General features: G+C 41.4%; 1 long non-coding RNA gene across 1 annotated transcript; it reads left to right on the forward strand.

Moving 5' to 3' along the window:
* The first annotated feature begins 4,710 nt into the window (after nucleotides 1–4,710).
* On the forward strand, nucleotides 4,711–33,184 carry LOC109145625. The gene is made up of 8 exons (XR_005602419.1): nucleotides 4,711–4,840; nucleotides 9,328–9,434; nucleotides 15,588–15,759; nucleotides 16,569–16,619; nucleotides 20,012–21,529; nucleotides 23,158–23,344; nucleotides 25,060–25,144; nucleotides 31,206–33,184. It is a non-coding gene; the product is annotated as an uncharacterized LOC109145625 (long non-coding RNA).
* Nucleotides 33,185–55,965: the final 22,781 nt, after the last annotated feature.

Raw genomic sequence — 55,965 nt, forward strand, 5'->3', positions numbered from 1 at the left:
CAAACATAATGGTGAGAGAAGGGACCAGCAAGAGTCAAGATCTGTATCCCTCATGAGCCAGTAATGAAAAAAACCCCCTGTTTTGATAACATTTATAATTATGGAATTCCAAAGTGATAATTTTCTTGATGAAATGAGAGAGAAGACACAGACACCATGTCTTGCTCTCATACTGAAAATTATCACAGCTGGGAAGAAGTCAGGAGTTCTCTGTGTATCCTATGCTGCCTAAAACTTAGGACAGGTGTTAAAAATACTGCCTAAATTAAAGTGCATCAGAAATTCCCTAATTAGAATATCTCCAAAATGCTCCAAGGTATTTTTTTTCCAGGATATTTATAATCTTGTCTTAATGCTGTTGATATTTCTATGCATGACAGTTGTGAATGCAGCACTGCATGGCTTAGAAATAATTTTGTAATAATAATAATGCTAATAATTAATTCATGGACTTAATTCATTTCCTTAAATTAGGAAAATTCATTGCCTGCCTAAATAATCTCTTTCATGGTGTTTGTAACTTTTAAAGCCACTCCAATGCATGACAATGTCCTGATAACTTGGGATAAGAGGAGTAACCACTTTACTTTAGAGAACCAATTGAATCCACATGATTTTTCCAGCTAAAACTCCATGGACATGAATTTCCACTCTGTCTCTCTGGGAGGCACAGGCAGAACCTGCACACTTAAATGCCATTAAAAGTTAGAAGGAGTTATTTGGGGTCTCTAAACTACAGAAGCCTCTGGATTCCCACTCCTTGGATAAACCTTACCTGCCAAGGAGTTGCCAAGAGCAAGTGACACGAACAGCAAACCAGTTTTAATTTTCTGTCCAGTCAAATCTTAGTATTTCACACTCAATTCTCCTTCCTCAGTAATCTCAATAATTTCCCACCTTGCTCATGATGAATGTCTTGCCAGTTCCTACTCAGTCCTTCCACTTTACACAACCTAATTAAAGAAAACATTCCATGATTGCCTATTTTTCCTCATGCATGACAACCTATTATTTTTTCTACCACCTGATTAGGGCTTTATTATCCTTGGATTTAGATTGATTTGCTGGGCACTTTAATAAAACACTACTTAGTTTGATTTAAAGGGCTACAGGTTTCAGTCACTCACAGAATTACTCTTATAAGTAACTCACATTCCAAATGCTGCAGAATGTCCATGAAAGGGGATCTGAGCCTGAAAAAATGAGGATCACAGGTGGTTTTCCAGTAGTGTGTGTTGTTAATATTCCTGTTGTAAGCAGCCAGGAGAGGACGTTTTGCAATATAATTTGTCAAGGGTGATAAATCTCTTTCATCATTTCTGTCAAGAATGGATCCCGTGTATTAAAACTACCATAAATATTTTCTCAAGATAAACCAAAAGTTTCATATGATTAAATAATAATACGTTTATGGTGACAAATTGCATTTACTGTGTGTTATCTGAAATGCAAGACAAAATTAGGTAGTTAAAGTTCAAATGGATGGAGATCAGTTTTGATTTCAAATCAAAGGAATTTTATTAAGCAAATGAGATTTTCATCGTTATTTTGTTATATCTACCAGTCTCTTCTTTCAGAAATATTACTTATGAGCTTAGATAATGATTTTAAAAAAACCCAAACCACCACAAGTGAGCATATTTTATAGCAAAATGTAGCCTAGTGAAAAAGTTCAGGAGTAGTTAAATCCATGGTTATTCCTGTCACTTTGCTGATGGTTTCCAGGGCTAGGAAGGTGAGGAGTGGCCCAGGGGCTGCTGTCTGCTGTCCCCCCTCAGTGCAGTGATGCTTTGGGGTCACTCTTCTCACACCTTATTTGGTTATTTTTTGTCGTTTGGGCTTTTCTTCCGGAGCACTTTCTGATGCCTGAAGGTGCAGCTCTGTTTCCTGGGGCTCCATGCAGGTGTGGAGAAGCTTGGGAAGCACAGCAGAGCTTTTCCCTCCAAAGGTTCAGCGCAACAAAACAGATTTTTGCAGCTAAATATTGGCTTTTCTCTTGGTTTTGTAAATGTGGTTGCTTCAGCTTTTTCTACTGTATGCTTCTTTTTTTCCTGGAAGTTTTCCTCGAATGGAATGAAAATTTCCTAGTTAAAAATGTCTGCAGGATAGCTGCCACCAAATCCTCATGTTTTAGGGTTTGCTTCATCTTGTAGGAGATGTGCACGGTAGGACTTAGGACTTTGGGTTAGGAGCCTGGTCCACTCAATGTCCCCACTTGGAGCCCTGTGTCCCACTCAGGCACCCCAGAATAAAGACATGGAGCTGCTGGAGTGAATCCACAGGAGGCCATGGAACTGCTCTGAGGGCTGGAACTGCTCTGGAGCCAGGCTGGGAGAGCTGGGAATGTTCAGCTGGAGAGGAGAAGGATCCAGGGAGACCCTCAGAGTCCCTTGCAGGGCCTAAAGGGGCTCCAGGAGAGCTGGAGAGGGACTGGGGACAAGGCCTGGAGGGACAGGACACAGGGAATGGCTTCCCAGTGCCAGAGGGCAGGGATGGATGGGAAATTGGGAAGGAATTCCTGGCTGGGAGGGTGGGGAGGGTCTGGGATAGAATTCCCAGAGCAGCTGTGGCTGCCCCTGGATCCCTGGAAGTGTCCAAGGCCAGGCTGGATGGGGCTGGGAGCAGCCTGGGACAGTGGCAGGTGTCCCTGCCCATGGCAGGGGGTGGGATGGGATGGGCTTTAAGGTCCCTTCCATCCCAACCCAGTCTATGATTCCAGATTTATTTAACTTAATCTTGCCTTTATGTCTTGCTCCATGGGAATTTTGCTGGTTGACACGTAAGGTTTATTTATTATGAAATTATCGATCATTCATTTATTATGAAATAATCTTATCCTGCCAGGCTGGTACCACACGGAAGTGTCTGTGAAGCTGTGCCAGACTGAGGGATCAGCCTGGGCTGCAAAGATCCTTTGTCCCAAGCTCAGATGTGCTACTGCAGCTGCTCCACCTGCAGATGGACAACAGCTCCTTGTGCTATGGAAAATCTTGGATCCACTGCAGCATTTAGGAACTTGTTCAAAGGGAATCATGTGAAAACCTCATTTTGTATCCACATGCTGTGAAATTGCTTCATCCTCCTGGTGTGGGATTGCTCCGGCAATGGAACAGCATCCATTTCTTACTGGAAAATGGGACAAAAGAAGCTGTAGTCTCTCTTTCCATGAGACATAAAATCCTGGAGGAGCCAGGTGTGTGTGGATGTCCCTTACACTCCTGCTCATCCCAGTAAATCTCTTCACACAATTAGTCATATGCTTAAATTTAATCACTTTTGCAGCTGGAGAATTGAAAGAGCTTCCTTGAAGGGGAAATAATTTTTTTTTTTCTGTGGCCAACTAGTTTCCCTGGATTTTGAGTTCTTTAAGGAGTGGAGGAGAAGGGGGTTGTGTTTGCATGGAGGCATCTGCAGAGACAATTACAATGAAAATAAACAAAAGGATCACATAAAAGCCAAGTTGGAGTGCTGAAGAGACTTAATAGGTATAAACTGGTAGCTATTAGCTTCTAATTACTCTCAGATAATTACTGAATAGAATAGTAAATGTTATTAGCTTACTTTAATATTCAGCATAAAACATTGCTTCCAACAATAATTTATTGTTTCTTCAGCTTTAATACAAACACATGTAAAACTGGGCTGCTTCATAAACATTTGTGATAAATGAAACTATTCTGAGGGTTTTGTAGAGATTTGTACGCTGTAGGCCAATGGAATTATTAAGGTGATGGGAAAGACCCCCAAGATCACATTCCCTGCTTGTATTGGAGTTAAAATACTCATCCATTTAGTGTAGAAGCAGATTTGGGTACTAAAAGACAAATCAAAATCCCCACACCAAGAAGAAAAATAGGAGTTAGATGTGTAACTATGGTTCTGATTTCCAGAATTAGAGGCCTAATTTATATTCTAATAATATTGGAATTATCTTCATTATTTATTCATCATATTAGTACTTACATTCATCATCATCTTTGGAGAGTTTTTACATATCTTTGCCCTCTGCAACTGACTTGAGACCCCATTTTTTCCCTGAAGGAAAAGGGTTTAGGGTTTGATGTATTGAGTGTAAAATCCTGCTATAGTTTAGAGAATAATATCCAGAAAAATTTGTGAAGTCCCCACAGGAGAGTTCTGTTTATAAGAGCTGTTAGTTGTGAATTTACATTTTAATCCTTTGCCAAGGGTGTTTTGCTCTAGATTAAAGGATGTTTGATAAATAATTAAGGACTAAACTTTGAGAGGTTGGCACCTAATTTGTGTGGGGCAAGAGAGGCCCATCAGGCATCTTCACATGGTGATGCAGGGGTGTGTGTGTACCTGTGCATGGTCATTGCTACACCTCCAATCCCCAAATTCTAATTGATATCCATGCTGGAGGATGGAAAAGGGGAGAGAGAGGAAAAGGGGCTCTGACCTCAATGCCAGCTCTCCCAAAGACGTCTCTTTCTGCCTCTCACCTGCGTTCATCTGCTTTTCTTTGATTTGGTCTGACAGTGGGAACGGGAAACTTTCTGCTTTTCTGTTTGCAGTAATGGAGCTCTCCTGACATGGATAATTAGTGACTTTTTATTTTTTTGGAAATTGCTGGGGTGCCTCACTCGGCACCGCTGCATCACCCGTGGGTAATCTGGGAAGGGAATCAACTCAATCTCATATTTCTTTCCTTCATTTATTTATTTTTCTGTAATTCCAGCTTGCTCAGGAAGTGTGTGTCAAGCAGGAGTCAGAACATGAGGGCAATCATGATGGGATTGGGATCTGCCATTGCCTCAGAGCCCAAGTGGCTCTTATTCCTTTGAACATCCTGAGAATTATCACGGGATACAGTTTTTTTGTAAGTGTTGTTTGTCACCAAAAAACTCCAAAAAAACCCCCCCAATTTTGAAAGGTTCTTGTGTCAGACAGATTCTGGCCTCTGAAGTTGTTTCAAAAGTGGGCAGATCGAAAATCTACATTTAAATTTCATATATTGTATATTCATAACCCAATCGTTCCTTCAGCGCTGGGTAAATGCAACATTTCAGTGCTCCACCATTTTTAAACTTCATTGCTGCAGATAATCACCCCAAAACATAATAACAACATCATCCAAGTACAAGAAAATATGTTTGAAATGTCCTGGTTTTTTTATTGTGCCATAAGATAGCGCTTCCAAAATCCCAAACTGAATTGCTTTTCAGCAGATAAGCATCAAAAACTACATTTCCTGCTTTCGGGGAAGGTGCAATAAGGTGCTCTATCAGTGTAATAGTTCCCAATGATATGCTCTAGTAGTATTTTGATGAATTACATGATTACAGCTAAAATGAACACTTTCATCATGCCTGAATTAATAATGGTGGTATGATTTGGCAAGTACTCCTGCGGTGTTCTTTAACTCACCACTTCAGAAGACGAGAGTTTGCGAGCCCATCCTTTGTCTCGGGGAAACACAGGGATCCTTCACTGCTAAAAACACAGGGAGCAGGAGAAATGTGACAGCTTTAAAAGGGAAGAGGAAACTGATGCTCGCTTACCTTGCCAAGCTCATCGTGACTCAATTGCTTTATTTTTCACTGCCTTATTCCGGTGTCTGAGGCACCTTTGACTGTGTCAAAACAGGAAAAAAATCAGTATTTTTTTGTGTGTGAGAACAGTTTGTGAATTTTATTTGCAAATGTTTGTTGTAGGAAGGTGGGGGTTGGACTCTTTTCCCAGGCAGCCAGTGACAGGAAAAGAGGAATTGTCCCCTCAAGCTGCATAAGGGGGGGTTCAGGTTGGACACCAGGAGGAATTTCCCCATGGAAAGGGTGCTCAGGCTTTGGAAGGAGCTGCCCAGGGAGGTTTGGAGTCCCGAGCCCTGGAGGTGTCCAAGGAATTCCTGGATGTGGCACTCAGAGCTCTGGGCTGGGGACAAGGTAGGGACTGCTCACAGCTTGGACTCCATGGTCCTGGAGGGCTTTTCCAACCCAAATGATTCCACGATTCTATAAAATGCTTTGTTTCCAAATGACTTTAAAGCCTCATAAGAACATAGTTTTCTCTTAAATCACTGGGTTTACTGTAGAACCTGGATGATCAGGATGTTCCTTTCTGTGGGTTCCATGTCAGACAACATTTGATTGAACCCTCACCAGGCCTTGAGTGAAGCCATGGATTGGTGAGACCATTCCAGGGCTCCTTGGGGGATCCAGCCATGTCCATGAAAACTTCCCACACCGAGGATTCCGTAATTTTGTGCAGATGTGCACAGCATTGAGAAAAACCTGTACTGCTGAAGCTGTTACAGCATCATTTGTCTGACAATAAATGAAGGCTCTCAGTCTTTACAGCTGTCATCTAATCCCTTTAATGAGCATTAATTTTACTGGAAATAATAAGAATAATAACCAGCCTGCTGCAGATAAGGAATGTAAACTTTTGCAGGCTATTGTGAGAAACGGCGAGGCACAGCACCAACATCTGGGCAGGTGTGTCTGTAATCGTGACCCACCTGATGCTTATTCCGTGCTCACCAGCCTTTGCTGGCACCTGTGATGTTACAGCCTCGTGCTGGGGCACTGAACTGGAGGACAGGACTGGCTGGAGCAAGAGCTTCCTTTCTCTTTTCCTGAGTGCTTTCTGTCCGTGGAATTTTTGCTCTTGGTTAATTATGATCCTCTAGGCCTGTACCAAATAGTAATTTTATGCCGTGAAATAGCTCAGGGGTGCTGATGCAGGAAGCCAAGGGAAAACATAAGCACGGTGTTTGTGAACCTAAGCTATAGGAAAAGTAATATTTGGAGCAAATGATGTTATCAGACCATCTTGTGGGGAGACTTAAGACATCATGGAATGGTTTGGGTTGGAAGGGACCTTCAAACTCATCCAGTCCCACCCCCTGCCATGGGCTGGGACACCTGCCACTATTCCAGGCTGCTCCAAGCCCCATCCAACCTGGCCTTGGACACTTCCAGGGATCCAGGGGCAGCCACAGCTTCTCTGGGCACCCTGTGCCAGGGCCTGCCCACCCTCACAGGGAAGGACTTCTTCCCAGTATCCAAGTAGGTCACCTCAAATGAGAGCAGAGGAAGGGGAACTCAAGAGAACTTTTTCTGTCTCTCCACTAGAGCTGTTAAAAATCTCAGTACCAGGGGCTTCTGCCCCTTCTCCTGGGGTAGGTAGGTAGGTAAAATATCATGCAAACTGTACAGTCACATTTGTGTCCACACAAAAGAAGTGACTTAACTGCTTTTTTTAAAGGTTTTGGTGCACAATATATTATTTTTTTGGCACTCAAACAGTGTAAAATCTGTTAATAGCCTGTGTGTAGAGACAGAGCCCCTGTTTAGCTCCTGTTATAAGGAAAGAAATTGTAATTCTTAATTGAATTCTCCTATGGAACTACCAGCAATATAAATTACAATGTCACTGGAATAAGAGGGGGGAAAGCCCTTTTTACAAGCCTCAAGATGATAATTTATAAATAAAGTAAAACCAAGAAGCCTTAACGAAACGTCCCTACGGACTCTGACATTAATAGCCTTTACTTTTAATCTGATACAATAAATCTTGCAGCCATGTATCCAGAACAGAAATAACAGAAACCAGGCCAAGCTGGAGGAGATGTGGGGGAGTTGAAGAGAAACATTCTCTTTCTTTAATTAAAAATACATGGTGATTTTCTGGTATTCCAGAGTCAAAAAGTCATTGCTGCCAATCACTTTGCTCCAAAGAGAGGATTTTTGGTTGGATTCTCTGCCTAAAATCTTCCAGATCCACATGTGCTTTGCAATTTTCAATATTCATTTTGGGAGATTGTGTTCTGGCCCCACTGCCATCATTGCATGAGAATCTCAGATTTTCAGCTGCCTCGTGAGGTGCTGTGGTTTAAAAGGAAATCTGAACGTTCAATATTAATTAACTTTATAATATTATGAATTTTTGAGAGGGTTTTTTTTTTTTTTACTGGAGCAAGGATATTTCAGAAATTTGTCTAGAGAGAGGATGCAGTAAATGGTAACCAAGAGGAGAGTGCAAAGTGTGGTGCCCTGTGACATCTCTCCCAAAGAAGGAAGCAACTTTACCCATTCCATATGTCACACACCAATGATGGGAACCAGGGATTTTCATGGCCTCTGAGTATTGCCAGCACTCTACATTCAAAGATATTTATTTAGAAATGAAAAGAATAATGGAAAAAATCTTAAAATTGTGACAAAAATCAGCACATATTTGCCTCTTTGTCTACTTTGAGGATGTCACTGAGAGTATTGAGATCGGGACTGATTTGCTCCATAGAGATCACATTTATTTTTTCAGAGACCAGTAGCATTTTGTCCAATCTGGGTTTTTTTCAAGTCTTAACTTTATTAAAGAGAAGTTCTACCTTCTTTTTTTTCTTCTTGATTTTAAATGGTATGAATCAGCACAGAATATGTACAGATCTCCAGTGTAAATGGCATGAAAAAGCACAGAGTACGTACAGACTTCCAGTGTTTCCAGTCATGCCAAGGCTTTTTTGTGGATAATTTTTAATAACAGTAACAGAAAAGTGGCAGTCTCAAGTCTGCTCCTAAACCAGAGCAAACTGAGAAACCCACAAAATAAGCAGCTGCCATGACTTGTGCTTTCTGGAATGTAAAAACATTGGACAAAAACCATATTAACTGAAGAAAAAGTATTTTAAAAAGTTAGAAATTCCCTGTTTTCCCAGCACTGCCAGGAGCAAGCATCACCCCACTGTCATGCACTGGGCTGTAATTGCCCATGGAGCTCAGAAATCATCCCAGTCCTTAAATCGTGGCTGTGAGCAAGACCCATCAGCCTGCAGTGTTCCTAAACACTCTCATTTTTAGGCCAGGCAGATGCAGCTCATCCCAAATATTTCTCTGGACAACTCATGGCCACCTTGTTTGAAATCTGGACGTTTCCCGTGTGCTGCATCTGATGGTGATTTTTTTGTTTTAAAAAGCAACACAGGCAATAATCTGAAGCTCACTTATGAGGCCTGCATAAAATGCTGTCTAACAACCAAGTACAGTAAATTAAACATGATCCTCATTACATAAATACAATTATATTTATCAGCCTTTTATAACCACACAAAGCATTTACCAGTAAGAGTTATTTTGGAGTAGATAATTCCCAATTAACTTTTACTACTTTATTTTTGCTAATTTAGTTAGAGTTAATTTTTCAAATAAAATAATAAAAAAAAAAGCTGTATCAAATGGCATCTCTAACTATTACACTGGAGATGAGATATAATTAAAATGTTATGTATATGGAATTGCAGCTGATGGGAACCTCAGCTTAAACTCTTATTTTTGTCTTTATTTGATTGTTGCCTGCTCTGCACAGAGAACATGATTGAATTGCAAGATGGCCGTGTGCCCACAGTGCCAGGATTTGGAGAGGGAAAGGAAGAGCTTGGACAGAAAATGACCTGGAAAATCAAACAGGTCGAGGTATGACCTTAAATGTGCTGAGAAATCCTGTGAAAGCCCTTCTCTGATATTGCCATTTTTTTTCTGCAGTGCTAGTCGTGTCTGTGGGGTTGGGAATCTTGGAATTTCATGGTGGGAATGGCAGTGGTGAAGGTGCCTTTCTGCTCTGTGGGATTGATGGAGCTCACGCATGAATTATTCACCTGTTAATGAATTTATTCACCTGTTGATCACCCTTGTGATTCCACTGCCCGGTTTGTCCCCAAACTGAGCATCACCCAAAGCTTTGGATGTTGGCTCTATACCATGGAATGACCTCAGTCCAACCCAGTGAAGGCTCTGTCTAAAATTGCCACCAAAACCCAAAGTCCAACAAGCTGCATCACTTGGGTGAGGTGTCCTTTCCAGTTTTTCATGCCCTTTTCAGTTCCTTGTCTTCCCGAGGACAGTGGTGAGTGACTCATGGGATGAGGAATACACAGGGAATCCATTGGCACTGTAATTTTGTGCTTTTTAAAGAAACCCCTCAAGGCAAAAAGGAGGACAAATCTGAGAAGCCTTCCTACCTACATTTTACTTCTCTGGTTTTCACTTTATCTTGAAACATGAGGTTTAAAACCAGCTGGAATTGAGGCTGTTGGATTTATCCATCGGAATCCTGCTGGAGACATGCTCTGTGTTCATTTCCCTATCCCTAAACCAGGAATAGTCCGAGTGTCCTCCCAAAGAATCCCCCTCTGTCAGGGTTAAACCTGCTGACGGCCGTGTGCCGCTGGTGTGGCCGCACAAGTTCTAGCTGAGGACTCAGCTCGGGCTCCAGGGGATCTCCACACTGTGGAATATCAGGAAAATGTGTGATTTTCACAGGGAGAGGTGCGCTGGGAACACATGGGGTGTCGTTAAACCAAACCTCTCTTGATTTCATCTGTCACCGCTAATTAAAACACAAACGCAAGGTCGCTAATTGTGTTCAGGACAATGTGGCTGGAAAAGAAAGGAAATGTGAACTGGGAGCATCCTGCAGCGCTCAGAGCCAGGAATTTATGTATTCCAGGCTGGAAGGGGGGCTTGGCTGGCGGGAAAGATCAGCTCTTTCTGAGGGCGAGGGCAGTCACAGCCCCACTGTTCATTACTTTGGATGTGTCACATTTGCCAGTGTGACAAGATGTATTACGGACGAGGAGTTTTACAGATGGAGAGGAATATCCATGGAAGTTGTTTATTTGATTTTTTTCAATATTTTTATTTTTTCCTTTTCTGCACTACCCTGTCCAACCTTGGGATAATGGAATTATTTTATGCCTTTTGCACTATCATCAGGCTTTGGATGGCTGCACAAGGGCCACTGGCAACAGAATAAGATGGCTGTAAAAAAATGCAAAAAATTGGGGTAGGAAAAAAAAAAAAAGGTACATCCAATAACTCGCCCTTAAATTTAAAAGGAACTAAATGAGGAACTTCTGGACAATTTATCTTGCTGTTTACAGATAACAAGTCACTTTGTTTTTATGTGCTCAGTCTAGTATTCCATAATTTATTTGAAAGAAGATGAGAAATAATGTAGATAAATGATGAAGTGTCAGGGTCTGACGCTCTTAAATGAAGCTATTATGGTCAAAGAGAAAACGTAAAACCTGCGGCTCATTATGAGAGCGTTCTACTTGTCAGTTAAGTGAAAAGGCCTGGAATGATTTCCAGTTTATTTGTCATTGCAGTTATTAAAGCTGTCTTTTTGGTGCCATGAAAATGAATTGAAGACTTTATTCGAAGTAAATTTGTACTAAAGCTTTCAGATGTATCTTATGTGAGTTCAGTGAGGCAAGAAAACAGCTTAAAAGCTGAAATATTACAAGAAGGCAACTACTGAAGTCCTGAAATGCACAAGAATATAAAGTCTGAGGAAGTTACACAAATAAGTGAAGTATCTTATCTCTTGGGAAATAAAGCTTAGTTTGACTATATTGTACACTTAGACAAAGAAATCAGCCCTTGTTAGTGGCAGCAAAATATTGTCTTTCACAGCCTTGTGCCTGGTGCTTACTTTTATATCAGGCTATTAATTTTGGGACCAGTTTATCAGAGAAGTGGGGATTCTCTGTTCCAGAGTACCTTCAGAAATGCAGCCTCTGAGTCAAAGAGGAGATGTGGCATCCATGGCAAGATGAGGCTTTTTATTGCCATCCTTTATGGAGAGACTCAATGATCTCAAAGGTCTTTTCAAACCCTGATGATGCTCTGGTCCCAGTGTGGTTCAAGAGCAGGCCAAAATATGGGAGATAACGGGACTGGGGAGACCCACCCAGGAGATCCCTCTCCTTAATTGAACAACCAAAGTATCACATCTGACTATGTGGGATGGGAGATACTATTGGCATTTTTATTCCTCTGGAAACTGGCTTAAAATACTTGAACCTTGTGCAGCTGGGGGGTCACAGTGAAATGTTAGACTGAAATCCAGCCAGCCCTGCCACTGAGGCGGTCATTGACACTCCTTTTATTGCCATCCCCTCTTAAGATCGTTCCTACTGAACTGTAAATCCCCAATTTAGGTAGAGACGATTGATAAGTTTATTTTATTCCTTTCTGTTCCTCTGGATTTCCTTTCCAGCAGTCATGTTCCCCACTACCACTTCATATTTGCCAAGACAAATTAGTGCAGTTCTACTGGGCTTGGACTGTCCAAAAGGAAATTAAGAGTCTTTTTTTATTTGAAATTGAAAGCTGTAGGAGCACTAAACCGAATGCTTAACTCCAAGCTCCAGCAGTCTTAGAGCAGTATAGCTGACACTTTATTGCAGATATTACAAATGTTATGACATGTCTTCAGGGTCAAGTTAAAAACAAAAAGGGTTCCACATTCTCATCAGAAGTAATCTGTCAGTTTTGTCATCAGATATTATAGCAGCCCTCAGTAGCAGTGTCACAGTCAAGGGTTTATCAGGCTCGGTGGTAGATGTATACATACTCTGATTTCCAGGGGTTTATATCTGCAATAAAAATTCCCTCCAGGCTAAAACTTGGCATTCATAGCCCAAAGGGATTTTTTTAATTAAAAAAAAAGTATCGGTGAAGGTTTTTCTTGAATGATAAGAGCGCACAAAACCCAAATCTATTCTGCATTTTAAAAATACTTTAAATCTTTTAAACTGGCAGACTTCAAATATTTAAGCAGCCAACTCTACATAAGAGACCATTAAAAAGGACATCCCAGGAAGGGGATAGGTGGTGGAGCAGACAAGTGCTTTGTGCTCATCACGAGTTTAAGTGGTGAGCATTTGATGAGATGTATAATTAGCCACACATTTCTAAAGCTCTTGGTGTCTCTCTCCATTGAAACTGTGCATGAGGGAATTAGGATGTCTGATGCACAAACATAAATCACTTCTTGCTCGCCACCCCCTGACACGGTCCTGCAGGACGGGGCTGATACGGCGTAAGCTGCTCGGATCAAGGCAGCCCCTCTGACATCCATGGCACAGCTGCTCCCTGGGGAGACACAGGACTTCATTTCCTGCAGCTTTTCTCCCGTTTCCTTTATGGAAGCGACCAAAAGATTCCAGGCATGGCAGGGATCTTTAGAGGGAAAATAAGGCAAACAGAAACGCCCATGCAAATTTTGGTTGAGACCATTGACCCTGAACGCTCGTTTATCGCTCAGTGATGTTGTGGGGTTTCTCTTTGAAAAATTAGGAGCCACACATTTGCTGCACAGATATTTGCGCAAAAACCTGATGAAATATCATCTCTTATCACTTTAAAAAGTCCATCTTTACTCAGGGAGTGGTGAGGCCCTGGCACAAGTTCCCTGGAAGTATCCAGGGCCAGGTTAGACAGGGGTTGGAGCAACCTGGGATATTAGAAGGTGTCCCTGCCCATGGCAGAGCGTGGAATGGGATGGTCTTTAACCTTCAACCCAACCCTTTCTGGGATTCCATGATTTTAACCTGCACTTGGATCCCAAGCCCAAACTTTATGTGCAAATGCTTTGTGTAACAGAATGTTAAATACTGCAGGTCCCACCTGGTTTTATTTCTAACCTGTGGCTCAGGGACAGGGATAACAAACAGGGTGTGGTAAAGGGTCACCAGGGTTCTCCATAAAATCCCAGTAAAGCAGCAGAGAACAAGCACTGCTGTGTAACAGGAAAGGGGGGAACATGGCTGTGGGGCATGTTTTCTGCCTTTATATTGTAATTCATTTGACTTCCTAGGGGGAAAATAAAGGAATGTGAGGAAAGAAAACCAGCCCTGGGGGGGTTCACTGCCATGTCCAGGGGAAAATTGTCCTTAAAGAAACCTGAACGTGCTCCTTTAGTGCTCTCATGGAGGCAGAGATAAGATTTTCCATTGGAAAATTGGATGGACTTCAAAGATGCTTCCTATTCTCCCTATCTGAATTCTCCATGTGGAAATTCAGGTTGAGTTGGCACTGCCCCTTTGCCACCAGGAGCTGCTTCTGAGAGTCACCAAGAGACTGCCAGGAAATGAGATTGGTGCCCAGGATATTCTCATTTGGGGGTGGTTTGTTGCATATTTTTATTATTTTCTTTATGTCTGATGGTCGTCAACCTCCTCCACAAATTTGATGTATTCCAGAAGCCTTTGTGGGCACTGGATGTGGGTGAGCACAATTTCTTATATTTTCATTGAGCACTGTCACCTATTTCTTACCTGCCCTTGGGCACAAATTCCCCTAATTTTGGGTGACAGCTGCCTACTTCCTGCTATAAGATCCCTGGAAGCACCTAATACTCCCTAAATCTTCCTGAGAAGTTTTGTGTATCAATCAGACCAGGACTGATAATGACAGGTTTGATGCCCTGTATTGGGCCATGAGACTGATGAGATGGAAGAAAGAAGAATTGTCTCAGGGGAAGCAAATGGTTTCAGTAAAGGGCCATAAATGCAAATCTAAGTACTCTTTTTACTAATGCTGCTCTATTATTACAGCTTAAAGGAAGTTCATTCAGTTAATAATTAAGCTCTTCAAGTTACTCTTAGCATGAATTTTGGTGTCAGGAATGGCCTGGAATTTGCTTTGTGATGTGGCCACGAGTGAGAAGTGACAACAGCATAAAAAAGGTGAAACTTCTGTGAAAATCACACACCAAAAAATGCCAAAATAATATACCAAAAATTACCAAAATCACACACCAAAAACCACCAGAATCCTGTGTTTTGGGAAGTTTCAGCAAGTCCGGTGTGCTGATTAAAGACAGAGAGAAGGAACAAAATCCACGTTAGATCCGGTGCCAAACAGCCACCACCGTTACCCTTTGCTTTAACAGGACAGCATAGAGGTGATAATTATATTTCAGAGAAATTCCCTGCCTGCAAAACTCCTCCTGGCTCCAGGTGATCTTTGGCAGGCTCTCCAATTCCACAAATTCCTTGTGCTGCAACGAGAATTAAAACCCCTGTTTCCAGGTCCTCCTTGCCCAGTGGGTGCCATGGGTGGGATGTTCTGGATCAGCATCCTGGACAGCGCCGGGATCCAGCTGGGGCACTGCCTCCCTCTGCAACTGGGTTTTCCTGTGCTCTGGGCAAAGTTTGTCCCCTTCCTGTTGCTTTTTCCAAACCATAGTGGTGATGGTTATCCCACTGGGAATATCAGGATCATAACCCACAGAGGTATCAATAAAGTGCTTTGGATTTTCTGCTACAGAAATGCAAAATTTTGTTGATGATATATTTTTTCCTCAGATTTTCTTTTCTATTTAACAATTTAAATGATTAGGAATGACTTGGTGCTGTGCCCTGTTCTATCCATGCTCCTGTTTCCTCCTCCTGTGTTATCTGGGTGTTGTGGTTCTCAACTTTATCCAGTTTTCTCTTTAATCCCTGATTTAACTTGGCTCAAAACCTCTTTGTGTGTTTATGCCATGTGACTCACAGCAATTCTGTCTCACATCTCTGTGTAGAGGTAAACAGTTGTGTCTTCAGAGTGCAGAAAGAAGAAGATATTAATTTATGTTATTAATTGAAATGTATTAATTTCTGAGGCTGATTGATTTCTGCCCACCTGAGTGAATATTTTGGACCATAAACATAATGCTATTGTTGACGAAAAATATTCACATACTCTATAATTCACAGTAATTAATAAATTATCATATATTTTTATTATTGCTATAAATATAAGATCTAAAAGATTAATAAAATTTGTGTTTTCCAGGATTTTTTGCTGGATGGGGCTATGAAAACCTGGTTTTGGGGAGCTGAGCACCCACCCTCGCTGCTGTGCTCTCTGACTGATCCGCGGAATGGGAAGATTTTGGTTGAGTTCTCGTGAGCTGTGAGACCATGAGCAGTCTGACTGCACAAAATTAACAACCCACATGCTCAGGGTCAGGATCAAGGAGAGCTTTTTATTTTATTCCATGATGTCATCAGAGAAGGGACATAACAAGTTGTTATTTTTTTAGCCCACCTAGGTGAATAAAAGCAGAATAAAATCAGAGTTGTTGTACAAGAGGAAAATGATCCAATAGTTCAGAGTAAAAGAATAAAAATATGGGTAGAATAATAGAATATCCTGAATTGGAAGAGACTCTTAAGAATCATGGATGTCCAGCTCCTGGCCCTGCACAAGGCAGCCCCAAGAATTCCACCAACAATAAGTTCTAATAATTCTAATAACTTGTGACAGCATAATTTTGAGAGTTTTCCTACCAAAATACTTGAGGGGAAAAATATTCTGGATCTTACTGTCTAATAGATGTTCCTTAGTGTTGGCTTGCTTTGGGGACTTTGAACACCATGGGGTGGCTTTTTGGGAAGGGTGAGGAAGCTGCTCCTTCCCAGGGTAATCTCCTCTGTCTGGTCTTTCTCAGACACCCCCTCTGGTCCAGCCTTTCTCACCAATTCCATTGCCCGTGTGCACAGGCATCGTTCAAAATAGAAGGCAAAGTGCTATTTAAGAATTTCTTACCTTTGAAAGCTTGAAACTTCCTTCTCTACAGCCTTTCTTAGCATTGAAAAAATAATTAGTGACATGGGCAGCATGGTCTTATATGTGTCCCTGTGAAGTATTTTTAGGAAGTAAAATACAATAATTTTTCAAAAGTTTAGAAAGCCCTAACACAAAATTTGAAGGTAATTTTCCAGGCAAAATTTCAAGACAGAATGCATCTAAAATTTCATTTTTTTCTGACAGCATTTCCATGGAGAAGGGGATTTGTATCATGGAGATAACATTGTGAAACAGGTAAATGATCTCGTTAGTGATTTCATGTAAAAATTATTTGTTATTTCAGTGCACTGAGTGGAGCCCCAGTGGCGCTGGCTGCCCTAAAAAATGCCAAATGAATGGGGTGAACACCAGTAAAAACCAGTTCCAGAGGCGCCCATCTCACAACGACAGGAAGGAGTGAACTATAAAAATCTGTGACATTTGACTGTTGCTGATTTATCTCCAATTCAGGCTGCTTAACTTAACTTAACTTAACCACAGCCAGAGTATTTGCTCAAGCCCTGAGCTGACAAGAACAGAGCACCGGCCATTATTCCTGCCGGAGAGTCGGGGGGTTGAGCCATCCATCCTGCAATTCCTTGAATTCCCAAAGCTTTTCACGCGGCTTCCTCAAGGACAGCGCTCATGTCTCAGGCGCTGCGGTGACAGATGGGATACAACGTGTCATGTGATGGATAACGCCGGAGCCACAGCACTTAATCCTTCTAATACTAATAGCAGCATTATCATAGAGATTTATGAGAATGTCAGTTCCAAGTTCCCAGTTCCATTCATGGGTTTTTAAAACTTCAGCTGCAAAAAACATGCATCCATCCCATTAATTCTAATTATCATGGTTCATCTTCTCAGCAGTTTTGTACTCCGGAACCTTTCAGTGCAAATTAACGTACCAAAAAAGTGTATTAATTAATATTTGTAGCTTTTAATTTCTGCAAGAGTGTTGTCTGGAAGCAGCTGGCAGTACAGGGCTGCTGCTATTGAATCTTTGCCAAACAAGTGCAGATGTAATTTTGTTATCTCTTGCTTAGTCATTTACGCAAATTAATTTGAACAATTAGCCTTTTACTGGTCCTTCATGAATCATGCAAAAGGGATCTGCCAAAAAATTGCTACTTGACAGAAAAGAATTGGTTAACGTTGTACGTTTTCCAAAAAGGTATTAGTGTGTTTGGGATAAAGGAGAACTTCAGGAACAATCTTAGTGATTTTATTTTTCTTTTGTATGCCTTATCTATTCCACTTTACACTGTTGATTATTGCTGGGGAACAAAAATTCTGAAAGAAGAGTAAGCAGCAGGAATTTGGGAACTTTTGGATGAATACCAAATAAAAGTGAAGTTCCTTGCCTGGATATTGCCTTGAGTTCACTGCTTGCAGAGCTGTGCTGAGCTTGTACAGAGAGGAGGTTGGTGCTGAGGTCACTCCAAAAAGAGCAGATTTACTCATTATCTGAAAAAATACCCAAATCTTTCATTTCTTTGGACATCAATGTAAAGGAAGTCTGTTACCTCACCCAAATGTCTCTTGTCTTAGTAAAAGTGGCTCCCATGTAAGAGCTGAAACTTTTATTTAACTCAAGTGGAGAATGTCAACTCCTCTGTGAAGGCTGGGTTTGAATGACAGGAAGCTCAGACGTTTCATTGCTCTTTTCTTAAAGATCAAACTGATTTTTCACCAGATAATCAAACTTACCAGCAGACGGTGCCATCCAGAGATTTTGAGTAATGCTGTCAATGGAAATCTGTCTCAGTTGCTGTTATTGTAAACACCCTCTTTAATTTTTTTCCTCAACATTTTTACATACATCCTTTAAATTGTATTGCATAAATCTGAGCTTAGTGATGGGTATTCCTAATTCTCAGCCAAACTAATTGTTACCTGTCCCTCTGATTTCACTGCTGAGAAAGTTCTTGCAATTTTGAAAGGTTCCTGGACGTGCTGTAGTGTTCTCTAGGTGAATTAAATAGAATTAATGGTTGGCAGCATCCAGAACCAAGGGATTGGGTTGACATAGTAATAATACATAGATCTATAAATAATGATAATACTGATCTATTTAAATAACACATTACAATTTGGTCCATCTGCTCACCCATCTCGACAGGACGTTGATCCCTCAGAACAGGGAAAGTTTTTCCCAGGGCAGTAACAGGACCATCCCATTTTGCCTGAAAATTTGACTGCAGCTGTGGAAACAACTTCAGAATTCAATATTTCTTTTGTGGCAATCACACTAGAGCTCAAACAAGTGCTGACTCTTCGTTAGCTGAGCCAGGCAGCCCTGTGCAAATTCCATCACTCCAGCAGGGTAAGGTAGGGGTCCCTTTCCCTCTAATTGTTTTTTCCAAGCTGCGATTTCACAGCCTGTATTGTTATTTCCATTTGTCCATTTGATTGTGGAGAGAAGAGACCAGATGTTGTGTGACAAATCATAGCTATTTGCAATCTGTTGGAATTCTTATAAATTGTACCGGGGATCATTTTCTGATAACTGATCCTGCAATCACTTGTGCACGTGCATCACTTAGAGCACGAGATGTCCTATTGAAGATTGTGGATCTATTCATGTGCCTCAATTAAACACCCACCACGGGCATTTGTGGGAATGTTTGTGGTGGGAAATACGCGGATATTTGGAACTCGCCCGTTTGATTCACCGTCGCGTCAATTTACATTTCATCAAATCCCACGTTATTGTTACACCGTAAAACTTGAAATCGGCTCATGGTTTTTATTGTAATTAGGGTATGTAGGGCTCAAAATTTGGCTGAAGTTTATCCTGCAGCAGAGTGATCCAATTTTGTTTACTAAATCGTAATTCGCAACAAATAGTTCCTTCAGGAAAGTGCATCCAGCCCAGCCTTTTTATCCATCTGTTTTTAGGGGCTGTGGCTAATCAGAGAAGTGGTCTCTCTCTGCCACACTGAGAAGAATGAAGTTAGTTCCTCTGTAATTGAAAGTATCGGTAGTAAACTTGGCTGGAGCTTGATTAATGGTATATTAAAATCAGAGTCTTCGTGGTGAGTGCTAGATAAGGAGTTTTGGGCAAATTACTTGGTTACTGGGAAACCTTTAAATTTTAATCATGGAGACACTTCAGCATCATTAGGAACTGAAAAAGACAATGGGCACTGGGAGGAAGTTATGTGAATTGATGTGCTTTTCAATCTCTTCTTCTGTGGGGCTATTGAGTGATGCATGGGCTGCAATCGAGGATCCTCTTGCTCCCCATGTCCCTGATTGCTGTTGTTATAATTTAGTGTTATCCAGTTCTTTATGATCATGGAAATCAGATGAGTTACTTGCAAAAGATGGAAGGTTTTAGCATAAGAAGATGTGGCTTAAGGGCCTGGATTGTGTCTGCTGTTTGGCTGGATACGGGGGGAGGCTGTACCCTGTGTTTAGAACGAGTGGAAATAGCAAAACAGGCTCTTTTACACACATTTATTGTTTAATGTGATAATAACACGAATCTCAAACCTACATTTACACCTCACTTTGAGATCCATCCTTGTCTAGAGAGCACATGAATGCCTGAGCTGTGTATGGGTTCATGTATGTGGTACCTGTGATTATTTATATTTCTTATCTGTATTCATTAGCTATATATTCATCTGTATTTACAGAGACATGAGGTGCTGCAATAGCACTTTATGAGGATCCACGTGGGATGTAAACCTCTCTCCTGGCTGACAGATCCAATTTAAAGAGTGCCAATAAAACTGGTGCACCCAACACCCCACACCTGTTGGTCCTGCCTGGGATTTTGAAGCAACTCTAAGAATGTCAGGCTCTCATCTCCAGTGTAATGGAATAGACAAAAAATGCTCAACATACTCAAAGTCACAGCAGCAAGGGCTACAAAATCCCCTAGCTTTTCCAGGGAAGCATACAATGGAATTGGGTTTGACCACTGTAATTCAAAATAACTTTTTGCCTTCTCTATTCCTGTTGGAAAATCTTTCTCCTGCCAAAAGATGTTATTTACACATATTCTTTTAATAAGCTGAATTTATTTATAGCCTGTTCATGTTGGCACCAACCTTTCCTAGCGATTTCAAGTAGTTTTATCCAAGTCTTCATTCATTTTACTGCTAAATAAGTGACTTTGTTTCTTTCTCATCACTTAAGTGAGGTTGGACTTTTTCCTGAGTATTCCATATTTTGATGACTTTTCCTCCTGCCTGTGAATAGAGTGCAGCACTAGGCAGTCCCAACATGGTGCTTGTAGAAGAGTGGGAATATTCTCCTATTTATAATGAGAATATTATTTCTTCCCCATCAGAAGATGTTCCCACCATTTGTGTTCATGGGGCTGTTGCATCAGTGATTTATGTTCAAGCATATCATGAAATCTTTGCCTTCTTTTTCCATTTCCAAAACCAGCCTCAAAAGTAGCAATTATTCACTCCTAAGTTCCTGAACTTGCAGTTTTGTGTTGCTAAATGTTATCCTACTTCTGTCATTGAAATCCCCAGATCATTTCATTTACCTGTCGTCTGATATTCCTTGGAGTCGGCACTGCCTTCCAAATTCATGTCAGGAAAAACAATGTAATTGGTGTCCTCACATCCTCTGTCAAATTAATTATCAAAATTGTTAAATAAGATCAGTTCTGACACCTGAGCAATGTAGGATTAACAGCGATTTGTCCAAAGTCACTTTGGAGTTCCGTGAAGGAAAAGGTCTAAATCCCAGTGTGTTCTCCAGAGGAACATCCATTTTCTGCCTAAAGGGAAATATGTACTCGGAAATTTTAGGCTGGGAAAAGTAGTTTACTTCTAGCAAAGACAGAACCTGCTTCAACAAAGTATTTGCAGGAAAAGAAACTTCTTTTTTGCTTTATTGGAGAAGCTGGTTGGGAATGGTCCTCATTCACATGGGATGCAGGAATCCCAAATCCAAGCTGCTGGCCTTAAAAAGGCACAGTAACCATCTACAAGGAGATTCTTCCCCTGGGAATATCCCATTCACCCATTCACTGGGTTTCTTGTTGATGCAGATTAGAAACATTATTAAAATGAAGGAAATTTTCATTTAGGAGGACACAATTTTCTATCCAAAATAGCCACAGGCTGGAATTCCTGCCACAGAAAACAAACTGCCAGACCAAAATGTGAGAGGAAGAGACATACCCTGGCATGGTGAGTTGTGCTTTTTTATTTTATTTTTTTAATAGATAATGTGTACTCAGGAATTGGGAATAGTAGAACAAGTCCTAGGGGGTTATGGATTTAATGGAAGGGGATGAAGTTGTTGTGGGAACATGTTGTTTAATAAATTTTCTCTTTCAGATGTTTATTGTATGATTTATGGTGACTTAAGCTTATTATGTGCCCCTTTTTAATTTACCATGTGATGATTGTGCATATGTGTACAGCCAATTAATACATCCAGAACAGATAAAAACACTGGGAGAAGCCCCTCTGATGAACCAATTCACCTTTGTTTATAGTGCAAGACTTAAATTTCACCAGTATCAGGTCATTCCATATCTCTGTATCTACAGAATATGGAAATATGGAATGTGAAGAACGTATTTCACAAATATTTTTGAAGTTCAGGATTTTAAAGGTGGCACTGTGTCATTTACAGGGAGTTTTGGATCTCACACACCTCGTTTTATGCTTGCAGAGCCCAGTGGTGAGCTGAGAACCAGAGACAAATCTGAGGCCTCTAAAAATGCAATGTTTATCTATATGTGGTTTAGATTTGCCTTATCAGCCTTGCAGAAGAGGAGTGTCTGTGGGACAGGCTCGGGTTATTTATCAGCTTCAAAATGTTCATAAAGATGTCTGAAAAGCTGAAAAGAGAGTCTGTGTGGGGGGGATGTTCAGCAGCTGTAGGAGGGGCTGGAATTCTGCCTGGTGGGAAGGCCTGGAATCAAGGGCCAGTACATGGCATTACATGGGGTCCCTTCCCAAAGCCACCTCTCTTTTTATAATCATGGCAATTCAGAGCTTATCCTTCCCTTCCCTTCCCTTCCCTTCCCTTCCCTTCCCTTCCCTTCCCTTCCCTTCCCTTCCCTTCCCTTCCCTTCCCTTCCCTTCCCTTCCCTTCCCTTCCCTTCCCTTCCCTTCCCTTCCCTTCCCTTCCCTTCCCTTCCCTTCCCTTCCCTTCCCTTCCCTTCCCTTCCCTTCCCTTCCCTTCCCTTCCCTCTCTTCATTACTATTATTATTAATAATAACATTATCATAATTAATTTCAATTATTAATCTGGTCTTATCTAACCCACAGGTTTCTCCAGTTCTCCTCCCCATCCCACAGAGGGAGGGAGCAGGTGGCTGTGTGGGATTTAGTTGCTGGCTGAGTTGAAGCCACGACAATCTCTTTCTCTCTCAATTTTTTTGTCTTCCTTTGTCACCTCCTCCATGGGAGAGGAGAGAAATCAGGAAAAAGAAAATCTGATTAAAGATCCATCACAAATTAATGAACAAAAGTGCAATCCTGGCACTTCATGCTAGAATGGAACATTTTAAAAAATCACGAAGTGAGACATAAGAACACTAGAAAAGTTTGGATTGGGGCATAAAAATTCTTTGGAAGGCTGTGTGCTAATCAACAGCAAATGTAAGAATCCCTCAGGCTGAAAGGGCAGTGAGTGACTGTATTTTTTACATTGGAGTTTTTCAATCAGCGTTTTCGGAGTGTGGCTTCTCATTATGATAATGATGATGGGATTAATTATCACCATGAGAACAAGTGATAATGGCACTTTGAACTGTGTTTGTCACTACACGACACAGGCTATTGCTTGTTTTTACATTCCCAGAACGTGTGGGCATGGAGAGGTGCTGGCTTTGGCTCTGGAAAAGGGCCCAGCTGGGCAGGAGATGTCACAGGAGGACAAGCAGCAACCTGGCAGCTTCCTTACCTGGTTGCATTGGGATATCACCAGGAAAACAATTGGAATTAGTCCTTGGGATTAACGTTCAGCTGCAGCAGGTGATTTAAACGTGGTAAGTGTAAATATGTGCTTGCTTTCTAAGAAATAATGTTGTCACATCAGCCAAATTTCCAAAATTGATAAAACAATTGTCAGATTTAGAAAGTTTGTTTCAGCCTGTGCTGGAGAGGGAACATAAATCAGAGTGGTGGGAAAAGTGAGGCAACCGAGGGCACTTTTCATCCCAGGAATAAATCCATGAATCCCAGAACATTTCCCTGCAGCAGGAGCAGTGTGGGGTGGCTGGCAGAGCAAAACACTGACAATATTCAGTATTTTCCATTCGTGAGCTGTGCCCAGTGAATATTTTAGAGTAATATTTAATTAGAGAATGAAAATATAAAGAGATATAGTGGGCCATAACTGAGAGTTATTGGGAATTGGAAATGTATGATGTAATCTGGTCATAGCATGGGATGTCCATCTTTACAACCAAACTGTTCCTAAGTCACAGCATGGATAATTCTGGAAAAAAGGAAGCTTCTGACTCCTGCATACACTTGATAAAGTTGTTGTCAAAAAAATTACTTGGATTTTTTTTTTAAAATGAAGTTTAAGCATTTATCTGCTGCTTATGTGACTTCCAGAAGCCATTTTTTGTCTGAAGACCTCACTATTTGTTGCAATTTGTTTTCATATGAATGGTTACCCATGTGGAAGAATGTGCTCTGGAAGTTTTTCCTTGTAATTAAATTGATTCAGGGGACATGTAAGCAGCTCCTGGTGCTCTTTAACTTCTCTTACTTTAGTAACTAATTAATGTACAACTGACACACACGTACTCAGCTTTCATAATGTTATCTGATTAATAAGCAATAACGACCTCAGTAAATCAAAATTAAATGCCTACTTATGGCAGTGAGTTTAGAACCCTCCTGCCTAGAGACTTTCCATTGATTGATTCATTAAATATTTCATTGACAGATGAAAAGAAGAGGAAAGAATCCTCGTGAGCAGCTTTGCCTTTTGTTTTATAGGGAAAGCTTTATACCATTGGTTCACTGAAGAAGTAAAAGTTCTGCAAAGGGTCTTGGGTGGCTGAAAAGCCAGCAGTGGGCAGGGATGGGTTGTGCTGGAGAGGGAAAGAGGGATCCCAGAGCAATATATCACTCTCTGAATTTACGAGCCCATTTTTTGGATAATTATTGCCCTGCTGGAACTGCCCAAAGTCCTGCTGGTGGTTTCATGAAAGGGACTGGAAGCTTGATGAAGGGCGAGGGAATAAAATATCTCCAAGAAGTTGGAAGAAGAGAGGGGCAGCCTTCTTCTGCAAAGGCAAATGCTTCTGGAGAAGAAATGTAAGCACTTAATTCCCAACAAAATTCACTAAATCCTGCTTTCCCCATGGACCTCCCAGTCAGCAGCATCAAATGAGATGACAACTCTTGGTTTTAAGTCACAGATGAAAGTTCAGAAAAGAAGCACTTCTCAAACTGTTCTTTCTAGGGGGAAGCTTTCCCTTCCAGCTATACCAGACTATTCTGGCTACTTCCTGATGCTTAATGAAAAATGGACTTGTTCTTTAATAAAGACGTTGTTTTCTGGTGCAAAGAAACCAGTCCCAAGGGAGAGATACATATTCAGGATTATATTATTATTTTTTAGTACCACATTTCTCATGAACTTGCAGACGTACAGCCAGGTTCACCACTTAAGAACTAAATTTGTCACTCAGAGATTTTTCATAAGTTCCCATTCCCATTTTTTTGCCATTTTATTCTCATTAAGTTGCACGAAGTGTTGGTTACACCAAGATACCTCGAAGAATGAAGGCCAAATGTGCAGCATGATCAGTTCATGGAGCTGTAGGCGGGTGAGTGAAGGAGTGTGTGGGATTGGGAAGGCAGAGGGTTAATAGTGTATCTTACTTCAGGAATAGAAATGGTTTCACAGAGAAAATGAGAAGTAATTACATGAAAATAGATAGTTCTTTGTGTTTCAAATGTAGCAAGTTAGAAAAAAATTTAATTTTTTTTTTTTTTTGCTGGTCTGGTTTTTAATGTTTCTTTGACTTGGCACTTATTTACAGTCTGCTTTCTATCTTCAGTTTTTTACCTGCTGTTGAAGGCTATTCATTAGGAAATAAAGTAAAATCAGTGAAATAGAATATGCAAATTGCATTTCAGTTCCGAGTAGCTTCCGCTTATGGTAAACTTTTGTATAATAAAATGTTTTGGCTCTGAGCTTACTTCTACACTAAGGAGTTTTTTGGCTGTAAAAAAAGCTGTTCTGAGGACCAGAATCTAACACAAAGATTATTTTTTTTTACTATACGGTGAAACTTTATCTTTTTGTCGCTGCGTTAACCTGAAAACCATAAAGATACATCTTCCTTTTCCTTTAAACTTCTTTTCCCAGTGGTTCCTTTTTAACTCATTCCTATAACAGTCTGTTTTAAGCAACACCAGTGACAGCAAAACCTATGAGGGTTTTCAAATTCAATAACCAGGCCTGGAAAGGAGGCATCCCTCATCTCAGCTTCAGCTGAGTAACTGCAGATCCTTAACATTACCCTCTACACTGGAGGTCTTCAGAGCCATCAATCTGCTGGAAATGTGCTGACAGCTCCGAGTGGTTCCGCGGTGTCTGAGCCGCGCTGTGCTGCTCCAGGAGCTCTGAGATCACTGCAGAGCCATGACTGACGAGCACAGGGGTGAGGATGCTGCCCCTGCAGCACTGAACACACGTGTTGGGCAGCTCTGGGCACGTGTGAGAGCTCTGGGGGGATGGCACAGCTTTGGTCCTTCTCCTCTTCTCCCCAAGGCTGGGAAATGCTGGCGGGAGGGTGGAATTGTAAGTGCGTGAGGAAAATGGGAATGGTTTTTAAGGCTTTGTAGAATATAACTAAGATTCAAACTTGTGCATCCTCTACCTCATCCTCCTACATCCCCAAAACACCCTTCTGCAGTCTCACTTTCCTGATGTGGAAATCGCAGGATCGTTGAGGTTGGGAAAGAGCTCCAAGGTCATGGAGTCCAGGCTGTGCCCGGTGCCCACCTTGTCCCCAGCCCAGAGCACTGAGTGCCATGTCCAGGCATTCCTTGCACACTTCCAGGGATGGGCACTCCAAACCTCCCTGGGCAGCCCCTGGCAATGTTTCGCAACCCTTTCCTTATAGAAATTCCTTCTGGAGATGGTTGTTCTGTGGGTTGTCTCTGGGTCTTGCATTGGCCAAAACAGAGCTGTGAGTCCTCAGCAGGACCTTTTCTGTGTCACCTCTGCCTTTGCCTTCCTCTTGAGCAGGTTTCTGCCCGGCTCACAGACCACCTGCAAAGACACAGGAATTATTTTGGAATCAAGTATTCATATAACAAAAATGAAGCTTCCCTGTTTTTCAGTTTGGACAATCTTTCATTGTTTCTTGAAATTAGTTTTTAACCATATGTACAATAATTGTAACGATACAATCATTGCAATAACTTATAACAATGTTACAATAATTTCCTCATATAACATTTCTATTTTTAACGATGCCAAAGGAAGCTGAGTACACACAGTAGGGAGATTATATGAATATATCGGGATTGTTGATGTGTCCCATTTATTCCTGGACCTGATGAATGTTTCCCTTGCAAATATGTGAAGGGGATGCATCCTGATATTTCGTACAGTACAGACCAAAGCCAGGAGTTTAAGGCTTTGTGAATCAGTTAAATACCCAAACAGCATCAAAATGTAGTGGGAATTGGGTCTTTAAACCCCTTCAGCTACAGTCTTCTGCCTGAAGAATTCCACCACAAACCAATGGTTTCTGCCAAGTAGGAATAATTCTTAGGTTCAGTACAGAGACCTCTCCTTTCCTCTCCTTTTTTCCTTCCCCCTTTTTTGCTTTCTGTCTCCTCTGCCTTTGATATCTTTACTTTGTCTGGTCACAAAACACAGTTTTATTTCCACCTGCCCTGTACCACTGTCCTGCTCCAGCAATTCTGGGCCACACTCTGCCTGCCTTAGGCCTGGAGCCGCTCCCGTTCCCTCTGTGTGAGCCAAGGATGATTCTCTGCCCTCTGTGCAAGGTCGTGCGGCCGCTGAGTGGCTCTGAGATGCTAATGCCATTCTCCAGCTCAGTGGAGCTGCTCCACCAGCAGCCCTGATGAGTGAGAGACACGGTGGCACTGCAGCAAGGCTGGTGCTGACCCCAGCCTCTGGTTGCTGCTCTGCGATACCTTTGGGCAAAGCTGCTCAACCGCATCGCAAACGACTCGCCCCAAGACTGGAGCACTCACTGTTCGCTGCATACTCCTCTCTAATGCTCGATTTTTTCTTCCTTGGGAAAAGATTAAAGAAGAGAATTACATTGGAACTGGTGGAGGCATGATCCATGCTTCCTTGATTATATGGAAACATTAAAATATCATCAGCATGTTAATTTTATCAACTGAACTGGATGAGATTTATTCCTCTCTCTTATCTATTGCATTAGGCTGGAAATACAATTTATTCTGATGGTGGGAATGTCAGACAGAGAGACCAAAAACATCTGGACATCTTAATATGAGACAAATTTTCTAGGATGTACATTGACCCTTTAAAATTAATTCTGCTAATAAAGAGGCAGGAATTTCATGGCCTATTCATCTTTCCAAATCGAGCCCCAGTTCTTTATGGGGGTAAAACAGGTGGGAGCAGTGAAGGTTCCTTTGAGGGCTTGTGGTTCTCATGTCTTTTGTTGCATATTTGGGAATCAAATACAATAGGTTAAATACAAATATAAATATAAACCACACAACATCATATAAAACCCAGCCATTGCAAACTACAGGATTAATAAAAATCACTGAAAATTCTCCTGGGAAAACAACGTATCTTAAACATTCTCCAGGTCTGCATTGCTGGATTTTCTTTCTAAACGTATAAAATCGTTATTAATTAAAAGCAGCCGTAAAGAAACCACTCAAAAAATCAACTCCTTGCTCATTGAAAGGTAGTTTTCATTTAAAAAAAATATCCTGTATCATAGGATGTAGATTATCCCAGAATCTTCTCAACCTGTGGAGGAGGATGGGTGACATTTCTCCTCTGATATTTGGGGTCCTTGTCCTGGGAAGCACACGGAAGCAAAGACACACCTGCGGCTCTGTGCCTGCCTGGCACCCTCCGATTCCCATTTTCCTGGGAGCACAGAGGAGGAAAGCAGAGCAGTGAGCTCTAATTCAGCACTTCCCTTTCAGCCTGCTCCGGGTTGGCTGCATTTTCATGTGGCTTCCCCTGGAAGTTCCAGGCTCGCCCGTAGCAATAACTTGATAATTGTTCTGGGAAGAGACTCAGCACTGCTATCTTATGCACAAGTAAACAGGCATCTATAAGATTAAGAATTATAAGACAGGGCTTTGACACAACCATCAGTTATGCCAGATGCAAATAATTTATTCTTTGTCAGTTCAAATACACAGCCTTGTTTGGATGGCTGAAATTTATACTGGCACCAGAATGCAGCACGATGTTATTTCAGCGGGGTGTCGGAACCACAGAGATGCAGCCCAAATGACCCAAAAAGAGGGAGGAAAATGTTATTTATACTTTCTGAGGGTAACTCATCATTGTGATGTGGTAATAGGTGACGTAATAACTTCTCCTTGTTGTGTGATGATATGTGGGGAGGCCCTGGCACAGGGTGCCCAGAGAAGCTGTGGTTGCTCCTGGACCCCTGGAAGTGTCCAAGGCCAGGCTGGACGGGGCTTGGAGCCACCTGGGATGGTGGAAGGTGTTGTGGGTGGAAGGAGATGAGCTTTAAGATCCCTTCCACCCCAAACCATTCTGTTATTCTATGATTCTGCATATCCTCCTTGACATGGAATCGTGGAATTGTTTAGACTGGAAAGAACTCTCCCTACCAGGGTCCTAAACTGTTCAGGTTTTCCAAAGGAAAGCAAAGTGTGTAGAGAAGGAGCCTGAGTGAAATTGAACTGCAGTTCTGCCAAGGTGAAGCTGGGTTCGTGCTCAGCTTGCTCAGGATGCTCAGAGGGTGCTCAGGCATTTCCTTAGCTTTGGAAGCTGGAGGTACGGAGATGTTCAGCCAGGATTTATCCGCTGGTGAGGCACCTCCAGCGCTGGGGTCATTTCTGGGCCCCTTCTAACAAGAAGGACACTGAGGGGCTGGAGCATATCCAGGAAAGGGAACGCAGCTGGGAAGGGCCTGGAGCCCCAGGAGTGGCTGAGGGAGCTGGGAAGGGGCTGGAGAATTCCTGAGGGAGCTGGGAAAGGGGCTCAGCCTGGAGCAAAGGAGCTCAGGGGGGCCCTTGTGGCTCTGCACAAGTCCCTGACAGGAGGGGGCAGCCGGGGGGGTCGGGCTCTGCTGGCAGGGAACAGGGACAGGAGGAGAGGGAACGGCCTCAGGCTGGGCCAGGGGAGGGTTGTGTTGGACAGCAGCAGGAATTTCCCCATGGAAAGGGTGGTCAGGCACTGGAAAGAGCTGCCCAGGGAGGTTTAGAGTCCCCATCCCTGGAGGTGTCCAAGGAATTCTTGGATGTGACACTCAGTGCTCTGAGCTGTTGACAAGGGGGGAATTGGGCACAGGCTGGACTCCATGGTCTTGGAGAGCTTTTCTAACCTGAAAGATTCCATGATTCTGTGAACCACTTTGTGCACAGTAAAGTCAGACACATCTCCAGGATTATTTGGCACCATAAACATTGAGTTAAAGTTTGGTGAGACAGTCAAATAATTTTTTTCCCCTGCCATCAGCTGAGAATTCTGCTCATTTTGTAGGACTTCAGCTCACAAGGATTTACTGGACAACAGAAAAAGTGGAATTTGAGCCACACATCCTAAGCAGAGTTCATAACAGCCCCCATTTCCAATAACAAAACCAGCAGTGACAGTGATATATGGCTTTTTTTATGAGACCTGATAACTGATGGATATGTGATCTTATAAATGCTTAGACAAACTAATGCACATAATTATATTTTCCATTTGAAGTCTATTGCTCGGCATTCTAATACAATATCATTAGTCGGAATGGCCACAATGATACAGCTTGGGCAGTTTGTCACAGTAATTACGGGGTGATTATTTTTGACTGGAATAAAGATTTCAGTTTTAGTATGGTAGAAAGCATAATCACAAATTAGAAACAGTCTCAGAATAAAGAAATATCAGGGAGAGGGACTTTAAATATGGATTACAGTGCAATTCTAAAACAATTTCTTTAAAGAAGTGCACTTATTTGGCTGAAAGTGGGACTACTTTTAGGTTCATAGCAAGTTCCTTCCCAAAAGGATGACAATTACCTAATTAACAGCTCCTGTGTGTAAGGTTTTTGTAAAAGGGAAAATCTGGGCATTGTAAGGAAGGCTTGACTTGTAATTTACATAACTGCTAAAACGGGCTTTGTTTTTTCAGTCGACTCAAAAATACATCATTTGTCTTCACCGTGTTCAGGAGGGTTGATTAAAGTAGACACTGTCCTCACATCTGTATTGAAAACTGTATTAATCAATTGATTAATCACGAGGCATTAATCAAAATCTTCCTTAAGTGTTTTACTTTTGGAGCAGCTCTTAGTATTTCCTATCAGATTCCTTTTAAGGTGTCCATTATAAAGATTAAATTTGGGTGGTAAATATTGAGGGGTTGAAGCACACGTGGCTTTCCCCTTGAAGGTCACAGCCATTGCTCATTAGTGTTACTTTTAATGGGATAAGAAGCAAAAGTTTTTAATATGTGACTACACCAATTAATCAAACCCACATTTGATTTCCTTTCCAGTAAGCAGAAATTTCTGGTGGTGTAAAAACTTTGAATACTTCAGGCTATGCTTAAAAATATTCCAAGAATTTAAGGAATTTAAGCCGTACGTGCAGATATAATGAACTGATGCTCTAATTATAACTGCTGGTTTTTAAATATTCTGCTTTACAAATATTGATTTTAAGGTATCCTGGACAGTTTTCATGAAGGTTGTATTTAAATAATCTAATTTTCCCATGGAGTGAATGAATGCCAAACTTCGGACCACCGTCATGAAGCTTCTTAGAAGTTATATTTGAGTACTTAGTGAATTCAAGTGAGCCAAAGAGGACCTTTACAAGGAAGCTGATCATCTGAGCATTCTGCTCTGTTTTTGCTCGTTCCTGTTTGTTTTTTCAGTCTGAAGCATTAAACACCGGCGCTCCAGCAAATGTACTTTTGGAAGCATCAATCCAGCACAAAAGAACACCACTGATTACAAATCTCTTCAAGTGCAGGCAAATGTCTCTTCATCTCCCAATCCCTCTGTAAGTGATTCTTTAAGAGAGATTTGCTGATTCCTCGTTGTGGCTGCTCTCATGACAGACTGGAAATACCTATTTTCCTACTGACTGCTTTTTCTACAGGGGGAAAAAAAATTTGTAGGGGAAACACCAAACCCAAGCATATGTTATTTGTATTTATTTGGATTTTAAAGTACACCAAAAAAATGTGCGTTTGGCATCCCCATCACCTCTGGCAAAAGTTTAAAGAAACAAGAAATCAAAGCAGAGCAAATTAAATCCTGCAGCCACTTCCCTTTGCCTGAAGAAGCTGCCTTAAAAAATTTCCAGTGCTTTTCTAGGTAGTCCTGTATGTAGAGATTGCCAGCTATTGATTTTATAGTGCTCCTAAGCACTCGTTTTTAGGGGATGGGTTCAAAGTGAACAAAGTACAGACAGAGCTCTATTAAATCTCTTAAATTAAGGGGTATTTAATGATTTGAACAGCAGCAGCCCCTGAGGCTGGGCAGCCTCAGGACCCCCTTGTGCTGCTGACTCTAAAGAGGGGCCCTGAAAATTGGCAGGCAAAGGAACCCAGGAGATCCTCAGGAAGTTTATCCCAACCCAGGGATGGGACATCAGCAGGAGGAGTGGGATTGGGAATGTCTGAATGGAGGCAGAGCTTTTAGAACAGCCTTTCTCATCAGATGATGATGTTATACAGCAGTAGAGTTATTCTGCCTTTAAAGCCACTAAAATCCATGAAAAATTCTGTGTGCCTTTAAAAATGATGCTGGGCTGCTTGTCCTGTAATGATGTGGAAGAGAAACTTGTGCTCTAAATCTTGAAGCAATCAACAATTTGGAAATAAATTCAAACCTGAGTGGCTCTTCCACAGCTGAAAAAAACCTGCTTAGGTTTTGCTCTGGGTGGTGGAGGTTGGTTGCCTTCAGCAGGAAAGGGAATGCAATCTGCACAATTCCCATTAGTCCTTCCTCCTGCAAAGAGATGCCAATAATAATTCCGTGGTGCGTTAGTTTGGGGCCGATCATCTTTATCTTGAGCTGCTGTGGCAGCATTGGGAAAAGTGGGATGGGGTTTAGAAATTCCTGCTGGGTGATTTATCCCTAGAGCACCTTCCTTTTTAACAGAATTATGTTCACCAGTCCCTCAGTTTGGGTCATGGAGAACACTCATCCCGTGACACTGATCCCATGACACTGATGTGGTGGATTTATCGGTGGTTTGTTACCACTGATGGCTTTTTGTTGCTGTTTTGGTTTGCTTTTTATTTTATGGAAATATGGGCCAGAGAAAGAAAATATTGAAATATGTGAATTATAATATATATGATATAAAATACATACTAAAAATATAATAATAATAATATAAAGGATTATTGATTCACAAAATCCTAAATGGTTTGGGTTGGAAGGCACCATAAAGCCCATCTTGTCCCACCCCTGCCAAGGGCAGGGACAACTTCCACTATCCCAGCTTGCCCCAAACCCTGTCCAACCTTGCCTTGAACACTTGGAAAATAAAATATTTAATGTTTAGTACTTAATATTACAATTATATGTAATAGTTATTATAAATATTGGTAAATTAAGCATTTTATTATATTCACAAAAATAAAAATACAATGTGGAAAATATATAATATAATTAAAATTATTATCATTTGTCTGCAGCACCACCAGGCTGTTTGGTGTGAGATCTTTCTCTGAACATTGAAAATATATTTCTGTGGGTTTTAAGAAGATGAAATTTATCTAAAATTTTGTTCTGAATTAAATTTTTATGTTTTGCCATGGATTATATTCCTTTCCTTTCCTTTCCTTTCCTTTCCTTTCCTTTCCTTTCCTTTCCTTTCCTTTCCTTTCCTTTCCTTTCCTTTCCTTTCCTTTCCTTTCCTTTCCTTTCCTTTCCTTCCTTTCCTTTCCTTTCCTTTCCTTTCCTTTCCTTTCCTTTCCTTTCCTTTCCTTTCCTTTCCTTTCCTTTCCTTTCCTTTCCTTTCCTTTCCTTTCCTTTTTCTTTCTCTTCTATCACACCATGGCCTAAAAATTTCCAGATGATCTTGTAACTTTAACAACATTTGTGGGATATCCTGTATGACTGGAACATTAAAATCCATTGCCATTACCTGTTGAATTAAAAGAAAAGGGTGAAGAAAAAAGAAAGAGGTGGGGATGAAATGGTAAAATGTGCTGTGTGTGAGACAGTATCTGTGTAAACTGAATATTTTCACATTGCCAGGTGACTTCCATCCAGGAATCTTTAAGGCAGCAGGTGAGGAGCTCCAGGAGCTGCTCTGGATATTTTTTAAGGTATCTTGGATGTGGTGTTTGAAAGCATTTCTGTAAGCCAAGGACAAGGCTCTGTCTGCAAGCAGAGAGCGCAGGCTGGGGACACAGGGACCTCCAGCCCCCTGGATCCATGGGAGCCCTCTCCAGAAGCTCACTGCAATCCCAGAATTACGAAGGGAGGATCTCCTGGAGCTGTGCTGGGAGGGCTCCAGGCTGCTCTTTCATTTCCAGTGCCTGCAGTTCAAGGAGGAACATGAACTGGCTGACGGGAGTTCCCAGGATGGCTGCAAGTGGGAGCAGCTCTGATGGAAAAGGAGCCTTAGGAGGGGAGGTTTGGGGTCAGCCTCCAGTCCCTGAGAATGTGGGGGTGACCCCCTCGGAGCTGCTTTGGAATGGGAACAGACTGACTGCTCTTTTTTTGACCTGGCAAGCAGTAGTATTTGGAAGCTGAGGTTAGGCCACACCAGCCTGGGACTGAGATTCACTTTTCCTGCAGAAAGGCAACTGAAGTCAGGATGAGATCACTGAGCTGTGGTGGATGCCCTGTCCTTCACAGCCTAAACAAGACCTTAGTTTGGGGTTTTTGAAAGTATATATGTTTAGTTCAGTTTGTACAGAACAGCCTGAGGCTGGTGTTTCCAGAGAGCTGAGTGTCCTTTCAGAAATAGTCACAGCAGCTTTCACATGGGCTGCTCTTCCTAAAACAGCAGAGAAATGCAGCTGGAACAGCCTGGAAAAGGGTCAGGACAGTGGGGCAGGAGGTGATGGTTGGGAAAGGTTTTAATCATCACAAAATCCCATTGGAAGGGGCCTTAAAGCTCATCCCATTACCCCCCTGCTATGGCAGGGACACCTCCCATTATCCCAGGTTGCTCCAAGCCCTGTCCAACCTGGCCTTGGACACTTCCAGGGATCCAGGGGCAGCCTCAGCTTCTCTGGACACCCTGTGCCAGGGCCTGCCCACCCTCACTATAAAAATTTCCTCCAAACATCCCATCTAACCCTGCCCTCTGGCAGTTTAATGAGATGCTTTTTCCCAAAGATGACCATTAAATGGGAACTTTCGCAATCTTTTCTGGTGGGCTGTGACATCCCTTCCGAGTTAAGCCTGGCCTACTTGACAGCTGTATTTGCAGAATGGCCACTGCATGAAAACTCCAAGTAAAAGGTAACTACAGCATTTGTCCTGCACAGAAAATCCTTTGTCTTGAAGTGTTTTGTGTATGGAAGCAAAGGAAAGAAATCCAGAAATAGGTCATAGAACAACCACCCCACAGTGATAAGAAACCCCCAAAAATTCTTACAAATAATAGGGTTTTTTTTCAGGGTTATTTTATTTGGAGTTTAACCACAGCAGTAATACAAGATAAGGAGCCTTCCTGCTCCTGTGATGCCTTTTTCCTCCAACATCCGGGTGAGCACAGGGATTCCTCTGGATGTACTATTATTGCTATTAGTATATATTTGTTGCTATTATTATTACTATTATTACTATATACCAAAAAAAGAGAAGTTTTTTACCATTTAAGTTTAAAAAGAAATACATTTTTAGCTGTCCTATTTCAGCACGGAGCATCCTTTGAACGCTGAATTATCAAGCCTTGGAAATGACCAGTGCAAAGGAAAAAGAAAACAACAATGCACCTTTAATAATGGGGTTGGAAATGTCAGAGGAATGCTGGAGCTGCTCCGTGTGCTGCCCCTGTTCCCTGCCTGCTGCTCTGCACTGGCACGTGTGCCTCGATTGTTCCAACCCCTCGGTGTCTGCACGTCGATGGCACATTTTTGTTATTGCAGAAAGCCTACATTTGACCTTTCTTTGTAATTGTGCCACCAGTTGAATTCTGCTTTGGTTCATGGCAATTTACTCCATCCTTTGAGAGTTCACTAGTTAATTATTGCCAAGTGAATTTTTAATTTGCTCCGATGATTGCATTGGTGAATGCAGTCATTAGCGGGAAATTTATTTTAGGAATTGGCACTAGAGGGAGCTAAGTAATTGTATCATTTATGGATCTGGGACGGGGAGAAAAAGAACATTCATTAAAAACTTGCTTTTTTTCTGAACCTGCTGATTTTACAAATATGGCAGCTATGCCTCAGCAAATTAGAAGTGATAATGAATTAGTTAATTTTCCTTACTGAAAACCGCTATGCTCAGATTATTAAGTTACTGTATTTCTCTTTTACCAGCTACCAGCCAGTAAATTAGGATTTCTAGGACTCTTCTGGGAGGAGGAATTTTTGTAACTATTATCCTTGTTTATCATTATTTTGGTCTTAACAGAATTAAAATACTCACAGATACCCTCCTGAAGTATCCATGTGCTCCCAGATGCATTCCAGGATGGATGGCCCTGTCGGATGCTGAGGCTCTGTGAGAGGAGCAGAGCCTGGAGCCTTTCTGGACTAAGCCAAAGCTGGGCCTGGACACAAAGTGCTGCATTTTCAAGCCCAAAGTTCACTGAAATAAGTGGAATCCCATTTTAATTCAGTGGCAGCTCACTCAGAATTTTTGTCTTTACTGTTCGCCTTTATTTTAGTGCAGCTGCTGGAGCCAGTCCAGAGGAGGCCACGGAGATGCTCCAAGGCTGGAGCCCCTCTGGAGCTGGGCTGAGAGAGCTGGGGGTGCTCACCTGGAGAAGAGAAGGCTCCAGGGAGAGCTCAGAGCCCCTTGCAGGGCCTAAAGGGGCTCCAGGAGAGCTGGAGAGGGACTGGGGACAAGGCCTGGAGGGCCAGGACACAGGGAATGGCTTCCCACTGCCAGAGGGCAGAGATGGCTGTGAGGTGGGCAGGCCCTGGCACAGGGTGCCCAGAGCAGCTGTGGCTGCCCCTGGATCCCTGGCAGTGCCCAAGGCCAGGCTGGAGCAGCCTGGGATAGTGGGAGGTGTCCCTGCCCATAGCAGGGAGGGGAACTGGATGAGTTTCGAGCTCCCTTCCAACCCAACTCATTCCATGATCTCCACAGCTCCCAGACCAGCCCCATGCTGGCTCCCATCTGGAATGTGCACACCTGTATCCCACAGCCTGCTGGGGGTGCAGGTGTGGCTGTGGTTCGGAAGGTCCCAGAATTATCCCTAAACTGCCATGCTGCAGTTGCTGCACTGCTCGGGCCAGCTAAGGAAATGGTGACGTTTTAGTGCGGTACAAACTGTGTGCAAAAAATTTCCAAACCCAAGAGCTGATGCTTCCTTTCTTTACCAAGAAAGTCACCTCCCAAGGTAGTGTGCCCAGTAAACAGAAAGTAATGCAGACAGATAATTAAAAGAAATGAAAATCCTGAATCCAAGACGTAGCAACTGGCCTGGATTCTTTGATAAGGGTGAGAACCTCTGACTTTATAATGAAATACCACTGATAAAAATTCCTGAAATGTGGTGGCTTTCTGAGCCCCCACCTGTGAGCGTTTATGTAATTTCCCCCCAATTTTGTCCTTTATTCAGGCCCTGGGAAGGCACTGCCTCTCCCACACCCCCACCTGGGAGCTGTACTGGTTTCACCTGCTGAGCATCAGGGCCACTGCTTTGAAGTGGGTCCCTTTTCCCAGAGTTTTTTACCTGGATTGAAGGATGGGATTACTCTGTTGCTGGTGTTGGATCCAAGGATATGTCCTCCTTTGCATACTCGCAGAGGTAGGTGCAATCAGGGCCAAAAATGAGGATAATACTGGGGGTTTTGTGTTTATTTTTATGCTTCCTTGTATTTTTTTTTTTCCTGGGATTTTAAAGATGTTCTACACCTGCAGCCCTGAACAGTTATGAGTGTCTTTGCTAAATTCTTTATTTCTGTGTTGTATTCCCTTCCACTGCCCAGAACCTTTTCCTGAAGTTCCTCAATGAAAAATCCCTGAGCCTTGCAACTCAGTTTCCTGTGAAATCCTATGGAAAGCAAACACTACATTTCATGCTTTTGATACTACACCTATTGTTCAGCAGGTTAAATTGATATAAGGAATAACATTTTCAATCCAGAGCAAGTTTTAATTTTCTCTTTTGTGCCATACATGTGTGTGGGCAATAGGAAAAATTATTTGGAGTTCTGGTGGGGTGGGTGTGTTCCCCCAGTGGCTTTACCCATCCTTGGCTCCAAAAAGAAACCTCTGGGGTGGGAACTATGGATGAGATTGAGGAGTTTGATATTGCTGTGCAACAACTGGGGCTCAGAACCAACACAAATTATTTCTATTCCTAATAGAGTGGCTTTTGTTAGGAAATATCCAGCTATTTCTGGCTTTTCAAACCAGTGCCAAAAGGTTGGGAACTTAGAGTGGAGTAAAACCCCTCTTAGGAAGGGCAGCGCTCAAGGCATCTCTGCTTTTCCAGAAGAGTTTATTTTTAATTCCATGGACTCGACTTTATTCTGCACCTAAAATCTGTGCTCTGAGGGTCAGGGATTACAGGCAATAGGGTTTTTAAAAGTGTCTGGGAGAACTCTGTAACTCTGTGTCTACTTCATGCATTTCTTTCCAAATTTCATTTGGAAGTGAGGGAATCTTGTAGCATCTTTTAGATACTCTTAATTTTTCTTTAGGAGTATCTCCGATTGATATTAAACCCCATCCCTGGAAGTGTTGAAAACCAGGTTGGACAGGGTTTGGAGTAACCTGGGATAGTGGAAGATGTCCCTGTCCACAGAACGGGGGGTGGAACAAGAAGGGTTTAAGGTGCCTTCAACCCAAACCATTCTGTTGATGTGCAAGGATATGCAGTGCTAGAAAAATCCTGGTTTTTCCCTGATTTTGTCAATCAAGAGCACAGGAAAGGGTTGGAAGGGTATTTCACACCCTTTACATGGACTATGAACCAGCATCAGGCACATGGAGATTTCTCTGGGATGTGATCCATCCTCGTGGTCTCCCAAAAATCAGGTGGTCTACATTCAAAGCCTGGAGGATTTGGAAGATTTTTGTTTTTTGGAATGAAGTGGCTAAAAATAAAATATTTCTTTCACAAGAGACATTGATTTCATATCAATTCTGCCTGGCCAGAGAAAGAAAAGAGAATTGTACTGGTTGGTCTGATCATTAATGCCATGTCAGAGCCCTCTGGTCACAGTTTTGCTGATGTCCCCAAAACAGGACAGATTTTTTATTGCTTTTAGGCCTGAGAACACAGAGCCTGGTGTTGTTCCAGTCCATAAGGAATAAACCAGTGCTCTGTGTGTCCCATCCTGCCTGGGAGGAGAAGCCTTTAACTTTCAGAGGGTTATCTCAGTATTTGCCTTCAAATCCTCTCTTAAAGCAGAGCTTTTCCTACCTTCCTGAAGTGGAAACATAATAAAGGTTCTTTTTTCCTCTCCTTCTTCTTTTTTTTTTTTTCCTCTCCTTCTTCTTTTTTTTTTCCTCTCCTTCTTTTTTTTTTTTTCCTCTCCTTCTTCTTTTTTTTTTCCTCTCCTTCTTCTTTTTTTTTTTCCTCTCCTTCTTCTTTTTTTTTTTTCCTCTCCTTCTTCTTTTTTTTTTCCTCTCCTTCTTCTTTTTTTTTTTCCTCTCCTTCTTCTTTTTTTTTTTCCTCTCCTTCTTCTTTTTTTTTTCCTCTCCTTCTTCTTTTTTTTTTTTCCTCTCCTTCTTCTTTTTTTTTTTCCTCTCCTTCTTCTTTTTTTTTTCCTCTCCTTCTTCTTTTTTTTTTCCTCTTAGGATAGGCTGAGATTCTGGGGCACAAGATGGCAGCAGAAGGAAAATTTGCTCCCACCGGAAATACCTGACGTGTCTAAACTGCAAAAATCTGACTTGAGCTGTTGCTCAAGTTTTTAAAATTATTTCAGCAGATTTAATGAAACTTCTTACTGAAGACAGTCAATCACTTGAGCATCTAAAAAATCCTCTCACTCTTTCAAAGCCTTGATGATTCTTAAAAAACAAACAAAACCAAAACAAACAAAAAAGATTTTTAGCTCAAACTTCTTTCTGGTAAATATTTTTGCTGGTTCCTCTCCTTCCCTCCTGTCCCACTTATTTACTTTCACCAACAGGAGACTTAGACTTTCTAAGGCAGTTGTTCAACAGCTTTTTTATGTCAAAAATATCCTATGTATGCCTCTTTAGTAGGTACTTGTCAGGGCAGTGGGTATTGTTCCTAAAACAAAGACAATTTATAACAAATTAAACCCTTCCATGCTGAATTTGCATATTTTAGTCCCCAAATTAATTTTTTTACTAGAAATTGCAGCTTTGGTAGAGCCTTTGACTTCACTGGGTAAGGAAATGTAGGCTTTTAGGTCCTGAAATGAGAAATATTCAACACATTTTGGGTGGTTTTGTATTACAGTGGCTGTTCTAGCACAGTGGAAGTTGGAAAAATCTCAGTGAGGTTTTACCTTCATTTCCCCAGAGTTCTCCTTGGTTTGGCTTCATGGTCCTCATACTTTGTGGGACAGTTTCCTGATATTTGGTGTTTGCTGTTCTGTGCTTTGGAGAGCTGATGCTCTATGGAGTCATTTCATGTGCGCTCCAGGAGGTTTTCCTGGACATGCTCATGCAGCAGAAATACCCTTTTAAAGTGAATTTCCAAGGTGTGCTACTCTTGGAGAAATTATTTGGCACCAGCTTCACTTTCTGGAGCTGATCAACAAATCCCACAGATTGTAGGGAGTACCTCTGGAAAACCTGTGCATTTTCCCTGAGGCTTGTGCTGCCCATCCATGCAGTTGTGGCAAAAGTGTAAAAGCCAGACACAAACCCTCTGCATTTCCTTTGTTTTTACTCCCCTGTGACCATCTGCAGTGGCCCAAAAAATAAATATGTGGTGGCCAAGGCACAGCTCTGGCCTTGAGCTTGGCCACTGAGGGCCCCAGCTGTAAAAACTTTGGTGGTGTTAGAAAGCACTTGTGACACTTGAAGTGTTGGTGTGAACAGTTTCTGAGAGTTTTATGGAACATATTCCAGGGTAACAAAGTTCTTGACTAGAAACTCACATTTCACTTAATTCCTTGTGGCCATTATCTAAACCACAGTGATTTACTGCACCTTTTCGTGCCTTCATAATCTACCTACCTCGTTAGGCTGCAGTTTATTCCACATAAAATAGATCCTACACAACAAGAAGAAAAAGAAAAACCAAATAAACCACAGTGACCCATTTGTTTATACAATACTCAAGTATTTCTGATTCTCTCCCTAAAGATGGAATCTTTCCTGTTGATTACCAGGCATGGGGTGTCCCTGGGCACCCTTGAGTTCCTGTTGCCTTCTGGTTTGCCAACAAATAGATGTTGAAGAGATTCTCCAGGTAGTAATGGAGAGCTTGGAAGAAGTCAGATCCAGTTATCCTTATACTTTTCCCTGAATTTTTAGACAAATACAGATATTTTCCACTGCCTACATAGCTGCAGAAGGGGTTGCATTGGTGTTTCACTGGATTGGGCCCCATGATCCCGAGGGGTCCCTTCCAACTCAGCATTTTTGGTGATTCCATGATTTATTTCTCATCTTTTTCATAACCCAAAGGGTGCAGATTTTTCTGAAATCGTGGTTGGCCTCTCCTGCAAGACTTCTGATGGTTGGAGTCATTTCCTACCCCAAATTTGATTTTTTTTTTTTTTTAATTTGCGGGTTTTTTTGGTTTTTCATTTTTTTTTCCTTTGTGTTTCTCCCCACCTTTAAGGTATGAACTGGTGGATTTAGTCGGGCTCCAGCAGCACAGCCACTGCTGTAACAGTGATGGGAAAGTCCAGGGATCAGATATGAGACTTTTCCATACCAATTATCATTTACACTTCATGTATGACCAGTTTTTCTTCATCCATTTGCCTCCAAAAAATCAATGTCTGTGTGTAACACATAGAAAAATCTCTCTCCATATCTAAAAACTCTAAAATATTTTAAATCTCAGAGAAGGCTGGGCTGTTGAATAGTTCACTAAAACCTGAAATAAGCTGAGTATAATGTAGAATTTGGCATGGTTCAACTGATGGCAGGAATGAATTCATTTCCATGCTGATCTACATTTCTCATGGTGAAATACCTTGATTTTTTGCTGTGTTTGGTGCAGTTAAAAGGAGGCAGCACCTGATTTTCAGAGGGATTTTTTCTCATATGAATGAATTTCCAGCTAACTCAGCTGTCCTGAAGGTTCCCACCTCCAGCAAAACTACACCAGACTTGGCTTTTGGATAGTTGTTCAAGATCTCTGCAGCAAAGAAATCACTTTCATCTACCCAGGTGTTTCTTCATCATTATGTGAAACTGAGTTCATATGATGCAATTATATATTTTTTAAAATGTTTTGTGTTGTATTTTTTATTTCTTATATTCGAGTTGGGTATTTATCTGAATTTTAGAGTTTTATTCAGAACTATTAGAGAGGGTGGGTTGTACATGGAATACAAGTCTTGTTTCTCAGTAGTTTTTAATAGGAGCAGTTTTAGCACCCTCAAAATAGTAGGAGGGGACATAAGAGAAGGAGGACCTCAAAATAAGAGGAAAGACAGTATTTTGAAATATTTTTAATTCATTATACTGTTATTATTCCCACTTTTGTTGTTTCAAAACTTGTACCTTGATCACAAGCCCTTCAGATATAAACAAGGGGAAGGCATTCACCTTAAACACTTTCTTAATTGAGATTTTTTTTTTTTTAGTGTTTATTTGGTGCCTTGGTAGCTCTCTTAGCTGATACGAAGAATTTGTATTTTTCTGCAAAATAACCTGTTGCCATCAATGAATTAGAGCTGAACTAACATTAGGGAAAACCCCTTTCCTATGGCTCTGGTTTATTCCTGCCATCCGAGGGGGTTGTGCCTCTCTCTGCTCGTCTGGTTTTCAGCACTCTGCACAAAGTGAGTTTTCAGTTGGGGGTGGCAATATCCTCTTCTCTTTTGAATGAAGATCCATATCCCACCACTCTGCAGAAATGAGGAATTTTAACATGTCCTACTGAATTTTGTGTGAGTTTTGTGTTGTCGCCTTTTGTCCAAGGAATTAAAGCCCAGCAGGTCTGGAATTAGTTTAATGAGCTTTAATCCTGTTGGTACCTGAGGCTGAATCTTCATCTTTGGCATTTTCATGTTGAGTTTTTCTGATCTCCAGGTGAGAGTTGTGTTCAAACAATGCGCTCCAACCCCTTCAGAGCCAAGATGTGGGTGTGGGATGAACAGGAAACGTGGCTGTGGCTGGGAATGAGGGGCAGGGATGAGTTCACAGGTCTCACGGAGGCAATTGCTGCTGTTTCTTTGAGGGCTACCCATTAGGGGAGTTCATTAATAAAGGCAAAAGTACCTCGTTCTGTTGTATTCAGTTTAGGAAAATCCTGCCTGGTCTGTGGAGACCAAAGTCCCCATCTCAGATTGTGTCAATAATGACTCCAGTGCAGCCAGGCTGATGCTCAGCCATTTAATCAAGGAGCTGGGTGGGTCCAGTTGTTGTTGTTGTTACTATTATTATTATTACTATTATTATTATTACTATTATTATTATTACTATTATTATTATTACTATTATTATTATTATGTCAGTGTATCCAAAATCCATGGATCCAGAGCCACAGAATGGCTTGGGTTGGAAGGGACCCTAAAAACCATCTGTTCATGGAGCCTTCACTGTAGGGTGATGGAAATCCAGGAATTCCCTCCCTTGTGTGCTCAACTGCACCCCATGGTCTCCCAGAGAACAGGTGGAAGATGTTCCCAGTAGGATTCCCTGTTGGAACAGCATGGTCATTAGGAAATACACTTTTGTTTTTCGGAGAATGATAGAATAACAATCTCACCACGTAATCAACAACACCTTCAGCCAGTCAGTGAATGGTAATCTACCTTCAAGGTTCAGGGAGTGCTGCATTATTAAAGATGTGCATGTTCTCATCAGCCCCCACTGTCTAACAGCTAATTACTGCTGAGATTAACTTGATTTCATGTTAAGGTTTGTACATCAAATACATCTGAAATTTGAACATGAGGTAGTTGCTGGATATATCTCAAAATTAAAGAGTGAAAGTCCCTTCCTCACAGTGGCTGAAGGAAACTCTGCATGGCAAGTTCCCTCACCGCACTTTTCAGTGAAATACCCACTGGGGATTTTGTCTCTTTGGTTTTTTTTTCCCAAAGAAAAATGGGGGGAAAAAAAAAAAGGAAAAAAGCTCTTTTAGACTCCTTCCAGTTGATGCTCCATGTTGTGACACGTCATGTAAAACTGCATCTGTTATGCTGAAATAAGAACATAAGAGAGACACTTTGACATGAGGAATCACAACACGAGTGAACAGCAGGAACACTGAAAGCTCAACACGGTTCTGTTGTCAGTAACCCCAGCCCTGGGAGAGATGAGGTATTCCAGCTCCACTCAATCCATGTTTCCTCCCTAATGGCTTTTCCCCCTCACTCCAGGCCCAGCCCAGCCATTTCCATAGGGGGAAATCTCGTGGTAACTTGGAAACACCAAAGGCAAGGGAAGTTTTGCCTGAGTGGATCCTGCCCAGGATCAGGCCCAGGAGGTTTTCCTGCCTGTGAAGTAGAAAATAGACTCAGATTAAGCGAGCAGACTTGTTATTTGACAGTTTATAAAATATTTTAGTATCTTTTTGGCAGTAGCAGTTCGAATGTTGGCAAATGTACACATTGCTTGCAGTTACAAAACCTTGTAATGAGTATTTTCCACTGTAATAGCAGTGAGCTGAAATTTGGATAAACCACTTAGACTTGTGAACTCTGACATGCCTGGTAACTATGTCTTTGCAAAAGAATTTTGTCAAGTATTGGAGCTCCTACTAATAGCACATCCATCTTTCTGCACACTATAAATCTTAAGAAAATTTCTATTACTCTGCAATTTGTCTGGCTTATGCTATTTATTAGCCATTTTATTCTGCTGCTTTAAGAAGTAATGTGATGTTCATTTTATTGCTGGTTCAATAAATTGTTAATTATAATGCAGTGATTGCTGCTGACGTGATTTAAAAGCCACATTAGCACTATAGCATTAAGTTTTAACTATTTTACCCTTCAATTCCCTGTTTATACAACAGTAAAAGGAAAATAGCCTTAGACTAATTTAAAAAATGAAGGTACTTGTATCTATTGATCACATGGTATACCAGAAACTTTTGTTGTTTTTTGTTTTTTTTTAAAAAAAAAAGGTTACATTCAGGTCTAAAAAAGGAAATGCACTGGCTGAGCACGGTCTTACTGTTCAGCAAAAAGTGTTCTTAAAGCAAGATTAACCCCAAAGTTAAATTAACAGAATTACTTAGTTAAATTAGGACAATTGGCCTAATAGATTAAAGGAACAAAATACCCAGATAAATCATAATCATTTTATAGTTATGTGTAGCTTTTGGTGCCCATTTTGTATAACAATGGAGCAGAAAGGAGGCTGAGATTGGAAATTGTACCTATTTTCTCCAAGAATGTTGTAAATGGGATTGGAGGAAATCTCCGTTTTGCTGATTTAAAGTAAAATCTAATTGCTGCAAGTCTAATGATCTATCCTTGGCTGAGCAAGGAGAGAGAACTGACTCAGGTCCAGAAGCCACACACAAATATTGGGCAGGATGGACAGGACCATGGAATTCTGAACCTGGGGAAGCTGAGGACCCTTGCTGCCTCTTGGAAATATGTGCCAGACATGGGGATTTTGGGTGAAAGTATTTGCTTTTCTTAGTTACAACATGTGATTAATTTTTTTCTTAATTGAGAAAATACACTGAAAAAAAATTAGGGGATAAAATAGAATAACTACAGGAAATTGGTGCACAAAGCTGTTATATTTACATATACACACATATATGTTTAATATCCATGAAAATATGTAGGAATGGATCCAAGTCTTCTTGTCAATCAGGCACCACCACCAAAACTGATGTGCAGCTCTCAGAGACTGGGAGCTAGAGCTCATTAATTCAAGCAGAGCCCTTTAAATACACAGGAGAATGTAAATTTTAACTGTTCCCATGTGCCCCTGCCATGGAGCCATCCCATTCCACAGGGAATATTCACCATTATGGGCTGTCACATGGTCAGACTTTCAGGCTGCAGCATCATCTGAGTCCTGGGCAGGTTAAATATGGAATTAATAATACAAAGAATTAAAATAGGAAGCTGTGGTTAGGAGAAATTGCCTGGTTTGAGGTTCCCAGCTCATCCCTCCTCCAGCTTTTATTGGGAGATCTGGTGCTAGACAAGCCAATAAATCACAACAAAAAGACTTTCCTTGCTAGTCAGAGAATTGTTGAAATGAATTAAACATCTAAACCCTTTAGAGAATCCTAGAAGGGAGAAAACCTACCTTTAAGTGTCTGATTGAATTAAAAAATCTGCCTGGAAGGGACATTCTACTCTTTAACTAAGTCAGAAATAATTATTATCTTGAAGACACCATTTTCAAAGGTGGACTGACAGTGGTTTTGTTGTAAATAAGAGCTTAAATTATTTTCTTGAGGGAAGGATCATTTCCCAAAAGAGAATAGTTTCTGCCAGGATTTAAAAAAAAAAAACAAAAACCCAAACCAAACCAAATGAAAAAGGAAAAAAAAACAAATCAGCACTTTACCCCACACCTGAATTTTGATATATATGACTTATTTTGATAAAAATGACTTATTTTGATGAATCCTAACTTTTTCTATTTAGTCACCCCTCATTTTATTTGTGTTTAATACACCAGTTGAACTGCTTTCATAAAAGGATGAGTCTGGGCATGGGTCACGGTAAAAATTACAGAAATTAATTTAGATAGAATTAATTTAGACAACTTAGATAAAAATTACAGAATTAAGAGGAAAGTTTGGCTCCAAGATTTCAGGCTTTGGGAGCAAAGATCTGAGCTAGAGGGACTGATAGAGCTTGTGGTGCTGTCATAATGTACTGAAAATCCCATCCATGACTTAGTATCACAGGACATTTCAATGAAAGAAATTAGGACATAAAAAATTACTATGGCCCCTATTAAACAGATTTAAAAGTGGTAAACTAATTGCAAAAAGTAATGGGGATGTTTTCAGCAACATCTCATGGAGATCCAGCCACGGCCGAACGCGTTTCCATGGAATGAATAATGACCTGGAAAAAAACTTTTAATGCTTGCAGATCACACAAGAACTGGGGGAGTGATAAATAAGGAAAGGGAAGAGTAATTTGTGGAAAATCCAGATTATTTTGGAAGAAGGGACTGGCTTTTGGAGAGAGCTTCAGGGGTGACTTTGTGCTCCATCAAGAAGCACTGAGGAGTTGGTGGGGAAGGGGACAGTGCCACGAACCCAAGACAAAAACAGACTCAACTTTCTTGAGGAGCAAGAATTTACCATCCTGGTTTTCCAGGGTGGTGAGAGGCTCTGGCCTAGGGCAGCAGGATTTGGATTGGGGATGCTCAGGGAATTTCTGCTAATTCCAAGGTGGTGCAGGTCCTCAGTGTCTCCTCGTGTGGCTGAGCATCCCAGATGCCCTTCCAGGCTGTTGGGGGAATTTTACATTCCAAGGTGTTCTGTGTTAAAGCCTGGTCTAAAACCTGCACATTTGCAAAGGCTGTCTGGAATTTGCTGGGAAAATTCAGATCAATTTGACCTCTGCCAGAGTCAAACAAGAGATTTTGGAGCAGGAGGCTGTGCTGGTGATGCTTTCAGTGAAACTCCCAGCCTGGAATTAATCCCCACCCCAATTAATTAACATAAATTACATGAGGGAGTGGATCAGTGGGGGACAGCCCTGCTCTAGAGGAAGGTTGGAACTAGATGGGCACGAAGGTCCCTTCCAACCCAAATTATTCTCTGATTCCCTGCATTATTTGCCCCTAAATAAAGGAGAGAAGGGAGGGCTGAACTGCTGAAACTCCAGATATTCACATCTCAGTTAGCACAGAAAGCTCAGCAGGCTGTAAAGGGGATAGAAAGGAAATAGTTAAAAAGGTAAACTTAAAAACAACACCACAAGTTTACTGAAAACTTTCCACTTAGGAAACTCTGTCAGGAGAATTGGGAGAGAGGGGCTGAAGTTGACAAAGCCACCACAGTGTGTGGCTGCTGCAGCTTTTGAGAAGTGTTCAAACTGCGACTTTGGAAATGCCAATCTACTGCTGGCTCTAAGTAGGATGTAAAAAGTTATCCACAAAGCCATAAGAGGAAAAAAAAACTTCTAAAGAACTGTGCAACCAGATGCTTTATGCTGGAGAAGCACATTCTGCAGCCTGTGGATTATTATTTTGTTTTGGGCAATGCTGCAATGTGCTCGGCAATTTCCAATCGAGATGCAGGCACAGTTTGTACCCCGAAGGGTTTGTGCTGGGAGGGATATTCCTGTTTGTGGGTGGGGAAAGAGGTGGGGATACATTCCACAGAAGTCTATTTGTAATAGATAAGTTTATTTTTTCAGGCTGGAACAGAAGTTTAGTTTAGAAACCTCATGTTGGGTATTTTTTCATGGTAGCAGTCAGCCCCCATCCTCTAGAAAGGATTCAGTCCCTACAAATGCTCTTTGAGGGGCTTGGGCACCAAGAGGGTTCTGATGGGACCTGAGGGAAAAGGTGTTGGATGGTCATCCCAGGTATCCTAAAAACACTGGGCTGGCTGAAATCAGGGTATTTTCTTCCTAGAAACATTCAGAATCTGGAGTAGTTGTTATTATGAGAGGTTGAAGCAAAGCAACATTCACAGTGAATGGTGCAGTAGGCTCTGCACATAAGTATTAAACTAATTTTGCTCATGAGAATCATTTTAATCCTTAAATATTTTTGAGGAAGAAAAGAATGTAAAAAAAAAAAAAAGGTTTTTTTGCTTTTATGGTTGAAGTATCATTACACCATAACTGATTTTTTTTTTTTGTGGGTTGTAGGAATTATTTACTACCTAATTACATACCTAAAATAAAACAAGTAAGGAGAATTAATTTCATGCTGACTTTATTGGTGAGCTGATAAAATTATAAAAACCTGAGGGTCAGATAAATCCTGAATTTAAAAAAAAAGTGCTCCATGTATTGAATTATCTACACAGAGGAGAAAAAGTGAGATACAGAAATAAGTTCTGATTAATAAGACAAAGGGAAATGGTGCAAAACAGATGGCATCCCATTTTGCCTTATGATTATGTATGATGTCATTACAAAACACTGGGATTTTTTGTGAGGTGATTAGAGACCAAATTACCAGCTTAACTTTTTGTAAACTTCAGTTTAATCGATAGAATTTTACATCCCACGGGTAGTGGGCTCCCAGAAGCAGTTTCTGAAGCAAAGGTTGCAATGGGCAGTGAAAAAAGGGAGTAAAACCAAAACATTTTTCTGATTTATCCATCAGATTTTGATTTATTTAATCAGTTCTAATGTGAAGCTTTTGTTGTTGAGCAAGTTACAAAAAGTAGAAGGAATTGCCTCAATTTCTTGATAAAAATTCCAGTAGGTTGGAGTGTTTGCAGTTGGAAGCTGGCTTAAGGAAGGTAGAAAGGAGACTGATTATATGGTGTGCATATATAAATAACAGAGGAAATCTAAATATAATGGCCTGTATAGAAAAAAAAAAACCACCCCAAAATTATAAAAAATTCATAGTGGGTGGGAAAAACTAGGAAGGAAACGATGTTCAGCACTGACTGAAAAATGGAATGTGTTGGGCAAGCAGGAAAAAGTCTCAAAGAAAGCCAGGCTTTGGAAAGCCTGGAAAGGAAGGATGGAGAGCCTGATCTGAGGGCTGCATTAAAGTGCCATTAATTTCTCCTGGTGCCAAGACTTTGGGTGGATTGTGGGAACACAGCGGGAGAACTCGCACGGGCAAGAGGGACAAGGTTAAAGAAATGATGAAGGGAGGGTTTGAAAGCTCCAGGCCTATTTTTGATTTTGCTGCAGCAGGGATATTTGCTTTCTTTGCTGTACTCGAGCACTGGGCATTTCTATTTCTGGAAATGCCCCGAGAACGTCATTCAAACTATTTCAAAACTCAGGAAAATTTCCTGGGTGGTTTTCAGTTTGCATTGCAGTTCCTCTTGTCTCTTCCTTCTGAGACTGCTCTGATGAAAAGCAACAGATCCTGGAGATAAATCCACATTTAATCTTTATGGGAATTAGGAGTTGTTTGTACTTTGACCAAAACTACTTCATCTATGTCTTCTCATCTTCATTTTAATCTTTGGTTTAAATCAGGGGAGGGGGGATGTTCCTTAGCAAGATTTTTTACTTTTTCCCCCAGCATCATCTAAAATACCAGCAGAGGGAAAATTTACTCCTCAGGCATTGAGATGCCTGGTGCCAGTTTGGTTTTGTATTTTGGTGTCATTTACTCATTCTATTCAGTTTTAATCCATTTTTTGTCACTTGTGTGTCATATTGATAAATGTTTACTTTAACATGTGCTATTTGTTAAATGAAAATAGACATAAAGAGCAAGCATTATTTTGGCTTACTGAAGGCTTCACTTGTTTTAAAATACTTATTGAATTCTAGATGCCTAAAGTTTCAGGAAGAAGTGAAAATTGGGAGTATTGAATGTGTTTCATTTACAGGTGGGCCAGTCTGGGCAAATTTGGAAATATATCCTCTGAGAGAAGGGGCAGTAAAGTGAAGTAAAAATAGGAAAATATTCTCACATGATAAGCATAAAGTCTGAATTAACAGTGCAAGTAGAGAGGGAAGAGCACAGATATTATAGGAAATAGGGCTTGGAGGCAGGATCAGCTGTGCCCAAATCCTTCATGACAGACCCTTGTCTAACTGGCTCTTTAAGTCTCCACTGACGGAGTTTCCACAATCTCTATAGGCTCTTTTTTTGTTAATGTCTAATCAAAATCTCCTTCTCAGCAGTTCCAGCCTGTTACTATTTATCCTTTTTGAAGTGGACACACAGAGCAAATTCTTTGCAGCTACCACCCTTCTATGTACAAACTTATTACTGCTGATCCTTCCCTTTGGGTTCAACCAGCTCACTCAGCATCAGTTTTATACAGATCATGTTTTCCAGCCTTTTGTTTCTTATCTCAGGGGTTAAGAACTCCTTAGATAAGGAGGAAGAAGAATTGCTGGATAAAATATGTAAAAAATGAGCGGTGCTTGAGCTGGGTGAATATTCAAGCCACAATCAAATATAATAATTAGAAATGAGTTCTGATGTTTTGGGATTGGTTTCTGTGGTTGTGCTTATGTATTTTTATTAGGCTTTGCCATGAATAATAGGGTCTATCATCATCCCCCACTCTGTCTGTGCTTATGTGGAAAGGATTATTTTTGAAGCTTAGACAGCCTTTTATCCCTAAATCTGTTGTTTCTATCAGCAAGCTCAGTGCTGGATCAGGTGCCATTTGAAACGTCTTTATGAAGACATTTTGAAACAATTCTTTTTAATTTAAACTGGTTTTGCAGAAGGAAGAAGGGCCTTCACAGCAGAGCTTGGTCTTTGGCTTGGAAGGGTGTGGGATGCAGGACACTTTCCCCTCCTTTCTCTTCTCCTGACACCTTGTACATGAAACCATCGGTAGTGGGTGAGATCCACATCCTAAAGGCTTCGGGAGCCTTAAAGTTTTAGGATTTGACCACTTTCTTTAAAAATGAAAGCAGAAAATCCTAGAATATCCTGAACTGGAAGGGACCCACAAGGATCATGGAAGTCCAGCCCCTGGCCCTGCACAGACACCCCAACCATCCCATCATATGCCCAAAAATGTTGTCCATGGCAGAAAATTTGTGTTGCTCTTTTGCATCTAAGACACAGACTACAAATGTAAAAGAAAAAACCTAAAGCAACAAAAAAAACCCCCTAAAACCCCAAAAAATCCTTGCCAAATTTTTTCTATGCTTATAGAAAAATAATGGTTGAATATTATTTCACATATATTAACCCCAGAAAAACTAATTTGTGAGGGAGAGAAAAAATCCCTTATGCACACTTCCAGTGATAGAAAGAAAATTAGGTCCTTTGGATTTTGTGTTTAGACAAAACACAAACTTATAGATTTAATTTACCAGATGAGCATTTACTGTTGAGCTGACCTTTGAGAGATTTGCTAAACGTTCGTTTTAAAATCAGGAATTTATTTTAGTTTTATAATCAAAGTTCCCTGTTTTGTTCCCCATCTCTTTTTGGCCATCAGTTTTTCTATCTAGGTTTTGCTATTTTTATTGAATCTAACAATTGTATTACTGCATCTTGTACCAAGAATGGTCATCTAACACTGACAGTGTCCCATTTTTGGAAAAATCCTGGGAATTTAACAGCAATCCATGGACCAAAAATTAATGTAAAGAAAAAGCTGGAAAGTTCTCCTATTTTATTTTTTCAAACTACAGCCTCTGTCCCTCAAGAAATGTGCTACTTGAGTAAGAAAGCCCAGCCTCTGGGACACAGAGGCCCTGAAGGACATTCCCGGGCTGGCAGGAGCAGAGTTTGACTTCCCAACTGTGGGCAAATTCCTCTCCTGATGCCAGAGGATGGTCCCCCCACCCCACAGTCAACACAGCTTAAAACTGCATCCTCAAAAATCTGTTTACTCATCACTTTAGTCTTCCTTGAGCGTGCCTAAGTCAAAAATAGATTATCCCCCAGGACAGGATTTGCCTTATCTGACTTGTGGTGTTTGGGAGGCAGAGTTCCAACCGCCCTCGGAGTCAGGAGAGCGATGGGCACCCCTGGAGCTGCCCAGCAGCTGCTTCTGAGGTTTCCTCTCCCCTTCCCAGCTCCAGTTCCAATATGAGGGGATCCCTTTTTGCTCCCTTGTTTGAAAGCAGATTTGCAGACAGATGCTGACCTGGGCTGGGTCGATGGCTGAACCTGAATGTGCAAGCAGAAGTGAAATTTGGGGCAATGTTGCCTTGATGCAGGAAGCAAAGGTGGAATGTTGGAAGCTTCCCACCTGAAAGATGAGTTCAATATTCCATTTCCCACATCCTTGCACACAGGATGATAAATAGGAACACAGGAAATAAAAGGCAGCTTTCAACCACAAACGCCACTGCAATGTGTCAATAAGCAGAGCTCAGTGAATATTTGAGATATTATTTGAGATATTATGGTGCAAAAAGAGCTTTGCCTTAGGGAGAGAACCACAAACCCAGGATGAAGCTGAAGGAACTGCCTTGTTCCAGTGCAAAGACTTTTTGGGTGTGATCCTCAAGGCCTCTTTGAACTTAATCACCTATCATTCATCAATAATTCATCATATGGCCCTGTAATATGGTTATTTGTTCTGCCTTTTAGGACAGCATTGCAGGTAGTGAAAGGAATGAATCCCTTTGCCATTGCAGCCACATCACCCTCTTATTTCAGTGCCTTCAGGAGACTTAGCTTTATTTGTTTATTCCCAATTAATAACATATTTTATTATTCTTCTTAGAATTCAGTTACTTCAGCTGGGAGGGAAAAGCAAAAGAGCAAAAACATTACAGGGAAAAATGCCTATGGAAAGCTTGTCAAAGTGTCAGTGACCCACCAAGGCTGCTCCATTTATCACAAATGGCTTTGTTAATGCCCAGCCTCACCAGCACTTAGACCTAATGCTCTGCTCAGAGCCCGACAATAGGAGATAAATACTTGATAGGACATCTATTGTCGTTATTTATAATTTAGAACACGCAGCAAAAGCACGATAAAACCTTTATTGGGTGTTTGGAGGTAGATTGTTGTCACCAGTGCCACCCAGGTGGGAGGCAGGGCTGGGCTCAGCCTGGCTGACGGGAGGCCTGGTGGATGGAGGGATCAGAGGAGGAGGAGGGAAAGGCAGATGGAAAAGGAGAGGAGAGGGAGAAGATGGAGAGTCCGAGTGTGACAGCACGGCATCAAGGGGAGAAGGAGATGTTGGGGGAGCTGGGTTCATCCTAAAGCTTTATTTAACCAGCAGGAAAGTGTGTGAGGGATGGGAGAAAAGATTTAGGAGTGGTTTTTGACACGTGTCAGTTTTGAACAGTCCTGGAACAATCCTACCCACTGTGGATGCCGGTGCTGCGGTCCCGCTTGTGGAGCAGCTGCTGGGCTCTGCTCTGGTTCTGGGCAGGGCACTGCTGCCAGAAATGCACCCTGGAGCCTCAGGAAGCTAAATTCAGGTGCTGTTTGGTCAGAGAGACAAGGAACATTTGACTGCTCTTTCTTCTTCCACGGCAGCTGTTTCTAATTCCCTGCGTGAGATGGGGTACGAAAGCACTCCTCCAGAGGAAAAATCCCTACTATTATAATTTTTTCATTACAGCTTAAACATTTTCAGTTTTAAAAGAGAAGAAAAATAAAGATAATTTGCTAGATCTGATTTCTGATGCATTTTGCTCAGTGTTATGTAGCCACATCTTTTTTTCCGTGGGAAATTTGATACATTACTTTAAGTTAACTACATACAAGAGAATACTAAATAAATTCACTTTATGTGCTTCCCTAATTAGTTTTCAGTCATGTAATTCTCTTCAATACAGAGCTGAGAAATCCCCAAGTCTACCTTGATGTAGTTAGTGTCACATACACTGATCATGTGAAATTGAATTTGAATTTACTACTAATATTTAAACACCAAAGCTGACTTGAACCGTATTTCCCCCTTGGATAGAGATGTCACTGCTCCCTGTAATGAGCAGCATTATGTTGAATACTTAAGCCAAGAAGAACCAAGTTACAGGAATGGGACATTAATCTTGGAGAACTGTGGAATTTCGTGCTTTAGATGATGCAGTGTCTTTGCATTACTTTAATTACTTGAGATGAGGATTTTGCAGTGGGTATTGCTTGAGCATATTTTGTGAAGATAGAGTGGGAATATTGAGATCTCCAGGATCTCTTGGATAACTATAAACTGACTACAACCACAAAACTACATTATTTGTATCACCTTCAGCCATTGGATGTATGAAATCCAACAAATTCCTGTATGGATCTCCCTGACTTTGTCCCCAGATCTGAGGGTCTGCATGGGGTCCTGCCAGTCCCACATTTGGGGCAGAGGGAGATGCTGAGTGTGGGTTTGCTGCCACATTGCTGCTCTTGCAACTACTTCACATTCCTTAATTAATTAAACCTAAAAACCTCGGTGTCTCTCTGGTCTCTCCCTCACCTGGGGGGATTCTGAGGCTTTGGGGAGGAACCAGCAGGAACCATTTTCAAAGACCGAATAAATCAAAATACTTCCAGCATTTCTTTCTGCAGTTTTTGGGGTGCTGTGGTCAGAGAGATGGGACAGGTACTACTGAACTTGGCACTTGTGGCCTAATTTGTGTCGCTGTATCATTAACTCCTTACCTGAGCGGATACAAACACCTGGATGGCTTTAAAATACTTTGCAGTACTTGGCTGTGTCATGCCTCAGTGTTTGCTGATCAAATCGTGTGCAAAGTTGTAGAGGGAGGGAAAGAAGCTGGAGCAGGAGATAGCAGAATTTGAAATGTCACTGTTGCATCTCTCTGGAAATGTTTAGGAAAAGCAGGTGAAGTTTAAGTCCTTCTCAGAACCTTTGAAAAGGGTGAATACTGCTGAAAGACCTGCACAGCAATGATGTGGGGAACCCCAGGCCAGCTTTGAAATAGCTCGAGGGGCTCATGCTCTGTAATCCCCCAAACTGGTTCCACTCTCAGTATCGTCACCAGATTAATTGGCACTCATGCTGTAGGTAGAACTAATGAGGAAGATAATTATTCCTTCTGTCATCGCTGGGAGAGGAACTCAGTGTATCACAGTGGCTGAGGAACAATGATTTTTGAGGAAATAATACCCAGTCATCTACAGAAACTTAATGAAACAACCTGCAATACATTGAAAATGGAGTTTTGTGTGTTTTTGTAGCCTTTTCTCTGTCCTTTCTACAAATCCATCCAGATCCTTTATTTACTTATTAATGGGGCATGGTAGATTTGTTCCTAAACACGTTGGATTTGCTTTTCTACTTAAAGACTGTTAAGATGTTGTTTCTAAACTAATTTACTGACCCTGCATAAGATTTTAAAATTCCTCTTTGCATAAGGAATCCTTAAAAAGTGGCAAAAAACCAACTGGTAAATGAGTGGGTTGTGACTTGTTTGTGGAAGATTTTATACATTGATTTAGGGCTTGTTGTAAAACAGCCTTTTGGGTGCCTCCCATCACACTTAAAGAAGGAGTTTGGTTGAAATCAGGTATAAATTTTGCTGTTTTTTTAAAGAGAAGTGAACTCTGAATGCAGAGCTGCATCTTTCTGTATCAGGCTGGGTGCCTGCGTGCAAGGAGAGCCCAAAAATTTGGTTGCTGAAGTTGCTTTTCACCATCTTAGGATGGACGAACTCCTCTTGCTGCTGTTTTCTCAACAG

The sequence above is a fragment of the Corvus cornix genome, chromosome 7 (genome assembly GCF_000738735.6).
Source record: "Corvus cornix cornix isolate S_Up_H32 chromosome 7, ASM73873v5, whole genome shotgun sequence".
Lineage (NCBI taxonomy): Eukaryota > Metazoa > Chordata > Aves > Passeriformes > Corvidae > Corvus > Corvus cornix.